At 37.6% G+C, this 72089-nt stretch overlaps 3 protein-coding genes across 11 annotated transcripts in view; all 3 read left to right on the top strand.

Moving 5' to 3' along the window:
• Vegfd (vascular endothelial growth factor D) overlaps nucleotides 1–10658 on the top strand; it is a 37775-nt gene extending 27117 nt beyond the window's left edge. For both annotated transcript variants that reach the window (XM_023719588.1, XM_004635071.2), the window contains exons 4-7: nucleotides 1827–1975; nucleotides 5281–5381; nucleotides 9278–9473; nucleotides 10024–10658. In XM_023719588.1, coding sequence (XP_023575356.1) covers nucleotides 1827–1975; nucleotides 5281–5381; nucleotides 9278–9473; nucleotides 10024–10150 — 573 coding nt within the window. In that variant the 3' untranslated portion in view covers nucleotides 10151–10658. The remainder of the gene's footprint in view (nucleotides 1–1826; nucleotides 1976–5280; nucleotides 5382–9277; nucleotides 9474–10023) is intronic.
• Nucleotides 10659–17534: 6876 nt separating this feature from the next.
• Piga (phosphatidylinositol glycan anchor biosynthesis class A) lies at nucleotides 17535–29893 on the top strand. Of its 7 annotated transcripts, none has more exons than XR_002821886.1 (7): nucleotides 17535–17593; nucleotides 20328–21104; nucleotides 25438–25570; nucleotides 26301–26433; nucleotides 26587–26793; nucleotides 27891–28067; nucleotides 29449–29490. XR_002821886.1 is itself a non-coding variant. In XM_023719582.1 (7 exons), exons 2-7 carry the CDS (start codon nucleotides 20390–20392, stop codon nucleotides 29713–29715), a joined length of 1233 nt encoding a protein of 410 aa, XP_023575350.1. In that variant the 5' UTR covers nucleotides 17538–17593; nucleotides 20328–20389; the 3' UTR covers nucleotides 29716–29893. The 7 variants fall into 7 exon arrangements, 6 of the variants coding, with proteins under 6 accessions (XP_004635126.1, XP_023575350.1, XP_023575349.1 ...); XM_023719582.1 differs by lacking the exon at nucleotides 27891–28067 and having other exon boundaries at nucleotides 17538–17593; nucleotides 20328–20730; nucleotides 20953–21104; nucleotides 29449–29893; XM_004635069.2 differs by lacking the exon at nucleotides 27891–28067 and having other exon boundaries at nucleotides 29449–29893.
• A 6971-nt stretch (nucleotides 29894–36864) lies between these two features.
• Asb11 (ankyrin repeat and SOCS box containing 11) lies at nucleotides 36865–57337 on the top strand. Of its 2 annotated transcripts, none has more exons than XM_004635066.2 (7): nucleotides 36865–37096; nucleotides 45227–45306; nucleotides 49334–49441; nucleotides 52021–52171; nucleotides 54735–54869; nucleotides 55959–56150; nucleotides 56752–57337. In XM_004635066.2, the coding sequence occupies exons 1-7, from the start codon at nucleotides 36916–36918 to the stop codon at nucleotides 56874–56876; spliced, it is 972 nt and encodes a 323-aa protein (XP_004635123.1). In that variant the 5' UTR covers nucleotides 36865–36915; the 3' UTR covers nucleotides 56877–57337. The 2 variants fall into 2 exon arrangements, with proteins under 2 accessions (XP_004635123.1, XP_004635124.1); XM_004635067.2 differs by lacking the exon at nucleotides 36865–37096 and adding an exon at nucleotides 37939–38150.
• The last annotated feature ends 14752 nt before the right edge of the window (nucleotides 57338–72089 follow it).

Raw genomic sequence — 72089 nt, 5'->3', positions numbered from 1 at the left:
TCCATGTAAAATTGGAAGAAGAAAGAAATATATAAGAAATTAAGAAGACCAGGGCTGACCAGATCGCTCAGTAGACGTTCGATTCCCCACCTGCAGTGCCAGTGGCACCCTCTGCAACGTGCTGAGGCGGGACTGAGACTGGGTGTGGGGTGCACACCTGTAATCCCAGCACTTGGGAGGCTGAAAACAGGAGGATCGCTATGAGTCTTATCTACATAGTGAGACCCTGTAGACTCTGTATTAAATACATAAATTTTTTTTAAAAAGAAATTAAGACAAAAAGGAGAAACAATTGAAAAAAGGAGGTGAAACAAATTAAAGTATTAACTGCTCTAAACTTGCGAAAAATCTGACCTCTGTTATTTTACAATTAGAAAAAGAATGACATAAGTGTGGCTAAATATCAAGTGTTAGTAAAACAAAACTTGCATAATGAAAGAATGTTTAGTTCATGATCATGTTATTCCCCAGAGAGTAGCTGAAGAGTTGTGCAAGAAGACAAAGTTTATGCAAAGTAAACACCCTAAAAGCACTGTCTTAGTCTCATGGAAGTTCCATTACATGTTGAGAGGTCAGAAGAAACACAGTCTTAATGGATTGTTTCCACTTAGTAGATAGCTGAAAACTTTGCTTTGACTGCTGTACTCAACAAATGATTAGTTTTAAAGAATGTACTTAAGTGTAAGTGTCCAGCAGTTTTTCCTTCTAAACATGCTTATGTGAACATTTTAATAGTGCTTTTAAAAATATACCTCTCACCCCAAAGTCAGCTATGTCAACTAACTCTTACAAGCAAAGTGATAGATGAATGCTCTAGTAGGGACCACATGGAATGATGAATGGGACAGTGTCTCACACTTAAGTTCATCCACATATCATCAAGCACCCACTCCAGAAAGTTACATAATCTCTGTGCATCAGTTTCTTCATCTGGATGAGCATAAAAAGAAACCCACTCCATAATGTTTTTATAAGAGGTAAATCACATACAAGTGCATACAATAGGGCCTGGCATGTAGAAACATAGCAAAAATGATGTACACGTTAGCTCTGCTTTGGAGGCATGATGATCTCATGTCAACTATTAATACACAATGTTATGCAACAAATGCCCTAAAACTCAGTGGCTTCAAACAATGAGCTATTCTACTCTTACATCTGGTGTTCAGAAGTTTAGAGTGGGCCCAGCTGAGCTTGACTTGTAAGTCCAGGTCTGCTTCTTGTGTTTCTCATCTTTTGGACCAGCAAGACTTCCAGATCATTTTCTTCCTATGACTACAGAACAGACAGGAGAAAACAAATCCCACAACGCAAGCTCAGTTCCAGTTTGTACTTGTTTCATGTCTACTAACATCCCATTGCCCAAAGCAAGTGACACTACCAAGTTCAAAGTTAACAGGCAGGAAAATATATGTATTCAATAGAGATGGCGTAAGAAAGAACTGGTAGTCTGAATAATAATTTAATTCACCAAGATCCCAAAGAGTTTTCATAGTTTTAATCCCATTTAATCACTACAATTTATACTCAAATTTAAAGTAAGAGCAGGGACCAACACTAGCATTTTACAGAAGTACCAATGACACAAAGACAGGAGTTTGAAAAAAGAAAAAAAGTAGACCTTTCATAAGCTTCTTAGGCACCTTGTCTCTTGACTGCCAGCCTAGCATTCTATGGACCCTTATCGTGAGTAGTTTCACTCTTAATGAATAAATTTTCTAATGTCACTGCAAATGACATGGGAAACGTTCAGACTATGGAAGTTAAAAAAAAAAGGTACAAAATAACCTGTGCGTTCACTATGGTTCCTTTTTTTCCTCCTATAGCTCTTTGAAATATCAGTGCCTTTGACATCAGTACCTGAATTAGTGTCTGTTAAAGTTGCCAACCATACAGGTTGTAAGTGCTTGCCCACAGCCCCCCAGCATTCATATTCAATCATTAGAAGATCCATCCAGATCCCCGAGGAAGATCCGTAAGCATTTCTTGCACTCTATTATACTTGTTCTTACCTTTTTCCCAAATGGTTTTTGAGAATACTTTCTTAATCGTAGTCACCACTTCGCTTTTAACTTTCAGAACCAGATGTACTGATAACTGTTTAGCAGTTATCAGTATTAGATGTATTAGATGTATATGATGAAAGCACTAAAAAGTTCGCTGATAATTAACTCGCCATGTCTCCTTGTAAGACACCTTTGTTCTTTCAAGTTTCTTCCTAATACAAGAAGTCCAATAGCTTCAGCTTCCAATTTAACACATATCCCTTCATTCCAGAATAAGCATTAAATAAGGCCAATTTCAGGTCATGTATGTTTGTGTCTTGAAATGAGAAGAAAGATATTTTAAAAGGATTTTTAAGAATCACTAGGAAAGGACAAAACCATCAGTATATGAGTTTTGCAACTCTAACTTTTCTCCCTAAAGTTAAACAAACAGAAAATTCCCACTTAAAATCAAAATGAATTCAAATTAGCTGGACTGTAAAATTTTACTGAGATTAATTTTGCGATTGTTTATAAGACAGAGTATGAGATAATATGTTCTGAAAGCAAAGCTAAATATCAAGGCAAGAAAGTAAGAAGGGGTCAGGGAGATGGCTCAGTGGAATAAGGGCTTGCCTGGCAAACACAAGGGCCTGAGTTTGATCCCCGGTACTGAAAAAAAGAAGAAAGAAAGAAAGAAAGAAAGAAAGAAAGAAAGAAAGAAAGAAAGAAAGAAAGAAGGAAGGAAGGAAGGAAGGAAGGAAAGAAAGAAAGAAAGAAAGAAAGAAAGAAAGAAAGAAAGAAAGAAAGAAAGAAAGAAAGAAAGATAATTGGACATAGAGGAAGGACAAGTTACAAATACTGAATAATGCAATAAAGGTAGCGTATGAGTATTGACTAGAAGAGCCAACTTGTGATCACATGTTGGTAACACTAAGCCCAGAAGATAGACACCTCCCCAACAGGAAAACAAGTTTATAGAGCAGAGAATTTGCTTTTAAGGTAGCCCTGTTGCCCAGGCTTATGCACTTATCTCTGTGTGAAAGGAAATAATCTTAGACGCTGTCTCAGAACCATAATTGATTTTGGTAACTAAACTGTTGACAGCTGTAATTTATATAATTTTATCACTCATTTTTTAAAGAGATTAATAACTTTCCTAAATTACAGTTTGGTTTCTGAATGTTTCCCAACAGAATATTTATACTTACATAATTGTGATCTAATCCGATGCAGGTCATATATGTAATTAAGTGCCCTAAAATATTAACTGTTAATGCATAATTACATTTTGTGGCGAGAACATTTGAACTGTAGTGTGAGAATTTTGAAATCTATAGTCCATTTTTATTAACCCTAATCACTATGTCATCCAACAGGGAAGATCCCATTTATTCTCCCTATCTAACTGCAATGTTATTTTTATTTTAAAGAAAAAAATAATGACAAAGACAAAAACAAGGCAACATAAAATTAAAATGGTATGATATTTAAAAATAGGAATAGAAAATTAACAGTAGTTGTTATACCACACATTTATATCATCAAATTTGATGCTCAGATTGCCAGATGTGGCATGCAAGACCAATCAAACAACTGAACAATATTATTATATTTTTTGGAGGTTTTTTTTTTTTTTTGCGGTACCAGGGATTGAACTCAGGACCTCACTCTTGCCAGGTAAGTGCTTATTCTACCGAGATATCTCCCAGGCCCAAACTACTGAACATTAACTCTTTCTTTCAATAAGACATTAGAAACAATACACATTTTTTTAAAAGAAGGGAAAAATCATGTAAGTATATACACAGGAAAGCTAAGATAATTGTACTCCTAATCTCTACCAATTTTTGAAGGTAGCAATTACTGTTTAAAATTTTTACTTTAGTGAGCCTGGGGAGAGTCACATGGAGAGAAAAAACATTTTCTCAAGCTTTCACAGAGAGTAAATTGGTCAAGCAATGGCCGTGACTCATCCTCATGTCAGACACTGACAAAAGCATCTGCAAAGTGTGGTACAGGGCTACAGGATAAATCCTGAGAGTACTTGGGTGAACTTATCAGATACAAAAGTTACATTTCTTGTTATATAGGTCTTGCTATATCTTGGTCTTAACCATCCAGCAAAAAAGTATAAAAGCGAGGTATATAAAGTAAAGCCATATTAATACAATGAGCTGTAAAAGGCTCAAGTCAATAACTTCTGAGGATAACCCACTAATATTATAGACTGCTAGACAGTGTTAGATTGTTTAGTTGAATTCAAACACCTATAGTATTTAGATGCCAATAGAATAGTCACCTCTGACAGGACAAAAATAAAAGGATACAAAGGAAAGATCATCTTGTATTTATATATACAAAATAGTTAGGATAAATTTACAGCTACTTTTGCTTAATTCAATGAGAAGAAAGAGGTGTACTAACAGTGTTTGGACAGAATATCCTGTCTGCTTCTTGTACTATGGATAAACACTAAGAAGATAACAATGTACAGTGTATTGACTATCAAAACTGTCCTATTTTTTCCATAATTTTATTGACAAACAAATAGCAATGAGAAAGTTTCAAAAAAATTAGGTAGGAAAGTTTCAATAATTAACACATTGCATACATTCTTCCTAGTGGTTAATTGCTGTACAAGATGTGGACTTGAAATCCTATTTACAAACACAATTACAACAAATCCCTCTATTCATAAAGAATGTAACTATGTATCTATCTTAACCAGTTTGAATACACAGTTACAAAAAGTAAATTCATCTGTATTACAAAAAGTAAATTCATCTGTATAAAACTGTCCTATTAATCAGCTGTGAAACTGTCTCATTCATATTTATTTCTCAATAAAAATAAATAAATAAATAAACCCAAAAAAGAATAAAAAATAAAACTATGAAGGAAAGACATAAAAAATAAAACTATTCACAAATTAAAAAAATAAAATTGGTTTCAGTATTATAAAATACCAGTTTTATTTTGAGACTTGCTGCTTTGTCTTAATAAAACTTCAGTGTATCTGGAATGCATTTTTGTAAGAAAATAATAAAATAAAATAAAATAAAAATTTTACTTTGACTAATTTTAGATGCTAATATCTATAATCTGAGCAACTACATCAAAGAAAGCAATGTACAATATAACAACCACTGTTGAATACCTTTTGTCTTATAATTGCAATTTTAAAAACAATAAAAATTTTAGAATCTTAACTATTCTTTCAGACATTTCATGTTCCAAAATTATGGTCACTCTTTAAAGCTTTGAAATTTGGTTCATTGTTTTCTTTTCCCAGCTGTCCCCATTCCAAGAAACTTTGTCCTATTGACATGCTATGGGACAACAACAAATGTCAATGCATTTTACAGGAGGAAAATCCACTGGCTGGAACGGAAGGTAATGATAGTAGCAGTGAAATAATAATAGCTATTATAAAAATAGCAAAATAGAAATGAAATTATTGAGTACTTACTGTGATCAGGGACTATATAATCCTTTATATATATTAACTTGTTTCTCTTCCCAACAACCCTACTATTAGCTCAACTTAGTAATCACAAGATTGGCACTCCAAGATGTTTAGTAATTTCCTCAAGATCACACAGCTTAGGGTGGTGGAAACAGTCAGAATCTAGAGCGGTCTGCACTGTGATCCCACAGTAAGTCCACCAAGGCACCACTGTGCCTTTTAATCTCAAAGAAAAGCCGATTGTGATCAGAGTATCCTCATGGTACTGATTTAGAACGAAGATGCTAAACAGTAATGAAAACCACTTCAGAACCAAACACTAATCACAGTTTACTAACTCATTCATATAAAAGTCTCACAGGATTATAAAACAATTTTGAAATTGGTTTCCTTCAAATACATCACATGAAAACAAACTGATAATTTGAAAAAAAAATGGTGAATACAAGAAAATTTTCTGGAGTTAGAGTAAAATAAAAGCAAAACATGGCTACCGTACTAGGAAGAGTTGGGAGGACAGTGAGATAGGTTCTCACCCTGGCTACAAAGTCATCCACAGTGGCACAGTGTGTGGTGCTGAACATGAATGCCTTTAGAATTAATTTCCTAGGGAATTTTAGAGAACCTCACAGAGAAAAACATGATAAGGAGCAATATTATGTGAATTTTGTTTATAAACTGATATTCAAGCAAGAATAGTAAGAATAAGACACTAGGAAATCCATCTTAGAAATTGTAAAGTGCAACCTACTTCCTATAATTCTCTCTCAGCTCCCTTTTAAATATTTTCAGGAAATTTCAACACAGGGTGGGAAGTAAACTGTAAAGTTGTTGTAGTTCAGATGATCACACAGATATGGAATGTCCTTTATACCCTTCCCCACCCTCTTCTGGAATATACATCAGTTATGTGGAAATTCTTCACCCACCAACGCAGCACCATTCTTTAGGGCACCAATTGTTGTCGCTACATTGAATTTAAATCTTTCTTGCTCCAGAACAGACTATCCAATGGAATATAGTGAGAGTCACACGTGTTATTTATGCTTTACATCGCTCACATTTAAAAGTTAGAAATATGTGAAATTAATTCTACCAGGCTTTTATTTAATACAATAGGTCAAGATAGTATCATTTTAACTTGGAACCAATATAAAACTTATTAATGAGATAACCTATATTTCTTGTGCTCCACATTTGAATTGAACTTGTGCTCACTCTTCCAGCACATCATAACTCCTCCATTTCATGTTTAGTAGCCACATGTGGCCCAGCGCTTCCTCAATCGACAGCCCAGAGCATCACTGTATTTGTTCATTTGTAGAAATGATGGAAGTGGGAGGCATGGACAGACTAAATCACAATCATTTGTAATTTTCATCTCCCATAACTCCCTGATGTGACCAAATTCACATTCATTTCTCCAAAGGCCCCACCAAACTCATAATGATATATATCAATCTTAGTGCTCACTACACATCTATGCAACTGTTAAGCCAACTACCGTTTCTACAATGGCTTCTCTTAACCAGATGAGTGCATGTTGGGTTAATGAATCCAAGTTCAATTAAATTACATATTATCAAATTCAGGTCTTTGTTCTAAATTGTTAAAACAAACAAAAAGCAAGAGAAAAACTAAGGGGATTCCTCAATTCTGTAAAGTATTTGATATGTCTCTTCCATTCTCAAGATCCAAATTTCAACAATTCATTTTTTAAAATTCCTTCAGTTCATTGTTAAGATTGATACATGGAACAAGGGTGGAAAACCTTGGTAACCCAACATTAACTTCAATATTCAGTGAATCACTTGCAATAAGTTGTTACTCTACCCAGTTCACCTGCCTCTGGGCTCTACTCCTTTCAACTTGCCCAGAAGGATGTAAGGACTGCCTCTGTCACATAATTTGTTGAAGATCAACCAATGCTTTGGTGACTATTTCCCTAAGACAGGGATGGCGACCCCTTTCAAGCTTTCAATGATAACTAGCAGCCTTCTTATGTCCACATGCTAGAGGTTCATCATGTCTACTCAGCCATGCCGTCCAAGAATAAAGTTATTCCTGCATGAAGTATTCTGGGTGGATTTCTGCTGCCATCTAGTGATCAATGCAAATCTGCTAAGAGTTTTTGTTTTTAACTACCAATTTAGTCTCTTACCTCAAGGTGACATTTGCCTCACTGGTGTATGGCTTACAATGCTCACCCTTATCCTCTTGACAAAACTCAGAATGATGTCTTCCCAGATATCCATTCCACATAATTTCTAAAACATCACCAGTTACACAGCAATCAAAAACATGAGATTGAATGATAATGAGATTGCTTTTTCTTTTTTTTTTTTTTTTTCGGTACCAGGGATTGAACTCAGGACCCTTGTGCTTGCCAGGCAAGTGATTATTCTACTGAGCTATCTTCCCAGCCCCGAGATTGCTATTTTGGTACATTATTGGTGGTTAGAATTGGCAAGAATGTGGTGTGGTTTAACCTAATATCTTAAAAAAATACTGACTAGGATTCTTCAGAGTCTACACACATCAGCCTGTTTCAGTAGCCTTCTTATTGCACCAAATAAATCCAACAGATGTTTATTGAGTGCCTATTTTATGCCAGAAGAAAAAGACCTGGCTCCTAGCCTTCAGGGTGTTTTACGTAAGAGGAAAAACAGGAGTAAACAGACTAATGTAATCAGTGCAAGAAACAACACGAGACAAAATGGAAATATGCACAGGGATTGAGCTCAGGACCCTTGTGCTTGCCAGGCAAGTGATTATTCTACTGAGCTATCTTCCCAGCCCCGAGATTGCTATTTTGGTACATTAAAAAAAATATGGATGAGGTACTCAGCCAAGCTTGAAGACACTGGGGAAGATATCAGAGGGAAAAGATGACTAGCAGAGTATAGAATGACATGTCATTTCCTAAATGAGGTAAACTGGGAAAGAAGCAGATTTGGAGAAGAAGCATGCCTTTTCCTCCAAGGCCTTTGTGAGTGACCAAATGACAGGTCAAGTTTTCGCAAAGTTTCTGTCTCATTATTTTTACAATGAATTCCAATTTATTGGTTAGCATTAGACATGAAGTAGGAGCTATCCAACTGCCTTGTTCACCTTCTTAAAGTATCTGTCAGCTGAGAGTGTCAAAGACTTCTCAGAACCCTCTTTGGCTGAGTGTATGTTCAGCTAATATCTTTGGAACCCAAGTTCATCAATGTGGCTGGATTTCTTATAGCAGTGTAATGATCTACCTTAAGGAACTATATCACTCTTGTCACCCTTTTGAAGTTTGAGGTATATTCTTGCAATTTCAACACTTCTGGGTGTCTCTGCTTTTAATCTTTTTTTTTTTTTTTCCCGGAACCGGGGATTGAACTCAGGCTCTTGCACTTGTCAGGCAAGTGCTTAATCTACTGAGCCATCTCCCCGGCCCCTCTGCTTTTAATCTTAAAAAATAGAAAAATCCTGCAGGATGACTAGGCTTATAATGCTGGACATCCTATATTTTAGTGTCAATGCTTGGTTGTAAAAGTGCATTTTCAGCAATTGTCAGTGTAAAAAAATCTCTAAAAATATCTTAGAAATATTCAGATGATGATTCTTTGGTAATCACAATCCTAAGGAAACACAAGAATTCTGTGTTTGTCTTGCAAAATCAAAGATGAATTTCCTTCATTCCTGTGTAAACATTAAGGGTGCAAGTCTATAGGAAAGGAGACCTGATGAGTTCAGGATATATTAGGATGGTACATAATCTTCACTCAACGTTGGTGATCACATTATCCAGGATAAGCTATTCGGCCAACACTTCTGTGTTTCTGTTTAGACCTGTCTCATCTCCAGGAACCGGCTCTCTGTGGGCCACACATGAAGTTTGATGAAGATCGCTGTGAGTGTGTCTGTAAAACCCCATGTCCCAGAGATCTAATCCAGCACCCAGAAAACTGCAGTTGCTTCGAATGCAAAGAAAGTTTGGAGAGTTGTTGCCAGAAGCACAAAATATTCCACCCAGACACCTGCAGGTCAAAGACTCTTCCACTTTCACCTTAACTTTGCTCATTGATAGTTAGTGGAAATGCCATTTTGATTTCATGGGACTCCTTATTAAGCTATTTTTCTGCGTGCCCTAGTCCCTTATTAACAAAAAATAGAAGTTTGGCAACTGAGAAATAAGTAAAAGTATATAGAGGGAAGATAAATCATGAAATTAAGAAAATCCAGTCTGTTACCATGAATTAATTATTCTTAAGCAAAAACTAAATTGATGAGATTTAAAGCATTTGGCTGGGTGGAGATTCAGATCAGCATACTCTGATTCACTCTCTCACTGTACATATCCATATGTGTTTGCTTTTTCTTTGATGAAGACATCACATAATTAATATAAGTGAGAAATTTATTGATGAATAGAACACTTTGAGATTATTGATTGAGCTTTAATAGATTTTGAATCTCTACTCAGGGTTTTATATTGACATTTTAAATATATATCTTGAAAATTTCCTTTAAAGACTTAATCAACAGCTATTCCTTTGAATTCTAAAGTCTCATTTTCACTTTCTTTTGTGACAGCTGTGAAGACAGATGCCCTTTTCATACCAGAACATGTGCAAGTGGAAAAGCAGCATGTGCAAAGCACTGCTGCTTTCCAAAGGAGAAAAAGGCCACACAGGGGCTCCACAGTCAAGAGAATCCTTGATTCACCTTTGTTTCAAGCTCCTCATTCCTATCATTTTAAGCAGCATATTGCTTTTTCAGGTTGCTGTCACTGTTTCTTTCTCTTTAGGTAACAGAAAAAAATCATTTCTCATAGTGCCACAATGACTACAGACCAACCTTCAGTCCAACACCAGCTGATATTTCCTGATTCGTTGACAGATGTAGCTTCAAATGCCTCTTTGCACAACACACAGTGGAGAGGAATGAATCTGTGGAACCCATATTTTGGTGGATGAGAAGGATCTTCTCTGGAATGAAATGGGTCATGTGATTGATTACTCAGAGCAAATGAGGAAAACTGTAGTCTCTGAGTCCTTTGCTAAGAGGGACTCTCATGATTTATTCTGATTCTTTCTTATGAAGAATTTCATTTGTATGGTCAGTACTGACTTTCTAATTTCTGTCCAGCTTGTAGTGTTCAAATTTAGTGAACTACTGTCTAACATATCATATTTAAGTGTATTTAAAGGAAATAAACATCATTCATTATGCAAGTCATCAAATTTTGTGTTATTTAGTAGGTTTCTATTCTACATATTATACTAAAGAAAAAAATGAGTGCAATAGGAAAAGGCATTTAGAAGTGGGAGGTACCAGGGGAGACACGAGCCCAGCAAAGCTGGGTTTCAGTTTTGGGAAATCAAGATAACACTTCTTAGAAAGTTTGTGATTCTAAACAAAGTTAAGTAAATGTGACCGAAACAGCATGAGAATTACACTGTGCTTTTGACCTCCATCCCAACACAAAGGAGAGCCTACTGGTATCCTTGAGATCTTTAAGGGTTTACATTCCTTCTGGTGCCTCTGGCTGTAAGCTTCTACACTTGCTCAATTCTCAATCTCATTTATATGTCAGCTCTTGTGGAAAGATGATTCTTCTGTGTTTCATAGCTACCCAGGAAGGAAACATATATCTTTTTCTTTGTTTCCTTCTTCTGAAGAAACCCTACATACAATTTGTTGGTGGCATGGCCTTTGCTGAAATTTTGATATATCAGATTTAGTAGTATTAACAGCATTATTTATCAAATATCTTAAAAATCAATCTCTCTGTAGTATCTTGCATAGACATACACACAATTTATTACAGCACTCAGCACACAGTTTTGCAAATAGCAATGTTTATATTTATCTCCTCACTATACCACCACTCTCTTATGGATAGAGATAGCATTTATCAACTTTTTGTAACCCAAATTTCTCAGACCAGACAACCCTGGAGCAAGGCAATCTCAAGGAAAAAAGACAATGATAAAGACAAATGTAACGCTGTTGGATGTTTACCTAAGTTTTTGTGCTTCCTTGCGTAGGTCTCCTGAGCAGCTCCTGGATTTCCCCTTTCTAAGTTCTCTGATGGCTGTATCTTCAGGCCCTCTGACCCTTTGTTTGTCTCTACCCTAGTGGGATAGACTGCTTACACCTGCTCACTGGCATCTTACTGAACCAGGCTTGTTTTGCCTGCCACAAAATACACCAATCATTTAAACAATGAATTTTATAAAAGAAAAGTTTGTTCAAAAGGTGGCCAAGTGTGGAAGTGGGAGGGCTAAGTCTCCAATTCACCTCCCTAGAGGTAGATTTTAGACATATTTATGTGATAAAGGAGCAAGGTGAAATGTGATTGTAGGTGATGTAGTCAGTGGTCTTCATCAGACACATGTCCAGAAAATGGTGGTGTTAGTGTAATCCAAGGAAGGAGTTTTAGGCTTCCTGACTGTATAAAGTCACATATCCAGGTGCCACCTCTTCAAGCCCAAGTAAAGAGATGGTGGTTTCAACAAATGCAGCTCTCGAATCTCTGAAAAGTAATCCAGGCAACTGTTACCACTATAATCCACACATCAACAGGAGACTAAGAATATATTACCCAGTCACTCCTCTCCTGCTGCTGTTCTCTCCCTTCACTTCATTGCTTTGATGTCAATAGCTTTGGTTTCTTTGTTTTATTATTTTTAATCACGTTTCTGAAATGGCCCCCAACTTTTTTTTTTTTTTTTTTGGTGGAACCGGGGATTGAACTCAGGCCCTTGCGCTTGCCAAGGAAGCGCTTATTCCACTGAGCCATCTCCCTGGCCCCCCAACTTATTTTTAATTGAAGTTATACAACATACTTAGCATTCAATGCTTTGCCATTTCAATAGGTTTCTACCACACCCCCTCCTCCCATGACATTTCATTAAGTTCTCTGAGATCTTGGGCAAAACACAACACAACGAGCACCATACAGTAGTGCTTAGCTGGTAAAACAGGATGAATCCCTAATAAAGAGAAGAAATTTAAGTTTAAGGACAGGCTCTTGTGATCAACCTCACTGAGCCTTATTTCCCACTTGTCAAATATAGATGATAATATCATTCCTTTACATCTCAGAGTTGACCATTTCACTTGAGTTACTAGGAGTGAAATCAAAACTGGAGCACTAAAATATACTCAATAAGTCAAAGGCAGGCCAGCCAAATAGCTCAGTGGATTAAAGAGCCTGCAAGCAGGTGCAGGGGCTGGGTGTTCAATCCCTGCGCTTGTGGTGCTCGCCCCACCCCGGGGGCACGCTGAGACCACAAGTGAGATTGGGCGTGGTGGTGCACACCTATAATCCCAGCTCTTGGGAGGCTGTAAACAGACGGATCACTATGAGTCCGATCTAGTGGTGAGACCCTGAACATCTTGTAGACCCTTCTCTAAAAAAAGAAAAAAAAAGTCAAAGGCATTATTTCAAAGAAAAGAAGCAGGATAGCTGACAAACCCCAGGAATGTGGAACCTCTGACAAGTTCTTGACATGTTAAATCCTTGTATCAGTGCTAAAACCATGTTTTGCCTTGAAATGGTTCTGGCTTCCTGATTGTCATTTAGACAAAAATAGCATGGGAAGTCCTGGGATGACCGAATTTGCTCACTGTCTGGTTCCATTTTTCTAACTCCCTCCCTCTACTACTTCAAGTACCAATAATCACCAGGACATCTGTATTTGCATCCTTAGGGATGGGTCACAATGGAATTCATCACTGAATGTAAAGGTGGAGTAACTGGCTATTGCTTTACTAGAATTCCCTAGTCATTGCTCAAGAATATTTTTCTAGGCCAGCCAGATAGCTCAGCAGATTAAAATGCCTGCTTAGACAGATGCGAGGACCAGGATTCGATCTCAGGCATGTTGTGCTGGTCCTGCCTCTGGGGCTCAATGAGACTGCAATTGAGACTGGGCCTGGTGGCATGCACCTATAATCCCAGGGCTTGGGAGACTGAAAACAGGAGAATGACTATGAATCCAATCTGTGTAGTGAGATCCTGTAGACCCTATAATAAACACATTAAAAAACCCCAATATTTTTCATGCTCTTATCCCTGGGAAGTAAGCTGTAAACTGTTGAAAAGCATTGAAAAGCAAAAATATATGCATAGCCCTACGAGCTTAAAGCAAACAGTAAATTCCATCAATGTCCGATGTCTTGATTATTTAAGCCACAAAGCAGAGAATGTATTGATATGATAGGATGGATAATAAATCTAGAACCAGAACAGTGTGATGGGAAATGGATAAGGCATCATAATTTTCATCAGAGTTGGATGAAAATTAAACTATTGTCTGAGACACTTCACAAAGGGAGTGACATAGGCAATATGCTTTAAGGCCTTTGAGGAACATCACTAAGATACAACTATACTTCTAAAATATTAATGTGCATTTTAATCACTCAGTAACTTGTTAAAGTGTAGATTCTTCTTCAGTAGATCTGGAGTAGGGCCTGTGAATCTGTGCATTTAAGTTCCCACATGCTGCCCCTGCTACTGCTGATCTGCAGACTAGGCTTTGAATTTCAAAGGGCCTTAGAACTACGGAGATGGCCCAGTTGGTCTCTTCTCCAGCTGTGCCACTCTTTCATGTTCTTTTCCTCCAGAGATTAGAGTAATTTCCCATAGAAAAGACTTCTACTGTGGTTTGACATTTCATCTTTATGTCTTGCACTGAAGAAAAGTAATTTCCTCAATATTATTTTACATTCTACTAATTTTTGTTTTAACTGACCTAAACTTCTTTGCACTGCAACGAGTTTCTAAAATATTGCTAACCTTATGTTCAAGATTTTTAATTGAAATCTGGGTGTGCTGGTACATACCTGGAATCCCAGCATTCGGGAGGCTGAGTCAGGAGGACTGTTAGGATTCTGAGGCCTTCCTGGTCTATAAAGTGAGCTCAAGGCCAGCCTGAACTGTATAGTGATTCTCTGTCTCAAAAAGACAAAAATTAGATTTCTAATTAATTCTATATAATGATGTTTGTTTCATTTTTGCATGCTTTTGCTTCAATTTTCCATTTAAATTTTTTCATATTATTGCCATTATTATTATTATTATTATTATTATTTTCATTTTATGTATTTGGCACAGCATCTCACTATGCACCTTGGACTCACAGTGACCTTCCTGTTTTCAGCCTCTCCAGTGCTGGGATTACAGATGTGCACCACCACGCCCAGATTTGATCCTGGCCGGCACGGCATGTGGGACCAAGGATCGAACCCTGGTCCCTGCGCTTGCCTAAGCAGGCGCTTTGTCTGCTGAGCTATCTTGCTGGCCCTCTTTCATATTATTTTTATTGCTTCAAGAGTGAATTCAACTTTCATTATTAGATTTGTATGTTGTCTTAGTATATCTCTTCCAGTGTTTTTGAATTTTGGTTTACAAGCTAATCTTGAATTAGATCTCTCTCTCTCTCTCTCTCTCTCTCTCTCTCTCTCTCTCTCTCTCTCTCTCTCTCTCTCTCTCTCTCTCCCCCAGTAGTGATAGTGGCATATCACATTGTGTGGCTTTGGTTAGTCACAAAGTTACAGCTCCAGAAAGCAGAAAGGCAGTGATTGCTGCCACAAACTTTCATTCTTCATTCGCAAGTGGGGGAAATGGTTAGGCAATGAGGCCTAGTTACCTGCTGCTGTGTAACAAACCACCATATGACTTAGTGCCTTGAGATGACTCGTGACCTGTTAGGATCAGTTAAAGGGTTCTTATGCTTCACATAGTATAGGCTAAAGTCATTTTAGTGGTCAAATTAAGCTGGGAACTCACCTGCCACTTGAACACACAAGAAGACCTGTCATTCTTTTGCCTCTCTCCTTGTGACTTTTCGTCATTCAGCATCTTGCCTGAGACTTATAGCATGATTACGGGCTTTCAGTGGTAATGAGCCAGCAGGATATGACTCAGTCCATAAACACACTAAATCTCTGTGGCATGTCCTTGCAGATGTCCCATTGGACATGCAAGTCACATGGCCAAAACCTAGAGTCAGTGTAACAGGGATTTAGACAAGGGTGTGAATATTGGCAAGTGCTTTATTGAAGGTCACCAGTGTAACATTTTCTCATGAGATTGGCTCCTGTCTTTTGCCACACATGGAGTCCTGATGATTTCTATTACTGAACCCTAGTTCAGGTTTTCCTGTTGCCACACACTGTGTCCAGGCCTATATGGCTTTCATCATGATCATCATTTCACATTATGGTTCTGTTTGGGATACATAGACATACTTGTCTTTTCTAAATTCCAAATAAAACATATGCTTTTCTCATTTATATTCATTTTATTCTCATTTTTCTACTTGAAGCAGAAGGAGAAATGAAGAGTTCTGAAATATTAACTGAGAATATCATACTGGCTGGATGTCTGGCTCAAGATCAAGTTTGCCTTCAGTGGGATCCTCTACTATTTCTCTCTAACCTTCACTAAAAATGCCACCCTTTTCTTGTGTGTACATTTTCCCCATTTCTTCCCATGTGTATCTACACAGTAATGTTCATAGGACAGCCAGGGCCTGTCTCTGTACCTTGTTCACGTCGTTAATGAAATGATCTTGCTCTAAAGAGTTGCACAGACACTCTCTGCTTATTTCTCTAGCTAAATGCTCCAGATAGAAAGACTCTTTGCCTCTGTACCCCATTGTTTTTCTGGTATTTCTCTTATACTTCCTACCTTTGATTCTGGATAATTTACATGTGCCTTGATTCCATCTTGGTTCCACTGGGGAAATGCTCATGCCACATTTTCTCTGCATTGTGTCTTCTGTATTGGTGGGAGGCTGTCAGTACATATTTTTTGCCTTTCCAATCCAAAATTATTTGCATATGCATTTTTATTTGCATATATAAATGAAAAGGGAGATAAAAATTGACATTTATTATGTGTAATCAGAATACCATGTGTTAAGTATTTTCATCTAATTTTAGTGGATTCTAAGAAAATTCCCTAAAGGCATATTGCCAGGTCATACCTTGAGGTAGAGTTACTAGACTTGTCTCAGTTCTGCTACTAAAACTTTCTTTTGACTTTCAAAAAGTAACTTTAAGTGGATATTGTTACTTAAGATTTAACTGACCATGGCCATGTATAAATACAGTGGTGTGCCATATGAGACTGCGAGTCTTAGGCAGAATCATGATTTATTTACTTTTTAATGCTCAGTGCCCAGGACAGAAGCGGAAACGTAAATTTTGTTCATTGACAAAATATTATAAAGATACAAAAGTGGAAGCATTTCATTATCTCTGGAGGTTTGGAGAGAACATCAGGAAAATAAAACTTAAATTCTCAGGATGTAATAGTTTTATTCAAGGTGCTAAATGCGTGCTAGTCACAGTGGTGGTGGTTCTCAGGAACGAATTGGCTCTCAAAAGTGCGGGTTGGGTAACTGCAAGTGCCAGCTGTAAAGGTGACGGATCATCAACCTACTTCTGATTCTTCAGCCTTCTAGCCAACCATCCATCACCGCAGCTAGTCCAACCAGTTTGAGAGGGACTAGATATTTCAGATCCCCGCCCCGGAGTGCAGGGCTGTCAGATAAAATACAGATGTGCCATTGAATTTAATTTCAAATAAACTCCTAATAATTTTTTAGTGACATCTCCAATATTTAGGATATACTTATATGAAATTCAAAGATCATATTTTTACATTTTGCATTGCTTTGATTTCTAAAATTTGTGTATTTCTATATGCTGCATTAGCAACCCTAGCAGGGTGACAAGAACTAGCACAGTTCTGCTGTGGCAGATAATTCTAAATAGAATGCCACCATGACCCTGGATTTTAGTAGTCTTCTCACCCAAGTCTCACCAATCAGAAGCAAGCATGGTGATAACCGGCTTCCTGAAAAGCGACGCTGTAACTAGGCAACCAGAGGGCAACTGCGCCCAATCTTCCGCAGCACCCATTAGGCATGCGCAAATGCACGCTGACGCTGCAACCCACGCTAAGGGGTTGGGACGGTTGAGCGTCGCTCTTGCACGTGATCTAAGCGCCACTTTTTGATTGTCTGCCTCGGGGGCGCGGCGCTCGGGCGCGGACGCCCCGGATTGGTGATTCAGGGTAGCGAGGCGGGACTCTGGTTATAGCCGCGGGAGGTCCGGACACGGGCGGCCATGGGACTCGCCGGTAAGTGCGCGTCCGGCCTCTCCTCTCTAGCAGTCTTGCCCGCCTCCGGACGGGGCTGCGCTGCTGGCTTGGGACCCTGGCAGGCTGTAGCAGGGTTGAAGCCTACTGCGCTTCAGGCCCGGAAGCCGGGTCGGACGGTCTGCAGAGTGGAGTGGGGCCGAGGGCACTGGAGATCTGGAGCGGGTTCCTTGGCCGAGATTGGTGGGCTACCTTCTGGCATCTCAGGAACTTCCAGTCTCAGACCCTTGCCCACTTTCCTGTTGTTTTCCTCCTTCCTTTGGGCGTGGTCAGACCCTGCCCGATTCTGTCGGGTCGCTCACTGAGTGGGACATCTTGGCTCTGCTGCTCCTTGGCTACCTCTAAAGGAGTGCAACCCAAGGAGTGACCAAGGTTTCTCTAGAAGTGCGGTCCTCCTCATCTGCAGCCTCCGCCTGCTCTGCCGAGGGCTCCGTAGGAGCCTTTGCTGCTATTGGCTTGCTGTGGTTCCTTGGCTACATGCGAAAATGTTAAAATCTTCACCAGTTTGCCACTGAAGTGGCTGGGTGATGAGCTTTGGATGAATCGTTCAAAGTTGCCTGGCTTCTCATTTTTAAAGAGAGATTTGGTTAAAATCCGAGATTCTATGAGTATGCTGTGTAAGCTTTTGAATGACACAGATGTTGAAAGTGATAACCAGAGGGTGGGCAGACTCCTCAGTGTTGCAGGTTAGTGACACAAAATTAAGTAATTTCATTTGACTCATTGCTCACTTTTTGTTATCATTCATCTTTTGAAACTGAATAGAACTGGAACTTCAGGTTTAAGTGACAAAACATAGACGCTTGTTAGTTAAACCACTTGAAAAGTGCAAGCTTGAGGAATCTCAGTATTTGGAATATTGAACGTTAATTATTGAATTAAGTTCCACAAACATTTATGAAGTATTTCTGGGAATATACTTAAGATATGGATGAGTTTGTTGGAGAGAATTGGTAGTTAAGGCTGCCCATGTTAATTTGTATTTTATGATTTTGCAGTTGAAATTCAAACCTTGGAGCTTTAGCATGACTTCTGCTTGTATAGTTGGTTCTGGAGCTCTGGAAATCTTGTAAAGCTAAGAAGATTTTTACCCTTATCTCCAAGACTCTGTAGCTTTGAAAGTTTTAAGAATCTATAGCAGTAGTGTATCCTGTATGAATGTTTCACATTGATATGACTTTGGAGGACCCCGGGGATAAATATTACCCACTTTAGGATGTAAGAAGTGGTCCTAGATTTAACCCATCTCTAGTTAAGTCTTTATTTTCAGATTGCACACTGAAAGGCAGGACATTCATAGAGAAAACAATATGGAATAGAATGTTTAAAAAAAACAAGTGGTGGCAGCAGCTTGATTATTATCGTATTTGAATAAGAGGAGCAAAATATCTGCATTGCCTATTGCATGAGCTCCAGTTGTCCTTAGCAAAAGATGACCTCAAAAAAGGCGATTCTAGCTCTAGGTATATTGTAGTGTAAACACAAAGCTAATACCAGACGAACTATGAGATTAATTGCATCAGTGGCTAAGCTGCAGAGCAGAGATCAGCAAACTTTCAATGAAGGACCAGATGGTAAATATTTTAGGCTCTGTTGGTCATATGGTCCCTGTTGCAGCCACTGTCACAGTCACTCTGCCGTTACAGCCCAAAAGTAGCCATGAGCATAAATGAATGGACAGGCCCGTGTTGCTGTAAAACTTTATTTACAGACTTAAGGAGTAGACCAGTGTAATTAGATTCAAATCCTGGTCTGCTTTACTTTATACTTTCCTGTAAAACTTTCCCAAGACTTAGTAGTGTGAAACAGCAATCATTTTACTATTTTTCACAATGTTGCAATCTCCTGGGATTAGCTAGTGGTGCTCCTGCTGTTCTTGCCAGCGGTCACCAGGGAGGATGTTTTTAGGGAGCAGCAATTTGACAAGAAACTAGACCCTGAAAACAGGGCACTGGCTGGAGCTCTGGCTTTCCCCATGGAGTCTGTGCTTTTCCCTTTTCACATTGTCTCCCTGACATCTTTCCAGCACAGTACATATAGTAGCTGGACTTAAGTGATTACTTTGAGTAGCCAAGAGTACTTAAGTGGGAGCCACAGGCCCTTGTGAGGCGTAGGACAAACATTTGCACATCACTTTTCACTGCATCCTATGTGTGAAACCAGGTCCAAGAGGAGTCATGATCAACAGTGAAACAGTTGTGCTGCCTATGAAAAGTTGAGTGGTGAAGGACAAATTTCTTAACCTCCTTAAGCTTTACTTTCCATTTATCACATACACGTAATACTTAGTAGGGTTTTGGTGAGGTTACAGTAGAATGTAGAGAATTTAGCATATAGTGCCTGATGTGTCATAGCCATTTAGTAAGTAGAAGCTGGTAAAGTGATACCAATAGAGGGGAAATAAGCATATGTGTGTCTGTGTACTTAACATTTGATAACAAACTCTTTAGCATGGCACACTATTATACAGTATGCTATAACAGACAAAATTATGCATAGCAATGTTTTGCAGCAAAATTAAGACACGAAAGAGTCTAGTTTAGTTGCATGTACAGTAAATGCTAAGTAAGTAAGTGCAAATGAGTATTTTCATTATGTACTTTTTTATTTCTAGGAGAAAAGCTCATAAATGTACATTAACATTAAAAGTGATGCTAATGGGGCTTGGAATATCTTGTGTCTCTGAGCTGAGATCCCGTTTTTCTCTCTTTTTCAGGTAACAGAGGACATATATCTTAGCTGGGTTGCTCTGAGAACTGATGTCTGAACCATCTCAGCATGGCCTATAGAGGAGGAGGGGGGCATGCGAAGCCTCCCTCAACTCCACTCTCCTCGGTTAACCCTGGAAGCTTTTCTACCTGTACAACCCATTCTCATAATATATGCATGGTATCTGACTTTTTCTACCCAAATATGGGAGGAGTGGAAAGCCACATATACCAGCTCTCTCAGTGCCTGATTCAAAGAGGGCACAAGGTCATAATTGTCACCCATGCTTACGGAGATCGAAAAGGCATCCGTTACCTCACTAATGGCCTCAAAGTCTATTACTTGCCTCTGAAAGTCATGTACAACCAATCTACAGCCACGACCCTCTTTCACAGTCTGCCATTGCTCAGGTACATATTTGTTCGGGAGAGAGTCACAATAGTCCATTCCCATAGTTCTTTTTCTTCCATGGCCCATGATGCTCTCTTCCACGCCAAGACAATGGGGCTCCATACAGTCTTCACGGACCATTCCCTCTTTGGATTTGCTGATGTCAGCTCGGTGCTCACAAACAAGCTTCTAACTGTGTCGCTTTGTGACACAAACCACATCATTTGTGTCTCTTATACTAGTAAGGAAAATACTGTACTAAGAGCAGCACTGAATCCTGAAATAGTGTCCGTCATTCCTAATGCGGTAGATCCTACTGACTTCACTCCAGATCCATTTAGGAGGCATGATAGTATAACTATTGTTGTTATCAGCAGACTTGTTTACAGAAAAGGTAATGAAACGATAGCTGTATTTACATTGCAGACTTTTATCCTTATAGAAAGCTGTTGAATATTTGTATCTAATGATTGTTGGGCTTTTCATTTTGTTTTATGTTTTTATAATGACTTCTTCATTAACTATAGCAAAGGAAGATCTGATATTGACTTGTACATCCAAGAAGAGAAATTTTTAGAATAGCAGTGAATGCTACCTCCAGTTTTAATAGTTACTGAAAATAAAAATAAACTGGTGCTGTTTAATTGACAGGATCTATTTAAAAATTAAATCACCCCTCCACATGTGGTAAGAAATAAAGGACCAGAGCTTATCACATGGCTTTTTCTTTCAATTATAAAAGTAATGCCTTTTCATTGCAGATGTTGTAAAAGCCAGGAGAAGCACAAAGATGAAAACTAAAATTAGCTGTAACTACACTATTCAGAGATGACCCTAAAGAAGACTTTGATTTATAACTTCCTGTATTTTATGCCTATTTACATATGCAAATCAGTGGGCTAATTCTGCATACTACTGTTTTGCAGTTGCTTGTCTCATTTAATCATATATATGATATTAATGACATATTGGCAGGTAAGTGATGAAGAGAGGATGATTAGATGGGCCATAGCTAGAGGATGGCTGTATCCCACTGTGTGACTGAGGACAAGTTACTTAACATCTCTATTTCAGTTTTGTTTGTTTTATTCAGGTGACAATGGGAACTATGTGAAGGTTCAGTGGTGTATGGGGCCTAGGTTGTACTTGATGAGGACCCACTGTTAGCAAGAAGGGTTGTTCATAGTACCTTTGCAACAGCAATGGATACTGCTGGAGAATTTGTGGAGGCTTATTTATCAGAACTCTGAACAGTGGCTATTAGAAGTATATTAAATTACTCTTGGAAAATTTGTCTAGTAATCAGGTGTCACTTAAAATTGGACCTGATAAAAAAGTAATATGTAGTCTTAAATACTTGAACTTGACTCAAAACATTAATACACTGACTTCCCAGTGTCCAAGTGTCCAGTTAGTCCCAGAGCTGCAGGCTTTGAGTACTGGTTAACTAATTTCACCTGTGTCTTGTGCAGTCACCTTCACAAAGTATAATGTACTGTTGCCACCTGGTTTTTCTTTTATTTTTGAAGTGGGGTGGAACTGTTAAATGCACATCAAGCAATATGCTTCTAAAGTTTTAATTTGCTTTCAGTTTTACACAGTGGTTTGGTCACCACTCATTGATAGGGAATGCTTTTCTGTGGCTGTGCTTTATTAGATTTTTCAAACTACTCAGCTTGGTTTTCATAGAAACTTAGTGTTGTGAGTTTATATGGTATTTAATTACCCTGTTCAGTGACAAGTACAACTGGAATCATATTTCTGAAGAAATGCCATAGATTCTTGATAACTGTGCAGTGGCCTGAAATCTTAGATGTAGGCCTCGGGCAACATAGCCCACATGTGGAATAGAAAGTCCACGTAAGTGGAGGTGGTAAGAAAACCTGCACTGAACTGCATTTTCTGGGTGAGGTTAGTGATGTGTGTCTACTTGTTTACCAAGAAGATATGAATTGGCTGGCATTCTTTTGTGTCCTACTTGGGGTATTGGTGATGTGTTTATTATAAAAAGTTACCTGATTTATTTTTAATCAAATAGCATACCTTTGTGAGATAGCCAAGAAAGAACATGGGGTGTGTGTGTGTGTGTGTGTGTGTGTGTGTGTGTGCAATAGACCAGTAAAACTTACTACTCATACCTGTTACTTCTACTTCATTAATGTGGTGTTTTAATCAGTGAGCTAGTCACCAGTGGAGTGAAGGTTACATTCTTTGCTGTTCTCAGTTCAGTCCTCAGATATTTATCAAACCCTCTCCATATGTAAGGCCTCCTGCAACAGTAATATTCTGCTAAGGAATGACCACATCCACAGCCCAAAACTAAGTAGTTATCTTAATGGGCCATTCGTTATTATCAAGTCAATTTCATCTGGAGGTATTCATTAGACCAGATATGAGAAGCTCATTGGGGTGGATTAATTAAGAAGATAAATGCAAATATTCCTTGCCAGGGTTTCCAGGCTGGCTGCAATGAGCCCTCTTCGTTCCACCCTATTTTGCTCTCAGTTGAGGTCTCGCAGTGCTCAGTGAGTGTACTGACGCATCTCACTTCTTATTGTGGCGGTGATGATAATCTAGCAAGGGGTTCTGTAGTGGTGAAACCCTGTGTGTGCAATGTCGTACCCCACTTGATCCCTCCCAGCAACTGTAGGTACGTGTTATCTGCTTGTAACACACCAAGAAACAGTCTGAGGGACGATAAGTAACTCGCCCAGGTTATACAGTGAATAACATGAGAAATATGAGGCCAGCTCTTGCGTTCAGGTTGCCTGTTTCCTAGCTGGGTCATTAGGTCTTAGGATAGGACAGAAGGCTCAACTCCTGTTAGACTGAGCATTAAAAGCAATCCAAGTTGGGAATTTTCCTTGTCTATTTTATATGATGGCAATTAAAAGTCTTTGAATGTTCCATTGTGTTAAAGTCTTGCAGGCACCAGAGTAATTTTTTATATTGAGAGAAAAAACCCTTTATTCCTGGAATACTATTATAGCGCATTAATAGTATTAATCAGTTTCATTTCTTTTATGGTGATTGTCAGTACTAAAAGATATAACGCATTTCAAGTACTAGCATAGTAGCCATTCAGTAGATGTTCGCTGTTATCAGCAATTATGATTATTGTTCCACTTTTGTTTAAAAAATGAACTCTTAACCCTGTATTTCAAAGGAATGAAAGAGGAAGAAGGGTAAGAGACAAAAATGAAAGTAAAAGGAAGAAAGTGTAGGAGGCTAAATGTTAATGGTCATTAATTCACTTTCTGGTTTTATGTAAAAACCCAATGAATGGATTTGGTAACAGGCTTGAGACAAAGATAGCTAAGATTTTAATGAGAAGCCTTCATAATTAAAAAAAACTACATGGGTATTTTTGTACATATAATATGTTGAAGGTACCAACAGAGTTTATTTAATCCTATGTTGCACTATTTAATAAAAATGACCATATACGTATAATGTCAGCCACTATTTTATAATTCTGCCTATTTTGAGGAAGATCAGTATAAGAAATTCTGTGTATGGATATTTTTTATTAATAAACAGGTCTAATTGAAATTATTTTAATTTATTACATGGGGAGAGATGTGACAGGAGAATTACTTATTAATATTTAAATGAATATATTTTTATTTTTCAGGAATTGCTTCTCTTTTAAAATACATAACAGCTATCGAAGTTTGTACATATTCACTTAATACAAATTTCTACATATAAATATAATTTCACCATGTATATTTTACAGCTTAGTGTCATCTTTTTTATGTTTCTTTTTACTTATAAATGTGTATGATTTATAGTTGTTAATGAACTATTTCCAGGTAGTGTCAACATTGCTCTGTGCTTAGCCTTTAACTTGCAGACTAGTAGAGCATGATTTATTTGATTGCATTGTATTATCTGAGGTGGTCTTTATATAATGTAAGAAAAATAAATTTCTGAAGAAAGGAATAAAGATGAATCCTTTTTGCTGTGTATAATGGAACGATCTCACAGCTGTAGTTCTACCCCCTTTGCCTATTTATTCTCAAGAACTAGGGTATAGCTGGTTTGAGTGGACTCTTTTTTGAAGTCATGGCAGAACTATAGTGTTTGTTGAAAAATTCTCCTTGCAAACTGAGTTTTGAACAAAGTAGAGGAAGCACTTAGACTTTGTTGCTTAACTCTTATGGCAGGAAGTAAGAGTCATGCTGATAGAATTTTATAGCTGAAAGAGACCTTGAGATTGTAGGTACATAGGTCTCTGCATTTTTTTTCAATACTGGGAGGTCTCTGCATTTAGTAGATCAGGGTACTTAGCTGTGATCAAGGGCTTGCTTGTTATAAAAGAAAAGGAAGAAAGAAAGAAACTGGGACAAGACCCAGATCGCTAGCTCTAGCAGGCTGCGTGCTATGAAGAATAATTGAAACATTAGTTAGCTAACTTAAATACCTTTTGGTAGTAGGAGGCAGTGTGTCCAAGTGAATCTCTGAAGGATACTGAAAAAGAATTGTCCATATTTTGGTTGTATAAAAGGTAACAAAGCATGTCAGGGTCTGTATCACCAAGAATTATAACCCTTGGGAACTGTTGGCAGTTTATGAATGATTCCACCCCCAGGAAACATGTGAGAGAGTTAATTTCTGTATTTCTAAATGCTGTATCTTATATCTTAATAAATGAGTAAATTCTCATTTCTGATGAATTTTGAAGTTCAAACATTAATATCTCTAACATTCAACTTTGTTTTCAGGGACTGATTTGCTTTGTGGCATAATACCTGAACTCTGCCAGAAATATCAAAATCTAAATTTCATAATTGGAGGAGAGGGACCAAAGAGAATCATTTTGGAAGAAGTACGGGAAAGATACCAGCTACATGACAGGTATCAGTGGCTGTCATATTGTGGGTAAGAAAGTACCAGCAGTGGCTGTTTGGTTTTAGCTACATGCCCGCTTAAATGTGCTGCTTCTTTGCCATGTAATTGATGTACAATAATTCAAGGCCTGTTTTTAAAGAATTTATATAAAATGAGAACCACAATTAAAAATTCACAATTTTATTTTTCTATTAGCCTGATATTATGTGACATTGGGGAATAGTAGTTGGAAATATCATGGAAGGCCCAATAGGCAACCACTGTGATTGGGAATATTTGCAGATTTTTAAGTCATACCAATATTTCCATTTAATGCAAATTAGCTTTAGAGAAGGTGAAATTTGTACATGTTAAAAAGTTAGAGGCCAGGTGTGGTGGCACACTCCTGTAATCTCAGCACTTGGGAGGCTGAGGCATGAGGATCATTACAACTTTCAGATCAGTCTGCTCTACAAGGTGAGCTCAACGCCAGCCTGAACTGCAGAGTGAGACCCTGTCTCAAAAAGACAAAAAATAAGTAAATAAATAAAAGTTAGCAATATGTTAATTTTATGAGGTATATCACAGCTTTATAGGGCTTTTTTAAAAACGTAGGTATTTAGTTATGTTAATGTTTTGAGGTAGAAAACATTAGCACTTGTAGGACTCTACATAAAAGCTGACGGCTTAGAAATTAAATTTTTTGTAGCGTGATTTTTCATTCCCTTTTCTTTCCCCCTCTCATTTAAAAAATCAGGGTGCGTCTTTTGGGAGCTTTAGAACACAAGGACGTTAGAGATGTCTTAGTTCAAGGGCATATTTTTCTTAACACCTCCCTCACCGAAGCATTCTGCATGGCGATTGTGGAAGCAGCCAGTTGTGGTTTACAGGTAAAAAGCTTGAAGGGCTTACATTGTGGGGATATCTTTATCTATATTTTGAAAAAATAGTAGGACATATGTTATAACAATGTTTTAACTTCATTTTGATGATTGACCTGAGGTCATTATAGGTGGATCATGTATTCCTTTTTTCTTTTGAAGGTTGTAAGTACCAAGGTGGGTGGAATTCCTGAGGTGCTTCCAGAAAGTCTCATTGTTCTGTGTGAGCCTTCAGTAAAATCTTTGTGTGAAGGGTTGGAAAAAGCTATTTTCCAACTGAAGTCGGGGACACTTCCAACCCCAGAAAATATCCATAGTGTAGTAAAGACTTTCTACACGTGGAGGAATGTTGCGCAGAGAACTGAAAAGGTATGTCACATGCTGAGCAAAGATCTTGTCTGAGCTCTTCCTCGAAATTTCACGTAGCCTTCGGTTTCTCTTATGTACAAGTTGGCCATTAATGTTTTTGGTTAAATTTATGGACTGTCTTCCATATGAAAAGAAATGAACTAAGGATAATTTTTGGGTATGTGCTGGGCTAAGTTTCTATTCAAATCATTGCATTGACATCTGAAAGAATCATTAACAGTTGACTAAACTGGGTATGGGGAAACCACAAAATTTTGTAAAAGTCTTAGCAGTTAAAGGCAAAACTAGTATTGAAATCTATCCTTAGATGTTTTCTTAAGGTTGTTTATCATTCAAAATTATCTAGGTCTATTAGCAAATATATGGTTTTGGTGTTTACAGTAGCTTTATAACTGTTAATATTTGATTCTGACTACTTCTTGAGCCTTCTGTCATGCTTTTGCTAACCACTATACTTTTCTGCAGGAAAATTATTTTGGCAACTGTGGGTTAATAGAAAATATAGTAAGTTAGAGTTCAAGTTGGAAATATGATGACAGATGAAAAGCAGCAATAGAACATTCAAGAAAGGACAGGTACAGAAAATGGATTGCCACCTTAGGTAGGAGAGTACATGCTGAGAGGTGGTTCCCAAATGGACTGCATTTCTTTTCAGCTTCATCCTTTAGATCTTTCTCATGACTACTCTGCCTTTTGCCTCTTGTCATGTACCACACTAAATGGAAACTGCTAGGTGTCTCCCACTGATACTAGCCCTTTACTATAAGGCATTCTTACTTGATTTGAATTACAAATTTCAGTATCCAAAATGAACCCATATTGGAATGTGAATTCAAAAACCTCTTTCTCTGTAAACGTGGTCATCCATAATAACATTTTCCATTGAACTAGGAGACTTCTGAAATGGTTTGAACTCAAGGGCCTCAGGCAGTCTGACTTTCTAGAAAAGTCTTGGAGTATCTCTACCTTATCAGATAGCTAACCGAAATTTTTCTTTGGAAGTTGGAGTGTGGCACCTGTGGGAGTGTATGTTGCAATCAGCATAGTAGCCACTTCAGGCTCTGTATCCTCCATCTTTTTGTTTCCTTATCTCCCAGGCACTCCCTAGAGTCTAATGTGACCTTTGGGGAGCTGAGATGGAATTTGTGGTATGGCTGGCAGGAATATATGGCTAGACAGGTTTTTTGGAGACACGCCCTGATCGCCCTACACAACTACAGCTCTGTAAATTGTGTATAGACTTGATACAACTTGAGAGCTCTGAGCTATGATAGGTAAGAAATTAAGCGGGAAAAGGACTATGGTGACAATTTGTTAAGGAGCTAATTAGCATTGTTTTTATAATTATACTTCATGTAGTTATATTTCAAATAGTAAAGCACTTATATTTTTTCTCTTTTATGGTCTGGTAATTTATAGCATACAGTCAAAACAAAGCAAATTCTCATCTGTAACAGATTGTCACATTCTCTTTATAGAAGTAACTTATCTTGTCACTTAAGATGATAAATAATTGACTTGAAATAGAGCTGTATAAACAAATCAGTTTATATTTGGTCTTTTAACTGTAGGACATTTTAATCCTTTTCAGCTCTTTTTAGTTCAACTGTACTATGTAGAAAACCGATCTCAAAATTAAATTGGACTTAATGCTGTGAGCACACTATTTGATTACAGTCCACCAGCCACAACATAATCCTCAACATCATTCTGATTAAAATGCTTGTATTTAAAATGTCCTCAGGGTAGAAGAGCTAGATGAAAACATGCCTTACCTTTGAAAGGCCACTGACCTGTAGAAATTGCACTTGTTGTAACTTCTTGAACTCAAAAGAAGACAATTTACAGGTACATTATTTGAGACCAAGCACAAGTAATTCCCAAGTGCAATTGCAAAACAGGAATGCTGGCTCATTTGATGTGTTCTGCACAGGTATATTTAAAGATCTTTGTTACTTAATATTTTAGAGTTTAGTGCTCAGCAGTTTTAAACAGCACGTCATGCTCTACCAGTTTTCACCAGTAGACTTTATTTGCCAGTATTTGACCTATGCTGCTTATTAAAGTTTACTCAGTCTTCCCCCCTTCTGCTTGCAATCTCTGAAGCGTTTCTCCATATCCTCACCTACGATGGACAGCAGCATGGATAGCCTTGCACAGTTGTTGAAGGAAGAGCCTGTGTGTCCCTAGAGGCCCACTTACTGTACTGCTATAATGATGCTTTTTCTCTGGTAGAGACCAGTGAGAGTTTTCTCCCCCCAAAGCATCTGAAAAGGCCAGTCCTGTTTGAATACCTTCGAGTCATTGCTTAATTAAATATTACCCCTGTAGTTGTGACCTGAAAAGCTATTTGGACTTTGCAGGACTTTGGTATTCTGGTACTCAGTTGAAATCGATGTTGGTCTCCTAAGAGAAAGCAACTGTAGCTTATTCTTTATATCATGGTGTTTTGTCCAGATTATGTGCCCAACAAGCACTCAACCCGATTGCAGAAATTATTGTAAGTTCATTAAGGACATCGTTATTGTAACAACATCAAACACAAGTGACTTCTGTTTGCATGTGTTTCGGAAACATTCTTGGTTAGGGTGGGTCGTTGTCTGTTGTGGGAGTCTTCTGGCTCCCAGCATTCATTCTTTGCCTTCTCTCCTCCAGGTGTATGAGCTGGTCTTGAAGGAAGACGTGTTGCCCATGGACAAGCGACTGAATAGGCTCATCTCTCACTGTGGCTCAGTCACAGGCCACATTTTTGCTCTGTTGGCTGTGCTCAACTATATGTTCCTTATCTTCCTGAGATGGATCACTCCAGATTCTATCATTGATGTTGCAATAGACGCCACTGGGCCAAGAGGTGCCTGGACTCATCACTGTCCTCCCAGTGAAAAAAGGGATGAGAACAAGAAGGTGTCTAAAACCAGGTAGAAGAAAGCCTGCCTTGTAATGTTTTAAACATTTGTAACACTTCTATTAAGATGGTTGAAAATAACCTTGCTTTTTGGGTTTTGTTTCTTAAATTTAATTCAGTAAGTTATGCTACCTCTATATCATATGATGTTTTAGTTTAAGGAAAGATTAAAAACTTATGCAATTCCTGAGTGTAGAAACTTCTTGCACTTCTTTACAATTTAGGAGAGAATGGTTAAGCCACTCAGGTATGACATTTTTCAGATAACTGAAATCCTTCTAGCAGAGATGTTTTAACATTATATTTTGAGAGCTTTGGGTGCTGAAGGGCCAAATGTTTCTGGGTACTTTTTGGCCAGTTTTTAATGTTAAAGCATTACTTAAACATTCACCAAATGTTTACAGGTTTTCTTTAGGGAAGTATACCAATTATGGGAACTCCTTTAAGTCATGTTCATAGATATCTATTAGGCATTTAAGTGATGCTCTTAAATGTTTATTGGGTCCTCTCAGTAAGTGTTACATACTAGCAGCAGGTATCTTTAGTAAGACGGTCTGTTAGTTAACCAGCATGTTTTGATCACCTGCTGTGTGTAAACTGCTATTAAGGACCAGGGATGCATTCAGCTTACTGTAGTCATGGTTGACATGAAATGGTAAAATGTCTATCATGCCAAAAATGCTTACACTAGTTAATGCCAGGAAGAAGTCTCTGGCATATTCCAAGTCCTTTGAGCCCGTTGTATGCATTCTCCATCCTCAGTTCTGTTTATGAAGAGCCCTTTTGCTTTTTAAATTCTAGGGACCGATATCACTGTTGATGATCATGCAGAGAAAGCCTCCAATTTTTCAGTGCATAATTTAGTCCTTTGTAAATGCCTTCTTGTTATCTGAGCAGAATGTATGTGGTGTGCCATCTCAAAACCAGCTGCTACTCTGTCCTTTTGATATAAGTCACTATCCTCCACTGTGGCCTAGCTGATGTCTGATAAGTATTGTCAGTGTGCAAAAGGCTTTACTCCAGAATGTTTTATTTATAGCCAACCAAGTCTGAAAATTTTAGGAACACAAGTCTCTTGTGGGTAGATGTTAACTGTAATCATTGTTGCCCAGAGCCATGGGTTTTTAACCCCCAATTATCCACATGGTGTGTATTATCCTTTGAACTCTTCAGAATAAAGTTTTGTGCAAAAGGACTGTGAAATCATAACAATGAGGCACTTGTGTGTGCACTAGACAGATTCTGTCAGTATTGTGATTCTGTACAGGATATTTTTAATGACAACATTCACAAAACGTCTTACCTTTTAAAAAGTATCTTCTGCCTATTACCCAATTGCCACTGATATAAAAGCTGTATATTAGTGTTTTATTTATACTAAAACACAAATGCAAGTGTGCAATTTTTAAAATGTAGAAGTTAGAAATTCTTTTGTTGGAGAAAAATGGACATAACCATTCAGTCTTATTAAGATTTTTATGCATTGAAACTGACATAGATATGAAATAAACAGTGCCAATGTTCATGATAAAGTGATAAATGGTTAATACTTGGTTTTGTTTGTTCTAATCTGCAGTTTTTAATGGTACACTACTGTTTTTCCTTTTGCTTCTTGTTTTTTTTCAAATTATTTAATTCTTGAATTGTCATTTATTTAAAATCAAAATAGAATTTTAAAGTGATTAGTTTTGCATATAAAATGTGTAATTTACAAGTCAAAATTATTTTACTTTTTTAAAAGATGGAAGTAAATTTATTTGTCTTAATCTTCACTTTTAGGCTTTCTGGTTGTACTGGTCAGTATATGGAAACACATTGTTCTGTCCTGTTCCTCACATTTATTTGTAAGTGAACTTACAATGATGAGGAACTTCTTAAAATGTTTTTTGTTATGCAGTTGCACATGTACCTGGTTTGTTAAAACATGCTACATGTCCAAAAATAAAGAATGACATTTTGACAATTTTCTTAACTTGTCTCGTTTTATGGATGGAATACTCTTTACTAGTGGAACAAGGTCCCATTCATCCCCTCCCCACTTGCTTTTTTAGCATAGTACATGTGTTGCTTGGTCTGCCCCTCCTAGGGCTTGTGTACTATATGTCTATCTAGGTTCATGTTTTCCTCGCTGGGTTTTCAGTTCAGCGCAGCAGTGTCCAGAGGTGGGGCCTTTGGAAGATGAGTGGATCATGAGACCTATTAAGTCTCCATAGATTAATCCATTGTTGAACTCATAATTTGATGGTTATTGAGAGGTTGTCGAAATGAGAGGTGGGCCCTAGGTGAAGGGAGCGGATCATAGAGGTGGGACCTATTTTATCTCTAGACCTCTGTCTTCTGGCTCTGCCTATTCAGTTTCTTGGTTGCCACAAGGTAAGTAGCTTTCCTCTATCCCTCCTTTCCACCATGATCTTTCTGCCTCCTCATAGGCCCTGAAACAGTGGAGCCAGCTTAACAAGGACTGAAACCTTTGAGCCCGTGTCAAAGTACATCTTTCCTTCTGATTTTTTTCAGATACATTGATACAGTAACAAAATGCTGACTAACAGTCAATAAAAAAGGAAATTTCTAGAAGATGAGTCACTGTCTTATTTCTAGAATGTATGATCTGTATTACTCTATAGAATTATAAATACAGTTGTGACTTTGTTTCTTGATCCAAAAAGCCTTATTACATTAGAAAAATGAATACATCTCTACATTACAGTGCGTGGCCTATGTAATATATTGTATCTTGCTAGCTATTTTAAGAGAAGCTTCAATTTTTATAGGAGCCCAACTTTTCCCATGTTTTGTGTTAGAAGCAGCAGAAAGCAGTCTCCTGTATGTATGTATTCTGATTTATCTTACCAGAACTTACTCTTGACATCAGGCTATCATGGATATATGTTTACTTTTGTGAAATATTTTAAAGGCCACTGTCAATTTCTTTGTTTTTTTTATTTTGTATTTTGGGGAAGGGTCTACAGGGTGTTCAGGGTCTCATTACTAGATCGGACTCGTAGTGATTCTCCTGTTTACAGCCTCCCATGTGTTGGGATTACAGGTGTGTACCACCATGCCCAGTCTCAATTGCTATCTCAGCACGCCCTGCGCGTAGGGCCGGCACAGTAGGCCCAGGGATTGAACCCCTGGCTTCTGCGCCTGCTTGCAGGTGCTTTAATCCTCTGAGCTATTTGGCTGGCCCTACCTCTGTCAATTTGTATTCCCAAAAAGATGTGGCTAAATGTAAAATTGTATCATTCTATAGTTGGATTTTTAATATGAAATGAAAATTAAAGTTCTACATAGAATTTGAGTTGTATAGTAATTTGGAGAGTTGATTTTATCATTTCTGTGTGGCTCTCTTAGTCACTTTACTCATAACTAGGACAAAATACCCGACACAGCCAACTTAAAAAAGGAGAGGTTTATTTTGATTCATGTTTCTGTCCAACATCTGTGAACTCCAAGAAAGAAAGAGGTTGGCAGAAAAAAGCTGCACATCTCATGGCAGCCAGGAAGCAGAACAGGAAGGATGTGGGGAGGGAGGTAAAACCTTCCAGGTCACATTCCCAGTGACCCAACGCTGCTGACCAGACACTACTTTTTGACAAGTCAGCTGTAAGGGCCTCATAATGTAGTGACCTCCTAAAATCCCCACTTCTGATTGAGCACACGAGCCTTTGAGGGACATCTGTATATAGTGTAACATTACTCCTGTCCCCAAAAGATTCATGAGCATTTCTTTGTGTGAAGTACATTTGCTTCAGTTGCCCAAGTCTTAACAGTTTCAGCATTACTGAAGTCGAAGTCCAAAGTCTGCCCTGAGACGTAATATAAACTTAGTTATGAGCCTCTGTAAAAATCCAGAAATTAAACACCACAAAGTAGCATGGGATAAACATTCCCATTCCAAGAAAGGAAAATGGGATAGAAACCAGTGGACCAAAGCAAGACAGAAACCTAGTTCTGTTTCTAGCACTTGGAGGAAGTTGTATGACATGTAAGCCCCAAAATGCCCGGGTGGCCTGGCCACTATGGCATTGCCTATGGTTGTAGCTCTCATGGTTTCTCACTTGGGCTGGCTTTGCTTACACCTTGTAGCTTTCTTCAGACCTTCCACATTCTTGGCTTCAACTTCCAGGGGTCTCTACTGCATTTCAGCTTTAGTCTCACAACTTCATGCACTGCTCTCTGAAAAGTACAATGCCTGGTTTTCTAGCCCTAGAATGTAGGTGGAAGCATCCCTGATCTCTTAACTCTTGGGTTTTGCATGATTTTAAAACTAGCACCAAATGGGTGATACAAGGTCTGCAGCCAGGTCAAGTAGTAGCCAGCCCTCTTGAATCTTGGCCACAGCACCCTCTGAGTGCCTGAATGGCTGAGCACTGAACTAAATCCCAAGGAGTCAGTTTCTTATGTTACTATTTTCCAGCATGGCATCCTGGGGCTCTCTAATGAAAACACCACACCTTTGTACTCTTGATCCCATGCAGGCAGAGGATCTCACTGATTCTTGCCTTCCCCTCAAGCCATTTTTTCTGTTGTCCTGTTGTGAACTACTTGGCTCCTTTTTAATGCTAATCTTTCAGCAATTAAGCTCTCCTTTGGTCTAGCTTTATGGGCCCCAACTGTATAGGAACTTCATTTCTGAAGATCTAAGAAACTTTAAAAATCAGCTATGTGTTTTGCTCATTAGCCTTCATAGAGAGCTGCCTAGAACCCTTAGTAGTACTCGGGCCACATCCTCAGTATTGGACTGCCAAAATATCCACTTCTGGATTAATTAGTCCACCACCCTTAATGTCAGTCTCCTGCAAAATCTCAACATGAGTAAAATGTAGATTTTTTTCCTGCCAGAGCATAAAACATACAGCCTGGAGACCATATACCAATGGAATCTGGGAGCCTCATCTTTACCATCCACCTGTCCATCAGCATTTTGGTCCTTTGCACTTTGACCAGGATCTCCCATCAAGTTCATTTGACTGCATTGTAGCGCTTCTTTTCCACCTAACATCTTCAAATCTTTCTAAATTCCCTCACAAACTAGTTCTGAAGGCTTCTGAATCACATAGTCAGCTAAGAGTCACAGCAATGACTTCAACTTCTGGTAGCAAAACCTGTCATACTGACGCTGTCCTCATCACTGGGTCAAGATAACACTCACAACACCCAGGAGGAGAGGTTTATTTGGGCTCATGTTTCAGTCCACAGTGGGATGGCTCCAAAGAAGCAGCAGCGTGGCAGAAGGTCACGGCAGTGGAAAGCTGCTCACATGATGGTGTCCAGGACACAGAGAGAGGAGGGAGCAGTCAATGAGTGCGAGATATCCTTCCAAATAACACTCCAAGTGGCCTGAGTCTTCTAACCAGGCCCTACCTCTAAACACCAAACCAGGGGTAGTGCCCCCATAATTCATTCACCCTTTTAATGCTCCACCTGTGAGTACATGAAGTTTTCAGGGGACATCCAGATAGAAGCCATCGCATAGGTCATTGCTCAGTGTATTTTGACTGAAAAGTGTTGTGTTGGGGGGGAACAAATTTTCTTCCCCAGGGGACACTTGACAAAGCCTGGAGACATTTCTGGTTGTTACAGCTGGATGTGCAAGGCATTCGCATCAAGTAGAAATCAGAGTCACTGCTTATTATCCTACAGTGCTCCGGCAGGTCCCCGTAACAGAATTGTCTGGTCAAGATATCCATAATGCTGTACTTGAGAAACTGGTACAGTGCTAATTATTTCATCTCTCAGAGATACATGACTCAGTTATTATATATCAGTAAATTTTATGCCCATCTCAAATAATAAATGTAGTTATTATGGTCACTCAGAAATAATGCAGGCAGCTGTTTTAGCCAACTTTTGGCACGTAAAAAATGCAAAGGAAAACCATGTTTCATGTGAAAATTAAGACCCAAACAAGATTGAATTAAGTATGCAATATAAATTACTGGTCTGACGTGAGTGAACAGTAGCTTGCTTAGAGTAGCAAAACTGAAAACGAATTAATGAGAAGAGTTAAGGTACTTTTATTCACATATTTTCCTACATTGGTATTCTAGCAGATAATCTAAGTTTGATAAGGGAGATTTATACATTAATATTTGTGCTTTGAAAGTGGAAACAACTAAAACTTTATAGTACAGTAACAGTGAAATGGATAAGCTATGGCCTATGGCTCAAGATTGTGTCAACCTCAATAAGGGTTTAGTGAAACAGTTCTTGCAGAAGTAGTCGTTCTAAATTGCCTGAATGCTATGAGAAGCTCCCATATTTTTGCATAAAGCATTTATGAAATAAGATTTATTTAGTGTCATCTTAGAATTTTGTTTTGACTTGCCTTTTCAGTAAGTTTTGAGATTAAGAATGAAAGAAGAGACGATGATGCAGAAAATTAAATATAAATCAATTTCACTTGTGTTGGACAGCTGCTGAGGAAACATTGTCCAACTAGAGAAGGTCTTGATTCACGGAATCTTTGGTTAGTTCCCTTAGATCCCAGGGTATCTCTTTCATCCATTTCCTCTTGACGCTTCCCTGATCAAGACAACTTTCCTGATGTTTGAAATGGAAGTGAATAACTGGGAAGGAACCTTGCTGTGGGAGCTTTTCATGGATCAAAATACCACAACAATGAGTCTAACACTTGCAGTCACTGTCTCCCTTTCACTCAGGCACCCAAGATGGACATTTTATTAAATACTGTTTTAGAGTAAGTAGTCTTTTCTAGCTTGTCATATTTTAGATTTGGGATTAATCATCCACAGACCTCAGAATGAAAAGAAAATGAAGTGCTGCCAGGAGGAGAATTTTCTACTAAGAACATAGCATATATTTATCCTTTTTTGTATCAACATCAAATAACTTGCTTTGTCCCATGAGATCTTAAAAGTAACTTTTCTCTTTCCAATCCTGCTTTCCAACATAATATAGTAGAAATAGGAATTTAGGAGTAAAAGTCTTTCAGACCTGAATCCTCTGTTAGATAGCATTGAGTAGTGCAGTTCTAGAACTCCTGGGTATTTCTGGTAGAAGAGAATTTCTTTATTTAACATTGCCATGGGTGTCTGCATAAGCAGTCACCAAATGAGAGATAGATTAGAACCTACAAACTAAGTCCTCAGTAATAGGAGCACCGAGTGCTAGGTTTTAAATAGATGTCATATGATACCACTTATAACTCTGTGAAAATTTGCAGTCATAGGAACCTATACAGAGCATAAGCCAAAATGGAAGATGGTGCTGTTTTCTATGGCTTTAAAAACATTTTTATTACAATGTTTGCTACTTTTTTTTTCTTCAAGCTTTTAATTAAAGTGTTTTTGGCTCTCCTAACCCATTTCTATATCGTCAAAGGAAATAGAAAAGAAGCTGCTAGGATAGCAGAAGAGATCTATGGTGGAATTTCAGGTAAAATACATGAATTTCTTCCCAATGCTTAAAAAATACCCTCCTAGATAATTCATCTGAGCAGTTTTTCAAGACGGCGGATTTTCTGTATACTTTGGTTTTGAGTGGGTAGTTTTAGAAAATTACCTAACAATTTAAATTAGAAGGTGGTGTTGGGAGCACCAATTTGTGACGGATTTTCAGCTTCATTTTTGCAAGTCAGTAAATCTATTAATATTCTAAGAAGTAAATAGGGTGATGGCTTTCTAAGAGTATTTTGAAAAATTTCATTTCTACTGGCCAAAATAATTACTTACATAACATTATTTTCTTTAATATTTTTAATCAGATTTTAAAATAGTATTTGAACAAGACTACATTTTCTTAGGCAATAGAACAACCAATAAATTCGATTTAAAGCATCAAATGTGGCATGCTATACGTATTTCTGTACTCTTGTTTGCAAATGGAATTGATTAACCAGTTGTCCCCCTCAGAAAAATTCTTCACTAAATCAATTTGTAAGTAGGTCTATGCAAAGCACCACAAACAGAGCTTCTTATACTATAAAATACCATGTTTTGGATAAAATATCTTAAAGCTTTAGGCTTTGTACAGATTAGTCTACATTTCTTTTAAGAAAAAAAAATCACCTTAATTGTAGTGAAGTGCCACAAAACTAAATGAATCAGATATCCTTGTCCCTGCTGGGATTGTCACTTAATAGGAGACTATTTATTCATAAACAGTGTTCAGAATTTCCCTATGTATTTTTAGTGTTTGCCGGGGTTCCAGGGTTACATCATTCTTTATCCAGTATCCATTTCAATTTGCATCCAAGACTCTTTCAAAATAGTCTTATGCTATGTGATTCTGATACACTAGGCAACTGGGAAAACACTAGACGTCAGCAGTGTTATCCAAAAGAAATAAGACCTCCAAAGACGAAGCATCGGAATGCTTCAGTTAACTGGGGAAAATGAGAAGAATTTTGAAGTTTCAGAAAGTTTCAGAAGGCCTGGACTGTGGAAAGAGATTTCTTTTGGGGATTACATTTGTCACACATTTCAGGGAGGTATGTTACTTTGGCTGGTGAAAAACGTTTCTCCATAGTTTCAAGTTAAGCATGATATGGAAAGCTATTTTTTAATTCCATTTGTAAATTTGGACAGGAGCATTTTAGAATTTCTAGTAATAATTTTGATGTTCTCATAATGTCCTCATGGTTTACATTAGGTAAAGTTCAACAAAATAGTAGCAGAGTTGTGTACAAATGTTTTCTCTCACTGCTCTTGTGTGTTGTTCCTGTTTTGTTGTCCTTTCTTCAGTACATTCTTGAAAAGATTTTATAGTAGTGAAAATCCATGTAAGCGTGGTTGAAATTTAGTTCTGTAGCTATAACTTATATTTTTAAAGTTCATTCACTCTCTAGCTCAAACAGATTTCCTTGTTCAAGTTCCTACAATCATATTTATTTAATTTTCAAACAACATAATCAGCATTATAAGGTCAAAAACATATTTTCAGTTATTGTTAAAAAGAGTAAGAGGTGAGAATAGTGCACACTAATTTCTGAATTTAATTTCCTTCCTATATATGTATGTGTTCGTGTATATCTATGCCCCTACACTCCCCTCCCACACAATATAGATATATGTCAGGCACACAGTAGATCCAGATTTGGTAAATAAGTCTTTCTATAAATAATGTGTTGGTTACATGCAAGAACCAATAGTTTTTTACTTGATTCTAATAGTGTTTTTTCTTTTGACACTACAAGTAGTCAGATCCTGTATATTCAAATCTAGATGTATTAAAAGCAACACAATTTGTGAATGTGTGAAACCAGAAATTATCTTTGCTGTTCATCAGTCAAGGATATGTTGCTTGGGAAAATATATGACATTCAATCAGTAGGTTAACTAACTGACTTACAATGGCCTGCTCAAGGTTACATTTCTTGATTGTGCTGGTATGTTCCATTCTTGTTAACTATTGCTGGTAATGTCAAAACCAAAGAGAAATCAGAAAAATTAACCAGGGCAGAATTCACACTTTCTTAGTTCCTGGGCACTCTTTCTTTTGGAAGTTGCACCTAATGTCACATTCCACATAAAGTATCACTTTTGGGGGCCATAAATCTCTTAGAATTCCTTCCTTTGAATTTCATATTTTGGAATGATTAGTTGAGATGTCATTGCAGTTTAAACTAATACATTTGTATATAACTCATTTGAGTTCAGTGCAGCTGTGGCTGGTTGTTTAGGTTGTGTATTAGTTTTGTTTGTTCAAGCTTCTTTATGTATTTTGTCAGTAAATATAGTTTGAAACATTATTCCTGCCCCTTGGCATTATGCCTACAGCACCAGATGGGTTACTGGAATCTCCCCTTAAAATGACAGATATTTCTGCAAGCACACTTTCTCCAGGGAGACATGCTGTATGAATTTTCAACCTTTATGATTTGTACTGTGCTTTATTTAGTACTGTGACCTGGTCATCAAAGATGATGAAAGTAAGATGTAGATATAGGCCAACATAATCTGTTATCCACAAGTTCTGGTTCAAGCATGTTTCTGAATTCAGGACCTTTTAAATGTTAGAAAGACTGCACTGTGTGCAAATAAATATTCATACTATGTGAAAACACAAATAAAAATAATAAACTGCTTAACCTGAGTTCCAGCTTTGTTTTACTACCAAAAAAGTTTGCATCACATTTAGAGGACAGCTTAGTTTTCAGAATTTGGAGGATTTTACAATTGTAGATAGGAGGTTGTAGAACTATAGTACTCCCTTTAAAATAAGCTTTTTAAAGCTAAGTCTAGGAAACTGTTCTAAGTATTACACTCAAAATCACTTGTCCTCATTCTAAATTCTTTTTTTTTTTTTACATTTCCCCTATAGCTAGGGGGCAATTACATTTATAGAAAAAAATCTTTTTTTTGGCGGAACCGGGGACTAAACTCAGATCCTTAAGTTTGCCAGTCAAGCGGTTATCCTACTGAGCCATCTTCCCGGCCCCTGTTCATTCTAAATTCTAAGAGTTGGCTCTACTTACCAGCCATGCCTCTGCCTGACTTCTCATCCTGTCTCCTTTTTCCTGCCCTTTCCATTCCAATAGGATTTTCTTTGTTCATTTTGCACCCAAGTCTCTACTTAGCACTCTGTTATTTATTTAGTTCTGCTCATTGTTTTCTCATCTCTAATCCTTACCATCCTCTGAGGGAGTATATATCTTAAATGCCTGCTGGCCTTTATTAAGTTGCAAAAATGAGCTCCTACCAGGGTCTTTGATCCCTCATTTCTCATCTGTAGTTCAACTCTTTTGTCCTTAATGGATTCAAAGAAGCCTTCTTTCTAACCTGCTCATTATGTCTAACATGGGTCACTGACTTGTATCTTTTCCAGAACTGGATATTCTACAGAATATTAATTTTAATATCATTTTATTATAATATTTTAGATATCTCAGGAAATTTATTACACTACTTTCTTGACTGTTGTCTTTTTTATGTATTTAGTACAGGGTCTACAGGGTCTCACTGCACAGATCAGACTCATAGTGATCCTCCTGTTTTCAGCCTCCCAAGAGCTGGGATTACAGGTGTGCACCACCACGCCTAGTCTCAGTTGCTCTCAGCAAGCCCTGGGGTGGTGCCGGCATGGCATGCATGGGATCGAACCCTAATCCCTCCATCTGCCTAAGCTGGTGCTTTAGTTTGCTGAGCTATCTGGCCAGCCCAACCTTTGTTGTTGTTGATTTTTTTTTAGTCTTTATTCTGCTATGTTCTTGCCTTTATTTTGGTTCAAAATTAACATCGTTTATGAATTTTCCCCTTTATTTATTTATTATTCTCAAAATCTATTTATTTATTTATTTGGTACAGGGTCTTGTTACACAGCTCGGACTCATAGTAATTCTCCTGTCTCAGCCTCCCCAGCACTGGCATTACAGACACGTGCCAACACACCCAGTCTCAGTGGCTGGCACAGTGCACTTGGGGTTCAGGGGCCAACATGGCATGCGGTACAAGGGATTGAACCTGGGTTCTTGCACTTGAAAGGCAGGTGCTTAGACCACCAAGCTATCTCCCTGGCCTTTCTTCCCTTTAAAATCTACCATGTGAGCTGTTTCTTTCATATAACTTCAGAACTTGAATAAAGCAAATAAAGATTGCTATGGGGTTTATAACCAATTAAGTTCTCTTTTAGAATAATAAACTACTAAACTGAAATACTTATTGAATTACATAGGGTGAAAATTGTAATAAAATGTAAAATAGAATGATTAATTTTGTCATGAATACTTGGAACTTAATATATTCCATCTGAAGTATTATTATTGTTTATCATGAAATTATATGGTTTCAGAAGTCATCATGAAATTGTTATCCAAAGAATTTGAGAGCTAGAGATCACATTTTGAGAGACTATCAAAAGAAGAAATGAAAAAATACTCGAACGTTTTCTGAACACCTCATCAGGAACAAGCAAATATATTCGTAAACTATCTTCATAATGTGTTTGCAGCCCTGTGACCCAGGCAGTCTGCCAAATTACTAAAAATAGATTGCCTCAGAGGAGAACGATTGAGTCCTACTTAAGTATTCATTTACTTGGAGAGCTTAGCTGCATATTTTTTGAAAGAAATGGAAAAATTTTCAACCTGCCAAAAACTTTTTATCCTTAATTTCTCACAGTTAGCTCCGATTTGCAAAATGCGAATGATAAGTGTGAGTGGCTGCTGGGAACAAGCATAGTGAAGCACAAGACCCTCACCTTGGCAGTTACAAGGAAATGATTCTGTGAAAAAACCTTCAAGGTCCTTTGAATCGAGTGGTGGAAAACAGTGGAACTGGAAAGGTTACTTCCTTGAGAATGCTCCTATTTCCACTTGGGAAACAAAAAGGATTTCTACTTTTAGGTGATACAATTGATTAATTTCATGCCCTTTATCAAGAGAAGATAGATGTCAGAGCATTCAAAGACCAGTGACCAGGGCTGGCCTGATAGCTCAGTGGACTAAAGTGCCTGCTTAGGCAGAGTGCAGGGACAAAGGTTCAATCACCAGCACTACATACCATGTCAGCCCTGCCCCCGGAGCGCTCTGAGACAGCGATTGAGACTGGGCATGGTGGTGTGTGCCTATAATCCCAGCACTTGGGAGGCTGAAAACAGCAGGATCATTATGAGTCTGATCTGTGTAGTGAGACCCTGTACTAAATACATTTAAAAAACCCAAAAAATAAAAAACAAAAAACAAAGACAAGTGACTTACCATGAGGATAGGTGGAACTTAAGAGACCACAATAAGTTTTTTTTTCTGAAATCTTAAACCTTGGTTTTCGGTCCTATTTCTAACACAAGCCATGAGACTTCTTAATGTGGAGCAACATGGTGGTCATTCATTTGAGGTTATTCTCATTCATGAAACAATGAGAATTGTTTCCCTTCCCTCTTGAAAGCCTTGGGGTCCTCAAAAAATACAAGTGTATGGGGCTGGAGAGATGGCTCAGTGGTCTAAAGCACCTACTTGGAACAAGCTTAGCAAAAGCATCAGGGACCGCGGTTCAATCCCCCAGCACCACATGCCAGCCAGCCCGCCCCCTGGTGGGCTGAGCTGGCCTCTCTCTCTCTCTCTCTCTCTCTCTCTCTCTCTCTCTCTCTCAAATAAATAAATAAATAAAATTAAAAAAAATACAAGTGTAGATAAGGGGCACCTAAGAGGAGGGAGGTTTGGCATTCTATATCAGGTGTGTGCAATCAGAAATGCTATTGTCTATCTCCTATCTTTCTCTTTCACATTTTTATTTTTTATTTTGGAACTAATTGCAACTAACAGAAAAGTTATAAGAGCCTTTCAAAGAATTTCTGCTTCTCTTTGCATAGATATCCCATTTCTGTTGCAATAATGTCCTTAGTAACAAAACGACCCCAATCCAAGGTTGAATGTGGCCTGTAGATGTTGTTTTTCATCAGCCTCCTTCAACCTGGAACAGTCCTCAGTTCCTCCTTGGACTGGCTCCAGGATAGCTATTCTGTTTGTGTTGGTGCACAGTGTCCTCATGATCACAGTCAGGTTATGCAATTTGGGGACATGAATGTCATAGAAGCAATGGCCTGGTTTTCTCATTGTGTTCCCTTTGATGGTACACGATGCAGCTCATTGCATTTTGTCAGATGGCACACAGTGCCCATTGGTTCCACCTCTGCTTCTGTTAATGTTGACCACCTGAATAAGCTGGTTTCTTTGAAGTTTTGTTCCTCTGTATAATTGATTACTTTTGTGCCTTTTGTTGATGAATTTTTGGTGGAGAAAGAAAAAGGGGCTAATTCTGTCTTTACATCTACATTTCTAAGTTGGCCTTCTATTATGAGGAACCACTTTCTTTTCCCATATCTGCGTAATATTTATGAGTGAGGACTCACAAATATTCTATTGTCTTTATCAGTGAGGATTTATAGGCTCCTATTTTATTTGATAGCCTGTAATCTCCTGTTCTCATTTATTTTGGTGTTCCAGTTATCCCACATCTGGAATGGAAGCCTCATTACATCAGGCGCTGTCTCTTTGATATTTCCTATTTTCTGAGCACTTTCTGACAAGATGGTCGAAACTACCTTATTTTTTTTTCTGGGAAGGACCTGGGATATGTTTTTTCTCCAGGGAGCATTGGTTTGCTTTTCTCAGAACACCATGTTTAAAAAACATATGACTATGTACACATCTACACTTTACAACTAAATTTATATGGATCTTGCTATGTTAAAAATCAAAATTTTCTACTGATGCTTTCAGTATCAATCCAAAGTTCATTCTACTTTTTCTCCATTTTTAACCCAAAGCATTAGAGAGGATACACTGGGTTTCCACGTAGGCAGAAGGCTAATTGGAATGCAAATAGCTCTGATCTCATCCACTGGGAAAGCTTATTTTTTTCCTGAGTCTTTATGTCATTTCAAATTCACACATTTCCATTTTTGGAGGAATTTAATTTTTGTAAGTGTGCTGATATGAAAATATGAAATCTTATTACCACTAGGATCACCTAGAAAAGGTTAAGAAGGGTCTTTTGTGCTACATCCAAAGTGTGTTACATTCTTTCTAGTGAAGAGTATAGTAATAATTTGAAAAATGCCTGAATTTTGGAAATTGGAGTAGGTGTTCTTCTAGTAAAAAAAAAAAAAAAAAAAGATTGCCCTTTGGCATTTTTAACAGAGTGTTATTTCTCCAATGTCTATTTAGCTGGTTAATCTTGATTCCAGAGAAGCAATTACAAGAAAAATACATTGACATAAACAGTTCTAAAGCTGTTCCTTACAATAGTGGCCCACCATATTGGTTTATTAATCATATATTTTCAGTCTTGCTTGCCTAGCATCATGGACCAATTTTCTTGGCCCTCTTACAGGGCACAACACTTACCAAATACTAGGTGACTATGTCTCCTTTCTGTAGATCAGGAAATTGAGTTTCAATTTCGGTAATGTGCTAATTTTGGCAGAGTAGTCACGGTGGGATTGAAGTCAGGTGATTCTGATAAAAACCTATCCTAGGCCATCACAACAAACTACCCACTGTAAAGCTATTGAAGGAAAAATAAACGTTTTGAGGATTATATTATCAGAAACCTAAAACTGACATTGTGCACTACAATAAGTGAACTTCCTTATCAAGTGAAGCAGAGGCATTTACCTAGGGAATTTAGAAAAAGACATTTTCTCTGAACTCTTGAAGCCTCTTCTTTAGTCCACAGCCTGTTGAATCCTTTGGGTACAAATGGGTAGAGAGAGAAGAATGGAAATCTTGGAAGCTCATTGACCTGTTTCGTCCTTCATTTTGCCTTCTTTAGAGCTGTTGGAGTCAAGTGCTGGGTACTATTCATTTGAACTCAATTTATTGCTTTGTTCAAGCTGCCCCCTTCTTCCAGAGCACAGAGATTGACTGTGCCCCTGTGCACAGGTCCCCAAACTAATAGAATTTACATACAGTAACCTGTCACTCTGACAGCAGCTGGCAAGAATGCTTGATGCACGGTACCTACTTCCCTCCTCTCCCCCAGATCCTCCTTCACAGCGAGTGGGCAGCATGAGCCTGCTGCGGGAAAAGCCTTCAGCCCTTGACTCTGAGCTTGATTTGTGTTTCAGATTGCTGGGCTGATCGATCCCCACTTCATGAAGCTGCGGCCCAGGGGCGCTTACTGGCCCTTAAAACTTTAATTTCACAAGTAAGTAAACAAAAGACTTGCTCCTGTGAGCTTATGCTAAAACTAAGCATCATTCTTCTTCAGCTTTGGCTGTAGCAGAGATCTTGCTTACCATATCTGGGTCCCAGCACTGCCCTTCCAGGCATATATATCTTCATACACCTTACTGTTTGCTTGTCTCGTATATTATTTCCTAAAGAACTGCCTCATATTCTGCCCAGTTCCCTCTTTTCTCTTCTGGGCTTCCTTTACTTTATGTATTATCTGCCCCTTCTCCTCATACACTGAGGCTCGTCTGTGCAGCTGCTGACCATATCAAATGAGGGCATATATTTGGATAAAAAAGAAAAAGGATTTATTCAAAGCTACTGCCTAGGAGATGGAGGGGCACATTTGCTACAAATTACCATTTCGCTGCTACTATAAAGGGTCTTTTATAGTAGAGTACAGAGAGACAATGCAGATCGCCACAATGGCTTTGTCACTTCCAGCCATCTGCAGCTCATCCTCCTCTTTCTGGCCTCTGGGGGCTGACCATCTGGATACTCTGTCACTTCTTTTGGGCTAAAGAGGGAGTGCTGCTATGTGCTCAGCAGGAAAAAAAAACTTGGGAAGTTGTCAATCTCAAAGGAAAATAGCTCACTAACTTAGAAGTTTAATTTTACAATGCTGGTTACAATTGGTCAATTGCTTGTGAGGGGCCAGAAAAGATACCTGCAAATGTATGTTGTACTAATTCACCTTAGTTCTCTCCATGTACGTTAGTGGCAACAATCCTGAAGTTGCATCTGTCCACTGTTGCTGTGCAACAAAGTATAGCGGCTCAAAGCAAGAAACACATAGATTCTTGAGGTTTCTGTAGGTCAGGGAGCTCCCAGTATGCAAAGTATTAACCAGCCATGTAGCTATTTCATGGCTTAGCTGGGGGAGGATCTGCTTTCATACTTACCTGTGTGCTTGTTAGCAAGTCTTAATTGTTTGTCACATAGGATTCTCTACATGTTATGTGATGGCAGCTGGTTTTCTCTAGAGAAAGTGTTAAGAAGGAAGCCACAGGTTTTTTCTTTTAATAACCTAATTTCTGAAGTATCATCCTGTTTCATCTGTCATATTCCACTCATTACATGTGAGTCAGTACGTCCAACCCACACTCAAGGGGAAGATACGGCACACATGGGACACTGTTAGGAATTGGGGAAGAGTGGGCATTGTGTGTGAAGCTGCCTACTCCAAATGGTACACTATTTGAAGAGCAAGCTTCAAAAGAATTTGACAAAATGGATCAATCTCACTCCTTTAGGAAGATTCACTAACCTCTTAGTTATTAGCAACTACATTTGGAATCTCCTTGAATAATGAGTAATAGCCTTGAAAAAATTGTGAAAGGAAGAAAGTACTTCACTTGCTTCGTTTGTTTTGAAGTCTACATGTATACAGAAGAGGTCAGTCATTATATCCCTTTTCCACATATCATCTTTCAACATGTTTCATTTAAACAGCTGCATTTTTTTTTGGAGTACCAGGAGTTGTACCCAGGACCTTCACGCCGAGCTACATCAATCACCAGGACATTTTTATTTTGAGACAAGGTCACACTAAGTCAGTATTTTCCCAGGCTGGGTTTGAACTTGTGACACTCTTGCCTCCATCTCCCAGAGTGCTGTAATTACAGGCATGCTCCATCATGCCCAGATTGCATTGCTCTTTTTGTGCAGGCACTTATTCTACTGAGCTATCCCCCCGGCCCTCTTTCTCCTTTCTGAATTGTGTTATTTCTTAGGAAAGTAAGTAGAGGCAAAATGAAAACAAAACTGTCAGCAATAATAGGCTTGGCGCCTGATTTTATCACTTGTTTATGCATTTTTAAGGATTTTAATTAAGATTTTGTTATTTTTAGCATATAATATTCACATAATTCAATAAATTAAAATGAAGAGGTACACTGAAAAATCTTGCATCAAACATTTCCCTCTCAGCCTTCTATTTCAATGCTTTTATTATTATTATTATTATTGCAGAACCGGGGATTGAACTCAGGCCCTTGCACTTGCCAGGGAAGCGGTTATAACACTGAGCCATCTCCTGGCCCTTTTTATTAGTATTTTAAATAAACTTTTTCTCACAATATTTTTCAAGAAGAAATACAAAACTAGGAGGGAGTACCTTATACCTACTTCCTCTAATGGCATCTTACCTATGGCCATAGTACATTAGTGAAAAATAAAAGTCAAGACTGGTATGATATAATTCACTAACCTGGCATCTCACCAGTCATCACACTCCTGTCCTTTTCCTGTCACAGGATCTCATCCAGGATCTCACACTGTATGTAGGACTTTGACATATTTAGTTCCATTTGTAAGCATGCTAACTTCAATAGTATGATTGATTGGATGTATAGGGATATTTCATAGAAAAGTCTACGTTTTTCTTGCTACATTCCCACTTCTGTACTTTTCATGCTAGTCAAAAACTACTACTTCTTAAAACTTGAGTTCTCCTTTAGGTAATGTGGTAAACGCGAGTACAATATGAAACCACTGTGAGAAAAGATTAAACCAAGATTCAGGTTCTCCTTGGTTACACTGGCTGTCACCAATAGCTGGAGGGCCTCAAACTTTACATATAATTTGAACTTTCGGGTTCTCCATCTTCACGTGTACAATAAGCACGATTCACTCTGGATGTTTTTTCAGCCTATCCAGCAGCAATTCCTACAATTTCTGGGATTCTGCAATTTTTAAAATTTTATTTATTTATTTATTTTTGTAGCACAATGCTGCCACCTTGTGGGTTAGCCAGTTTCAAAATCTTAGTTTCTTGAAAGGAAATTGTATTTGGGTAAAGGAAAAGGAAAAGATTTCTTTAACTGTATTAGATGTCCAATTTGAAAAATGTAACACAGCTCTAGAATAACAACATCATATTTAGGATGTGAAAGTGAGTAGGATCCTGAAGGCGCAGAGAGGGCCTATGACAAGGGGACAGACAACAGAGGGAAATCCCAGCTGCTGGCCATGCAGGGATGCAGCTGGCATTATGGAGCTCTTGCAGGCGTGGTAGGTACTAGATTGGAGTCTGAGGTTCAGGGTTTTGGAAGACACAAGGCACTAGGTTTTTGAAGCTTCTGTAGGTCAGTTACAAGGCAGGGAATCAAAAGCAGGGCTTAGCACAGCAGACAGATCAGGAACCCAATTCTTTTTGCAGATGGAAAGTGGCGATCATAGGGAAAGTTGTAAGAGCCAAGTTGTTGGAATCAATACATGAAGTCAGAGTTTCCCAGCCACTAGGCCGGCATTGTCACGTGCCATATGGACTCCAGGATGAGGAAGGTGTAGCATGGGAGTATGTGAAGGGGGAATGGTAGATATGGTGGTAACACACCTGGGTAAGGAGATGAGGGTTGGGAGAATCTCTCTGGCCCCAGGCGTGGAGAACTTAGACCCCTCTTTACACAGTAGAGTTGTGAGCGAAGCAGTGCTGCTTTCACCCAGCTTGTCATCTTTGCACACCTTCCATTTCCTTCCAGCTTCTCTGTTCTGTAGGTTATTTCTAATCCGGAAATAGCCAACTATCTGCATGGCCCTGCCACACATCCCGCCTTTGTTTGTTCTGTTCCCTCGCAATGGATTACTTTTTGTCTCGGGGCTTGAAAGTTTATTCCTTCAAGTCTTAGCTAAATACTATCCCATTTAGGAAGCGTTTTCTTACTCCTCAAGCCAGCTCACAGAAATCCATGCTACCCATGAAAATTAGAGCTTGCTTCCAATATAACATTATTCTTGCTCTCTTTCCAGTAGGTTCTTAGGGAAGAGAGACTCGTCATAAATTTCAAAGACTCAGGTCCTGCATTATCTTATCCAGATTGCTGAATAAATGTTGGCTGACTGAATGCATTTAAGGTTTGTGTGCTTTGTTTAGATTTTCCAGGTCATGGCCTCTACTCTTCAGACCCATAGGCAGTGAAAACTCTGGAAACCTATTGGACAATTTTGCTTTGGTTGCTGTGGTCATGGCAGCATTTAACTATCTTTTCTCCCAATTATAGGGTGTCAATGTGAACCTTGTCACAATTAACCGAGTCTCTTCTCTTCATGAAGCATGCCTTGGAGGTCATGTGGCCTGCGCTAAAGTCTTACTAGAAAACGGTGCACATGTGAGTACCAACCCTGCCACTTGGGTCTGTTTACCCAGGAGCACCTGCTAATGGGACCATACCTGGTCCCAACCATGTCCATATTTCATATTCCATTGTTCAAGTTACTCCTGTCTCTTCATCTTAGACTCCTATGTGTGAGCATTCAGATGTCATAATTCATAATTCTTTTTCAAAATTGTGATGCTGACTTGAAAAACATATTTGTTGCAAAACATTGTAAGAATAATTTTAGGCTGGGGAGATGGCTCAGTAGAATGAGCGTTTCCCTGGCAAGCACAAGGGTCTGAGTTCAATCTCTGGTTCTACAAAAAAAAAAAAAGAACAATTTTAACACAATTGGAAAACTCTTAATTTAATTGTGAGCCAACCATTATTTTTAGTGAACGAAATTGCCAAATTAGTGGATTTTTGAAAATAACACATTGAAAAGCAACACATTGCATTGAGCTTCATCTTATTTTTAGCTTATATCCTAACTTTTGCAAAGAATGATGGACCAGTCACGTACAACACACATATTGGAATAGGCCTACAAAAATAAAAGCTTGTAAAAGCTTCAGTGACATCCATACTTTGTTGCCAGATGATGGATTATTGTTAATGCCGGTGTTTGATCTAGTCCTTGCGTGTTTTGTTTTACAAGCTGCAAGTTCTTTGGGTGGGTAATGATGATGTTTTTTACATTATACGTGGAAGTTGGGTTTGTACGTGGAGAACTGAATATAAAAGTCTTCCTGTCACAAACTGGTTTTTCCAATGCCATTGTGGCTGTGCATTTCCTCTAGGTGGAACTGCTTTAAGTTGCCACTTAGCTCCTGGGTAACAATGAGGGTGAGGCTGTGTGAGGGCCATTTCCTCACAAGCTGGATGATTGGAATCACGAGCAGATTGCTGGTGGGAAATGGTAAGCATTTCTCTCACGTCACAGAGGAGTTTTAGTGGAGGACAAAAAAGAATAAGACAATAGTCTCTTGTGTTTGGAAGTTTTATAAGGGAAGAGCCAGTAAATTCCATACAGTGTTAGACCACTTAACATGTAACTCAAAATGAGAAAAAACAAGATAAAGTGGGTCAGCCCATAGAAAATTCACCGTACTCGTCAGTTCCATGGAAAATTTAAATTGCGTGCATCTCAAACTGGGACTTGCTTCTTATCTTGGACTGCTAGTTTTAGAGACTGGGAAAAATATTCTTCTCTCCCAAGGGAGGGAGAAATGCTGTACTTATCATTTTTTATATAATTGATCACAAAATCCTATTGACTTTATTTCCTATTTCTCAAGTCTATGCTATCCTTTGTCTTGTACCCCTAGTGAATTAAAGCACTTATTATTGTATCAAAATTATCATTTTCGTGTTGTCCTGCCAAATAAAATTCAGACTACTTAAGAAGAGGCAATTGTCTTATTCATCTTTGTTTCCAAAACATTAGCATCTAGTAGTGCTCAATAAATACTTGGTAGCAAAAGCTAAGATAGAAAATTATAGGAAATCAAATAATAAGACTTCCCAGTGTAACGATGAAAATGGTACTTGGAAAAAAAATCAAACCAGGGCAGGGAAGATGGCTCAGTGGAGTAAGCGCTTCCCTGGCAAGCGCAAGGGCCTGAGTTCAATCGCCGGTTCCGAAAAAAAAAAAAAATCAAACCAGTTCCACCGAATGTTTTTTAGTAAACACATAAAGCTGGACATCCCTAGCAAATAAATTTCTGCATGTTTCTACCTATCCTTTTCTATGTCAGCCAACTTAGCAGTTCATCTTTAACTTTCCATTTTCATGTGTGTTTCACTGGAAATATGGAGACAAATAATGTTTGACTCTAAAGCAAAATAATTTCGAGTCCTGATTTTCACAAACATCTGTTGTTAGTCGCTGAGGTAAAATGGTCTGATATCACACCATCATTGTGATATGACATTTGCCTCACATGACAGTCTTCCCACCAGAGTGCTGGGATCTCCTGATGTCCTTCCCTTTAGATTGTTGATATTCAATGATGTTTCTCAGCCTTTCTCAGCTAGCTTATTGCTCTAGTGATGGTTGGTTTTGGACATGTTTGGTCACTATGTGCCTCCCACATCCCTAGAAGGTCCTGAAGATGGTTGGAAGTACCATGTTGATGCTAATATATTCAATTTATATCAGTTATATAAATCAAAGAGAAAATTTGTGGCAAGAAAGACAGTAGAAATGTGGGGGTTTTCCAAGGATATTTTTGAGAATATAACACTTGGAACCTTAAGCTAGTTTATTGCTCTAGTGATGGTTGGTTTTGGACATGTTTGGTCACTACTACAAAAAGAATGAGCTCGTTATTAATGGAAATAATTGTTGGTGCAAATGTTAATTCAGTGCTTAATGTACACCAGGCAATGTTCTAAATGTTTAACACATAGTAACTTGGTTGGCTAGTACAAAAAACTTCATGAGCTTTCATAATACTGTAAAGATGTGGAGTTCCCTCACTTATTTATCTTCATGGGGAATTTCCCCAGACATATACATAGGAGTGGACAGTTGAAGAGGGTGCAGAAGAAATAGCAAATCCTCTGGATCTTTCTTTGCTCATTGGCAGGTCAATGGAGTGACAGTTCATGGAGCCACACCCCTCTTCAATGCTTGCTGTAGTGGCAGTGCTGCCTGTGTCAATGTGCTGCTGGAATTTGGAGCCAAGGCCCAGCTTGAGGTACACCTGGCTTCACCTATCCACGAGGCAGTGAAAAGAGGTAAATAAGCCACCACAATGCACACAAAGTAGCGATAGGCTCAATTCAATGTGCATAAATCAATGGTCCAGTGCTGGCCACCCTTGATCGTTTCATCATGAGGCTATGTGTAGTTTAGAAGTCTCATGGTAATAACTTTAATTTTCTGAAATCTTCCCAAAACATCACTTTGACATGAAACAGCTCTTTTAATTTCCCAGGAATGTTTTCATATCTCAGAAGTCTCATTTTTTGAGGACAATCTCTCAGCAGACCTTTTTTCCTTCAGCCTCTTTGCTAGTATTTTGGTAGCAGCTGATGCAGCCAAGACAGTAGCTGTGACCTCGTGAATTGTACTGAGCTTATGACTCTGTTCTTAGTAGAAAAGAACACTACATCCTTTAAAGTCCATAAAACACAACCACAACCATAAAATAAATTATGAAATTGCCTTGAAAGCCAAGGATGATACTATCTCTAATGGACTAGTTCATGTAACTGTCCATAAATAATGCAATCTAGAGACTTAGAGGTCACAGTTATGAAAAAAGTCCCAACTTTAAAAGGCATTCCAAGTCTTGATGCTGACTTTATACTCTCATGAGTTACCTTTGATATGAAGAAAAAGTAATTTTAAAGAATTTTAAAACTATATGCATAGACTAGACATGAAACAGTAGATGCCATTGAAACCATAAGGCCTTTTATCGAAGTCACTTCCAGAGAGCAACATTTCATTGACACCCACTAGTGAAGTTATTATCTTATATCAAAGTCAGGAATATGCTAGAGAAATTAGAATATTCTGGAATAGTGACCTTTCTTGTTGTAACTAGGAATAAAAGTATTTCAAAAGGCAGTAGTGAAAGATATATCTTAGATTATTATTATTATTTTTTTTTTGGTGGAACCGGGGATTGAACTCAGGTCCTTGCGCTTGCCAGGGAAGCACTTATTCCACTGAGCCATCTCCCCGGCTCTATGTCTTAGATTATTATTCATGTCAACTGCTAAGTCTTCTCCCTGGTGTGTTATTTTAAATGATGCAAATTACCCAAATCTCAATATATTTAATAAATATTTATTGAGTAGTAATAAATATAAGCCATTCCCCAAACATCAAGCAAACCCTTTAAGTAGAGTAAAGGAGTACTTCGGAACTATTAAGTCTCTTTAAAATTTTAATGCTGATTTGAAGAAAATTATTGTTTGCATTTCCGTCTCATTTCAAGATGGATATATATTGGGATTGGATTCAATTTCTTAAGTAATTCCTCCTTTGCTTGACTGATTATATATTGAATGTTTGTTATCTGTGTGCCTATGAAACATTTACACATCTCATAAGCACAGTTTATACAGCTCTACGCCATTTTTCTGTTATAAAATCTTGTGAAAGATTAATATTCATAGATGGAAGAATAATGCATAAATTCATTATTTTAGATACTGTTATATTAGCTTTAGTCATTTCAGTTTTATGTATTCATTTTAAAACTTCATAAGACTACATTTCTCTCAAACTAAGCTTAGTTTCTGATTTTATTAAAAGAGAGACAAGGATTATTCACAAATGTTTACTAGATAACTTTTAAGTAGTAATTAGATATTATTTCTGGCTTATTATATAGATTTATACCTATATTATCAAGCAAGCTTTGTCTGCATCAGTATTTTGACATACTGACACGATGGTCTTGGTATATTTATGTATTTGGACATACAACTACATATTGTTCTGGTTCTTACACTATAATGCACATTCATGCTTAACTCAGAATTTGTGATGAATCCCATAGGTATAGGATGAATCTTTCCTGTAAGTCACTTATAAAGAAAAAGTTGCTTAGTTTAATTATCAATGATAAGACTTTTCAAAAGGAAACACTGAAATTTTCAAAGAGAACCAATTCTTTATATGCTTCCGTCAATGCCTCAGGAGCATTCTTTCCTGAACAAATCATTCATATGATACAAAGCATTCATGTCTGTCATTCACTGGGCAAACTCCAAGGAGAATGCTTGTTTATATAGTTCTTGTTAGTCACTTAATTTGCAAGTGTATTTAAGTATATTCTATATTTGATAACTTTTTAGTTCCTTCTCACAAGTGTCTTCTTGGCTAAAGACAATAAGGGTCCAAGTCCTCCAGCCAATGTAACCTACATAGGTGAAGAACAGAATGAGCACTTGTAACAGAGAGAGAATAGGGCTGAGCCTTGGGTTTGAGCACAGGCTTTTCAGAGCAATAATAGGAAGAGTCCTTTATGCCTCTGGACCTTGCAGCTCCTTTTGTGAAACAGTGGCTTCATTCTAAGGAATGATTTCAGCTGTGCTCCTTGGAGCTTTTGTTCAGTTGGAGTCACCTCAGGGATTGAACAGAGAGATTTGGATGAAGAAAGCATGAGCATACTTTTATTTTTAGTGTTCTATTTAAGGAATTTCTATCATTTCAAAAATATTTTTTTCCTATTGCAGAGAGATCTAGAATATTTGTAAAGCCCATTCCAAATAAACAGTCATATAATACTATGAGTATTCAATGTGTCTCTTACTTGAATGAGGTTATCTTATGTCCCACCAGGTCACAGAGAGTGCATGGAGATTCTGCTAGCAAACAATGTTAACATTGACCACGAGGTGCCTCAGCTTGGAACTCCCCTGTATGTGGCCTGCACATACCAGAGGTTAGATTGTGTGAAGAAACTTCTGGAACTAGGTAATTATCAGAAATCTTATGAGAAGACTCTGTTAAACTTTTTTTAATGTCTTCCAAGTTGAAGTTCTTAGACTAGAAAAAATTCTGATGGCATTTGATGTTTAAATGCTGAAAACAGAATTTCTCTAGAGAAGTGAGTGTCTATATTTCTCAGTTCTGCTTTCCTTGATGTTGGCTCCTTTTACCTGATATGGTTCTCCCTGGTGGTCCCAAGATGGCTTCCAGAAACACCTGGGCCCATTATCTTCTTCATTGGCACACATCAAGGAGTATTGACTCTTTGGATCACAAACCCATCTCATAACCAATTCTGTCTGCCAAAGAATGGATTACACTCATTGGCTTAGGCCTACATTACAGTTTATTCTGAGATCATTTGGTTTCCTTAGAAACACATGAACTGGGAATCGCAAGAAGGTATGGTATCTCCCTAGAGGGAAATCTACTTGTGGTTTCCAGGAAGATGTTGGACAGGAAAAAAGAAAAAAGAAAAAGCAATAGACATTTGCCAAGACTATTTTATGTCAACCCTACTATATTACTTAGTTATTTTTTAATCCCAAAAGATTGAGCTTTCAGAGAGAAGTAAAATATTTTGGAGTCATCAATTGGTTAAAGATTTAATATACTTAGCCATTGTCATGAAGGTGGAGGTTGTATTAAGAACATTTAACTGAGAATTTTTATTTCTAAGAAGTTTTTATTGTTTCTTATTTCCATCATTTATTATTCCCTTCAGTGAATTAAAAGATAATTTCAAGCCTAAAATTATATATATATATATATATGCTTTGTCTTTGCCACAAAACAGAATAACTCTCTGTAACAAGAGCCGTGAATAGTTTACTGTGTATGTCACACATTTTGTATGGGAAAGCAAGGCAACTATTTAAAATGACTATAAACATCTCTATCAGTTTTCCCACCAAAATGTTTTGAAATGATCTTAACAGACATTTCTGAGGTTGTAGACTTAAGTCACGTATTTTCAGAGCTTTGTCAAACATGTCATGTCACTTGAGATGTCTTTGTATACAAGAACTCTATTTTCGGCTCATTGTGCTTTACACTCACATCTGCTCTGTTAAGGAGCCAGTGTTGACAATGGACAATGGATGGACACCCCCCTCCATGCTGCAGCAAGACAGGCCAGTGCAGAAATCATCCACCTGCTGACCGACTATGGGGCTAATCTGAAACTCAGAAATGCGCAGGGCAAAAGTGCACTTGACTTGGCAGCTCCCAAAAGTAGTGTGGAGCAGGCCCTCCTGCTCCGGGAAGGTAAGGAGGGGATGCACATGTTTATTGAGCTGAAATCCTTGCAAGAATGGAAGGCCCCTCGGGATGTCAGGTGGGACCCCACCAGCAGCCCCTCATGTTCAGCTAGTGCTAGGAGTGCTAGGGAGACATTGAGGGCTCATCTTCTCACACTGCCTCTGTGACAGCACAAGTCAAACCTCCTGTGGACTACCTCTCTGCAATTGTGCTTTTGTTTGTAGCTCTGTGTGTGTGTGTTGGGGGGGGGAGGTCCTGCATGGTCAGTACAGTACTTTCCTTTGCATTTTCTCCTTAGGCCAGCATACCACTTTCATGAGGAGGGCAGTAAATAAATGAGTTGCCTTACTTGCCTCTAGGTATCTTCAGCTTTCGATGTCAGTAATGCAAACCCCATTAAAGTAGTAACTTAAAGAAAAATGTCCCCTCCAGAAGGACAAATCAGGATTTTCCTGTCTGTTTTTAGTGTTTGCTAGCTCATTCTATAATTCCCATCAGATACAGTTTTTCTTCTGCTCTTAGAAAGTTTTAGCCTCCTCCAGTTTCGCGTTCTGTCCTTGCCACTCACCTACCATAAGATTCTCATCAATTTTATTCTGCCCCTCAGGCCCACCTGCTCTTTCCCAGCTCTGCCGCCTGTGTGTCCGGAAGTGCTTGGGTCGAGCATGTCATCAAGATGTCCACAAACTCTGTCTGCCAGAGCCCCTGGAAAGATTCCTCCTGTACCGGTAGTCCCAGTGGTCCATGAAAAGATACTTGGAAATAAGTAGATTATTATCCCTTGTACCCAGGGTTCTTAGTATAGACACCTAACAACCGGACTCTTGGTATTGTCAAAAGAATTCAGCAATTCAAGCAAAGTGCTGATAAGCCAGAACATTTGGGGAATGCAAACTGGTAGTTTCATGTTCTCATTCCTCAAGAGGCAACAGAAACCTTTTATTTTTTAGCTTTTTTTGTTAGTAAAGTTAGAAAAACTGTGAAGTAGAGTGAAAATGGTAGGCTATTTTCTGATCCTCTAATACCTATCGGTCAATATTCTGAATACTGTATAGGCATATGTAATTTCATGTAGGTAAGATTATAAGGCATGTTAAGTATTCCAAGATGTGTTCTTAATTTAGTTCCTCTATTTTACCCTATTTCTTCTTTCTTTTGTTTCTTCCTTGAATAAATCTCTGCTGCAATTTTGATTTCTTTGTCATTTGTTAATACTTAAAAAGCTTAAATACTTTTAAAACATCACAGTTAATTGGGACTTCCAATTACTGGAGTCTTTGTTAGGATAAAAACAAAAAGAAGCAGGAGCATGAACTACCTCAACAGAACAGGTTGATGTCAGAACAAACCCAAGAGGAACCACTGGCATTAGAGACCAGACCAGAAACTTGCACAGGCTACAAGATATTTAGAGGGCCATGAGCACAAAAAGGGGGCACTGTGGAAGGGAAAAGTCACAAAGGGATTTTTGGTTGGGAGAGTTCAGTACAAAGAAATCGTGGTTATTTACCTGAAACCAGGCTTAAGGATGTACACAGAGTTGACTGTTGTTTGTCAAGAGCAGGGTTAGACAATGATTGGGAATTATGAGGTGTAGCTGTGCCTACTGAGCCTTGTGGATGCATGATGATACATCTGCAGGAGGTGTAAAACCAGAGCAGGGAAAAGGATTAAAGTGGTGTCTGCTTAGATCAGGATGACAGTGGTTGGATTCCTTCAGTCTTGGTAGACAAAGATTGTAGAAGAGACCAGCTCACCAAGTGGTTGGGTTCTATGACTTCTGACTTCTGATGCCAGATGCTGTTCTCCAAAGTGAAATAGTTCTGAGGTGGGTAGACATTTGCTGCCCCCAACTCCCAGGACTTACAGGTACTTCTTGATGCATGTTGCAACCCAAGTACTGGCTTTTTTTCAAAGTCAAAGCACTCAGGGATTTTGAAACAATGACATGTTGATGCCATCATGGTGGGTTCAATTCTGGGTCAGTATTTTTTTTTTCATGTAGATAGAGACCCAAAGCAAGCACAAAGATGCATAAACCATTTTCTTCTTTCTCTTCTTCTTCCTATCTCCTTCCCTTTTTGCCCTTCTGTCACCTTCTTCCTCTCTTTTTTTTTTTCCGATTTCAGAATATAGGCATTCAACAGACTTTTCATTGTTGGTAAGTACTACTGTCCTGAGTCAGTGACTATCTCAATACCTATTAGCTTCTAAAATGGAAATTTTCTCTCAGATAATCATAAGATTCACACTAAACATGTTATTTAAAAAAATTATCTAGGTGTTTGGTTTTCAACTGTGGCCCAGGTTACCCTCCACCCCCAATATCTAGCAGTGTCTGGAGATGCTTTTGCTTATAACAACCAAAAAGTGCTACTGATATGTAGTGGGTAGAGCCCAGGATTGTAGTTAATCATGCTATGATGCTTGGGCAGTCCATGATAAAGAATTGTCAGCTCCAAAATGTCAGCATTGCTAAGGTTGAGAAACACTGCTCCAAGCCTATGCTGACATGGGGCCACTGAGCACCGCAGTTGTAGATAGGCTGAATTAAGATGTGCTACATGCATAAAATACACACAATATTCTTCAAAGATTCAATACAAAAGAATGTGAAGTATTTTATTAATAACTTTTGATGTCGGTATGTTGGGTTAAGTAGCATACATTATTCAAATTAACTTTAAGTGTTTGTATCTTTTTAGTGTGAACCCTATGCAATTTTAAATTACATATTTGGCTCACATTATATTCTCTTACCATTCTATTATGTTCTACACTGTTATCTTATTTTTACAACTTTGTATATAACTAATGATCTTAATTAGTTAACTACATGGGGAAAAAGTTAAATTCAACCAGGCATAGTGGCACATACCTATAATCTCTACTACTTTGGAGGCTGAGACAGCAGGATGGAAGTTCAAGGCCAGACCGGGCAATTTCATGGGACCCTGTGTGAAAATAAAAAATAAGAAGGGCTAGGAATGTAGTGGTAGAGGACTCCTGAATTTGACTCCCAGAGGCAGAAAGAGAAAATTTAAATTGTCATCTTTCTTTATACTCCAAAAACAAATCTTGATCTTTTGGGGGAAATGTTTAACAATTTAAATAAAAATATTAGAAGAAGATGTACATGAATATACATGGATGAGGAGGCATTTCTAAACACAATATGAGAAGCAGAAACTTGAAAGGGAAATATTGATAAATTAGAATATATTAAAATATGCTACAAAATATCCTATATAAAAGAAAGAAAAAAAACCAATTGTTGGAAAACTGTATGTGAGATTTCTGGCAGGTGAAAAGGAAAAGTAATCCGACTAGGTAACTATAACAAAGTAGACTCTTCCTCCCTATCTTTGGCTTTTTTCTCACTCCCAGTGGAGACTGAGAAGCTATTGCTTGAATAAGAATGTGGACATTCAAGTTTTATTTATTAGAGCTATTGCTAAGAAAATACAAAAATTATCCAGACCTTCACTAAGCCTGAAACATACACGATGTTGTGTGTATTTTTGGGGTTTGGGAAATATTAAGGGAAAAGTCTAGCTTATTTATATGGCTTTTCATGCTATAGTGTATTATTGTATTACATGGTATAGTATGTACATATGCAACCTTACACTGCTTCCAGTGGGATGATACCACTTCTTCTATAATAGGTGGGTTTAACAAAAAAAAACTTCTGCAGAATTTTCACTACTCATTTTTTTTTTGAACCAGGGATTGAACTCAGGCTGTTGTGTTTGCCAAGGAAACACTTATTCCCCTGAGCCATCTCCTGGGCCCCTTCACTACTCTTGAGAAAGGTGATTTTCACAAATTCTGGGGAAGTTACAGGATATTCCAAAATCCAAGAAATGAAATAAAATTCAATGTGACCCAAATATTAAGTGGCAGAGTTGTCTTACTGATACCTACATTTCAACATATAAAAAGTTTGCTTACAAATAAATAAGAACAATACAGTTCCATAAATAAAAATATTATCAAAGGTACAAACAGGAAAGCTGTTGAAGATGACACCCATACAAAAGCAAAAAAGGTGGGGAAATGGCAATGAGAAACTATGACTTTGAAACAGAATGCGGAGGCATTTGAGTCATTGTTGGCCCCAAAACAGCTGGAAGAATGAGTCTCTTCCTATGATAAAAATTTAAGGACTCCATAGCTTCTCTATTCAAAGTGTTTCCATAAGTACATGTTTTGTGTCAAATAGAATCTTGCTCAGTGTCTGAGTTCTGTATTAAGCTCTGGGAATGCTCAAAGATATTGAAATTGCCTGTGACTCCAAGATACAGAAGGTCCTGCTGTTCTAGTGCTATCTGAACCTGCAGACCATGGGTACTGAACTGACACTGAGTTCATTTGAATGGACCCCTCAACACTAGGAGATGTCCATGTTCAGTGTGTGTGTGTATGTGCATGTGTGTGTATCTGGGTGATGGACTGGATCCTGAGAGAACAGAAACCAGGTTCCTGAATCTTGAGTGATGTTGATATATTGTGATTTTTCAATGAAGAACACAAAGTTATCTTTAAATTTCCTTCAAATCCTACATTCTACTAAACTATATTTAGATCTTAAGTTTTTAATGAGACTATTTTCCCTACAGTTTCTTCTTTTTAAATCATTTTATTTATTTATTTATTTGGTACAGGGTCCCACTATGCAGCTCAGACTAGTTGTGTTTCTTCTGTTTTCAGCCTCTCCAGTGCTAGGATTACAAGGGTGCACCACTACGCCTGGTTTTGTGGTCAGCACTGCATACACGGGGTTCAGAGGCCTGCACCGCACACACTGCCAGGAATCAAACCCAGGTCTCTACGCTTGCCAGGCAGATGCTCAGACCACTGAGCTATCTCCCCAGCTCTGTCTACAATTTCTTAACCACTAATATAGATTATTTACCTTTTCACACGGTGTCATATGTTTTACTTATAAAGTAATTTAATTTTTAAGAATTTTACATAATTTGAAATGTTCTAGAATTCATAATTGAAGTGCACGTAGGATTCATACTTGAATTTGTCAATTCATTCAACACATTTTACCTACCATCTAGTACATGTTGGATGATGCATAATAGCGTGGAAGACACACGAGGTGCTTGCCCTTGAACCCATTCATGTTAGTGGGGCAATAGGGAATAAGTGACATGTAAATGTCAGCTGAGCAACTGATAGGAACAAATCTCATTCCAATGTTTTTTAGATTTCAGTCTTTTGATGCTATCCTTTTAAAAGGTCATATTTTATTCCTTAAGTATTTCCATATTTTTGGATATTTATTTTTAATTTCTTCCTATTATAAATAACACTGACAGAAACTTTTTTCTAAATCTTTAAATTGCTTAAAGGATTTCTTAGAAAATTTACAGAAGTGAGATGAGCATACTTAAAAATCATTTAGAGATGCATTTTAAAATTTAAAATTTAAAACTTGTGCACCATAAGGAATTTTCATGAAAAAAATTATTACAGATCAAATAAATGCCCAGTATTACCTATGCATATACTGTATGACTCTGTCTGTCTCTTACTTATCTCCCTATAAAAAGATAGATGTGATCAAAATAAAGAGCAAACATTTGAATTTAAAATTTTTATTGAAGTAAAATACACATAGCTATTAATCCCCCTCAACATACCTCCCCTGGTTTCAAACACACATATCCATCTTTCTGAAGCAGTTCTGAAAGTCTTCTTTTGTGTTTTTATGAAGTGTGATAAAAATACAGTAAATTCTGCTCCCCACTGCTATCCAGTGGAAAGAAAGGCTCACAATAACATCGCAGTGGGTTCTCATTCACTTTATTCAAAGAATCTGGAACTGTGAAACTTGTAGATCTTCTCCAAAATCAAAATGGCTATGAAAGATAAATCGTTTGAATTAGTTTAAGATACTGAGGGAACCACACCAGTGCAACTAACGACATTTACCAAAGACCTCTAGAGTTGCTTCAGCAAGTGGCAAGAATGATGTGTGTGCTAGCCAGAAAGGGGACATGTTGAAGGTATTTAATTACAATGTATTTTTACTGTAATAAAATTTTTAAAAATGTATTTTAGTATAGCATCTACAGGGTCTCACTACATAGATCAGACTCCAACTGAAACATTAAATACATTTTCAACCACAAGTGATATAATCAGTAAATCATTAAATGCTCGTAGTGATCCTCCTGTTTTCAGCCTCCCAAGCACTGGGATTCCAGGTGTGCGCCACCACATCCAGTCTCAATCACCTTCTCAATGCATTTTGGGGGCAGGGCCAGCACGGCACGTGGTGCTGAGGATCAAACCCCTGTCCCTGCGCTTTGCCTAAGCCGGTGCTTTAGTCCACTGAGCTATCTGGCCTGTCCTGTAATAAAAATTTTTATTTATTTATTTATTTATGGCGGAACTAGGGATTTGAACTCAGGCCCTTGCTCTTGCCAGGGAAGCACTTATTCTACTGAGCCATCTCCCCAGCCCCAATAAAGATTTTTAAACTTCACATTAAATACATTTTCAACCACACCTTGTACATCTAATCTGTCCATCTATGCTGTCTGTGTGTATTTATTTATCCCACTGTATCAATTCATTATGCGCCATGACCCATTCTTTAAAAAATGAGCTTTCCTAGATCACTTGGAGATATTATGCCCCAATGCTTTTTGCAAAATTCATTAAATCATTAAATGCTCAGGTATGTTATTCAACGTCTCTAATTTTCTTTTCTCATTTCATTAAATAATTGTTTCTCTTAAAGTAATTCCCCTTCCTAATATTTCTAATATTGATATGCCAAATAAACATGAGCTTTGTGGATAATTCTTTCTTCTTTCTTTCTTTCTTTCTTTCTTTCTTTCTTTCTTTCTTTCTTTTTTTTTTAGTAACAGTGCTGCTTGCTGAGGAGATTTATGTGCTGAATACAAAGAGAATAGCTGACAATTCGGAGCCATCACCTGAAGCTGCAGTGGGAGGCATGAGTTGTTGAATAACTGCAGCCTGTCAGGGGAGGATGATCTCCCCACTGGAGGACCTCCCATTTTCTCTCATCCCCACAAGTCACTGCTGGGTCTGCCCTTGCATAGATGTATCTCATTTGCATATATATCTGCTCATTCCCTTAGCAGAGTCTACCAGCATGAATACATGCATCACACTCAGAGCTGCAGTCTTCTATTGTAATGAATTTAACCTGTAAAAAATGTATACTAGGTTTTAATTTTCTTTAGCAATTGTGTTGCTCTCCCATTGTTATATCTTAGAAGGCTTCCAGCTAATAGAAAATTTTGCAATCATTAGTATAAACAATCCTTGTGTCCACTACCTCAATTCAGCAATTATTAGCATCTTGCTACATTTGCATCTTTTTCTATGTATTTATGTATAAATAGGTGTATAATACATATATGCATTCACACATATATGTATAGCCATACACACATATATATGTGCGTCTGTATAATGTATATTTACATGCATAAATCCATATATAATTAATATATTATGTTTAAAATGACCTATTTATAGGCCATCACGATCTTCCATGAGAGCAAGAATTAGGACGAATTGAATAAGGAAAAATTTAAGTAGTTACTGAAAAATTCAATCATGAAGGCGAATATTTTAGTGTAGTGTTCTATAAAATCAAGGTATAAATTCAGTGATATCAAAATATCAGTATTATAAAAATAACTAACTGATAAAATATAGCAAATTTTTACTAAAATAGACTGCTATTTATTTCATGACCATCCGTCCTTGTGTGATGAGAGTAGTGTTTCCTATCAGCCCAGGGTTCTAAGACAGATGGTTGTTGGATTTATGAGGAGTGATGATGGTTTGAGAGCAGATGAGGCAACCCAACCTTTTCATACATTTTTATATGTGTTTTTTTATTTTACTATAGAACTTGCATTAACCCTTTTGGTCTGGTGCAGGCTTTACACACAGGCAAAAGTTTCTTGGCCTTACGAGCCATATATTTGGCATGAATTACTTTTTTGTGTATATTCTAAGAACACAAAGAGTCTCCAAAAGAACCACAGTGCTGGGGAAGTGTGAAACTGATACATTATACACACATAGTACACAACCAGACTTCCATTTATTTTATTTTACTTTGTTTTGTTTCATTTTATTTTATTTTATTTTATTTTATGCAGGGACTCACTATACAGCTTGGACTCATAGTGATCCTCCTGATTTCTGTCTTCCTAGTGCTGGGATTACAGGTGTGTGTCACCATGTCTGGATTCAGTTGCCAACTCAGCAGGCCTGGGGGCGAGGCTGGTGTGGCACGCAGTGCCAGGGATGAAAACCCTGGGCCCTGCGCTTACCTAAGCAGGCGCTGAGTCCACTGAGCTATATCACTATCCCTTCCATTAACTTTAGTTATAAAATTTCTTAATTCTCCTTTTATGTATAAAGCTTTCCCTCCCCACTTTTGCTTTCACATCATTGGATATTTTTGAGTCTGTGGTACTTGGGGATGAACCAAGTGCTTTTTCACTGAGATGTATTACCAGCCCTTTATTTTATTATTATTATTATTATTATTTTTTTTTTTAACTTTAAACACAGTTCTCACTAAGTTGTTAAATTGCTCAGGCTGAGATACTCTGCTTGGTCTTCCTCAGTGCTGAGACTTGGAGGTCTAATGCCACACCCCATTAGAATTTTGGAAAATTCCATTCCCATTATTATGTAGATTAGTTTATCACCTTGACTCCTGACCTCTCAGGAATACTTCAGGGAGATCCATCATGACTACCTAGGTGGTGGCAGCAACAGAGGGGAGCTCTGCTATGTACATCAGAGAAAAAGCAGGTACTGAGGTGGGGGCAGTAAAGAAAGTCAGAAATAGAAAGGCAAACAGAAGGAGGAACTTACTGGATCAAAATTCAGTATCAGAAGGGTTTAGAAAGGGAAGTCAGACTGCTTCTACTCCACAGCACCCCTTACACCCCAGATCAATCCTACGCACCAGCTTGGGAGAGGACTGGGCATCCTGAAGAAGGACATAGGGACTTTAGTGGCATCCAGGCCACTGGAATAGTCTCCCAACCCTTTTAAGTCCTCACTGGGAAGAGGCAATGCTACATGTAAGGTGTTTACAAGTTACTAAAGGCTAGTGAATGGTACATGAGGGAACCCGAGTGGGCCCTTGGGGAAGTTGAAATCAAGTAGACTATCCTTATTAGGGATCTGGATCCAAGCTTAGCTTGGTTTAACCCCATTCGGTGATTCTTGACATCAAGGTAACTCAAGTTCTGTTTAGAAAGTACTTCCCTCCAGTTATGTCTTAAAGTGTTTTACCTGTTTGATCTTCCAGTAAGTTTAATGTTTCTGTTTTAATGTTTAGATATTTGATCCATTTTGGTCTTAGTTTATGAGGAGAGACAAGTGTCCAGTTTCAGTCTTCTGCACACAGATAGCCAGTTTTCCAAAAACTTTTTGTTGAATTGACCACCTTTCCTCTAGCATATGCTTGTAGTCCCTTTGTTGAAGCTCAAATAGCTGAATACACTTGGGGAAGTTTCTGTATTAGTTCTATTCCATTGATCCGTACTAAGCTGTTTTTATCACTATGGCTTTACAATATGAAGCCAGGTATTGTTATGCTTCCTTCTTTGTTGTTATTGCCCAAAATTGCTTTTGCTATTTTGCATTTCTTCTGGCTCCATGTGAATATTAGGATTGTTTTTTTCTAGGTCTATAAAGTATGCTCTTGGGTAGTTTGATTGAGACTATGGAATCTGCAAAACAGTTTTGAGATTATGACCATTTTGACAAGGTTGATTCTGCCTATCTAAGAGCAGGGGATGTCTTTTCAATTTTTGATGTCCTCTTCCATCTCCTTTTCAGTATAGTTCTCTTTGTTGAGGTCTTTCACTTCCTTGGTTAGGTTAATTCCTAGGAATTTCATTTTTTCTTGAAGCTACTGTGAATGGTATTACTTTCATAATTTCCTTTTCATCCTGTTCAATATTAGTAAACACAAATGCTAATGATTTTTGTGTGTTGATATTGTATCCTGCTACATTGCTAAAGTTTGTTACTAATTTTATGTATTTTTTTTGTAGAATTGTTTGGGTCTTCTATGTAAAGTATCAGGTCATCTGCAAATAATGATAACTTGAGTTTTTCCTATACTGTATGTAACACTTTTCTTCTTTCTATTCATAACTGCTCTTGCTAATGTTTCAAATACTATGTTGAGTAGAAGAGATAACAGTGGACATCCTTGTCCTGTTCCTAATTTTGCAGGAAATGCTTTATTTTTTCCCCATTTAGTATAATTTTGGCTATTTGTTTATTATGCATGTCTACTTAATCATATTGAGGTATGTTTCTTCTACACGTTTTCTTCAGTGTTTTTATCAAGAAAGGGTGTGGTATTTTGTGGAAAGATTTTTGTGTATCTATCAATATGATCATGTAGTTTTAGAATTTGCTACTGTTTATATAATGTATTACATGTACTGTGTGTGTATGCTGGACCATCTTTGCATTTCCAGGATGAAATCTACTTGATCGTGATGTGCCATTTTTTGATAATGTACTGAATACTATTTGATAAATTTTTCTTGAAGATTTTTGCATCCATATTCATTAAAGAGAGTGTCCTATATTATAATTTTCTTTTTCCATTTGGTCTTCATCTGGTTTGGGAATCATGATGATAATGGCTTACGTAAATGAGTTTGGGAGCTCGCTATCTCTTTAAATATCTTTGATGAGCTTGAACAGTATTAGTGGTATAACAATCCTTAAATAATTTATGGAATTGAGCAATGAATCTCTCAGGTCCTGGATTTCTTTTATGGACAGAATATATTTATTGGGGGAAAGAAAACTTCTGTTCAAGAGAGGAATAGAAGTGGATCCTAGCAGCTTGTCTCTGAGGTCTTGGATTTTTTTCAGTTGTTAGATTTTTTTTATTACTGTGTCAGTTTCATTGTGATAGAGTTGTTAAGCACATTTATATTTTGGGGGGTTAGTTTTGGAAGTTTGTGCGTAGAAATCAGTCCATTTCTTCAAAATGTGCTTTTTTTTTTTTGAGGTACAGGGGATTGTACTAAGGACCTTGTTCTTGCCAGGCAAGCGCTTATTCTGCTTAACTTTCAGAAATTTTTAAGTTACTTTGATTTCTCCGTGGCCATTGGTTGTTTAGGAGCATAGTATTAATTTTCCAGGATCTTTTGTCTTTTCTGAAATTTCCTGTCATTGATTTGCTTTCATTGCATAGTGGTCTGATAGCATTCGTGGTGTAATTGCTATTCTTTTATATATAGATAAGCAGCTCTTGTGGATCACTATGTGATCTGCTTTGGAAAATGTACCATGTGGCACTAAAAAGAAAGTATCTTCTATTGTAGAGGGGTGGAATCCTCTGTTTAGATTCACTAAGTTCATATATTCAAAGGTGTGGTATAGCCCTGATATTTCTTTATTGGTTTTGTTGTTTAATTGGTGTATTTGTTTCCAAAAGTGTGGTTATTAAAATTTGCAACTATAATTGTGTTAGTGTTTATTTGACCTTTTAATTTTAGCAGTTTTTTGTTTTAATGAAGTTAGGGGTTCCATTATTTGGTGTATAGGCATTTATCAATATTATATTTTCTTTTTTTATTTTTTTAATATTAGATTTTCTTGTTGGACTCTTCCCTTATCTAATAGCGACCTTCTTTTTCTGTTCTAACTATTTTTAACTCAAAGTTTACCATGTCTAGTATTAAAGTTGCTACCCCTGCTTGTTTTCAGGTGCCTGATGCATGAAATGATGTTTTTCATCCTTTAATTTTTTTAGTCCAGGAATATTTTTTTTGCATTAGATGGGTTTCTTGAATGCAACAGGTTTTTGGATTCAGTTTTTTAGTCCAGTCTGCCAATCTTTGTCTTTTAATTGGAGAGTTGAGCTGTTAACATTGAGAGATATTGCTACAATGAGTTAGTTATTCACTGTAATTTCTTAATTATCTGTTGGCATATCCTTTGTTTTTCTTTTCCTGATTTTCTGTTGCTGTTTATCCAGTGGCCTCACTAGTTTCCTCTGTGTTTTAGCATTGTCCAAATCACTGTTTCTATCAAGAATGTTCTTTTTTTTTGTGGAACCAGGGATTGAACTCAGGCCCTTGTGCTTGCCAGGGAAGTGCTTATTCCGCTGAGTCATCTCCCTGGCCCACTATCAAGAATATTCATAAGTATTTGCCCTACAGTTTATTTAGCACTCATTTACCTTCTGATATGCGCTTTTTCATGATAATACTTTGTCTATTTTGAAGGATAGCTTTATTGTGTAAGTTAATCTGGGTTGTAAGTTATTTGCTTTTAGCTCTTAAAGTACTTCATTCAAACTCTCTTTAAGGTTTTCTTGTCTTTAGGGTTTGTGTTGAGAGATCATCTGTCATTCTATTTGGTTTATCATTAGATGTGATTTTCTGTTTTTCTCTGGTTTCTTTTAAAATTCTGGTTTTGTTGGCTAGGTACCTGCTAGTTGAATAAAAGTATGCTGAGGTGAGCTTCTTTTTGTTTCATTATAACTGTTTAGTGTTCCGTGGGCATTATTGATTTGTATTTTAAACTCTTTTCTTACATCTGCAAATTTTTCCTCCATGATTTCTCTGTGTTAGTGAGTCCATTTGTGCTATCTTCTAGTTTTCTCTAACTCTGAATAGAGTTAGATTAGTCTTCCTATGGTCATCTAGTAGCTGCTAGATAGTCTTATTTTCTTTTTGGCTACTTTGAGTTCTGTATTATAGTTCACCATTTTATCATTACTATGAAGCATTCTGTCTTCACAATGGCCATTTCTTCAATGTATAAATTCTGTATAGATATTTATTTCAAATATTTCTGTCTGACACCTTTTTGAGGATTCCATATCTTTGTGGAATCTATCATTCAAATTTTGAACTGTCTTAGCTAGCACATTTAACTTTCTACCTATTTCCTCAAAATTCACTATGGATATACTGAGTGAAATTGTTGTAAAGTTTCAGTTCATTTTCTCTTTGATCTCATCTATTTTCTTTTTTTTTTCATTGGTTGCCTATTTTTTCATAATTTCATTGAGAAACAAATAGCAATGAGACAGTTTCAAACCAAATTGGTAGGATAGTTTCAATAATTAACACATTTCATACATTCTTCCTAGTGGTTAATTGCTGTACAAGATGCGGACATGATATCCTATTTACAAACACCATTAGAACAAATCCCTCTATTCATTAAGAGAATGTAACTATATATCTATCCTAACCACTTCGAATACACAGATACAAAATGGACATTCATCTGTATCCCCTTTTTTGTTAAGTTCCGTTATTTGAATATTATAGGTGTGTTAACTCAGTGGAATATTCTAAAAGAGTTCAGTAGCCCATAATAGTATTGGGTCTTCCACTTCACTGACAATGTCAGAAATTGTTGACCTGAGTCCCCTACAGCTCAACATAACAGCATGGCTTTACTTCTTATATTTTGTTTTTATACTTTTCTGTTGGATGGTTCAGACCAAGGTAAAGCAGGACCTATGCAACAAGAGTTGTAGCTTTTGTATCTGATAAGGTCAGTGAAATCCCCTCAGGATTTATCCTGAGATCCTGTACCTCAGATTGTAGAACCTTTGTCAGTGTCAGCCATGTGGATGAGTCATGGCCATTGCTTGGCCAATGTGCTCTCTGTGAAAGCCTGAGAGAATGTTTTCTCTCCATGTGACTCTCCCTAGGCACACTCTACATTATCAATCACTTTCATCTATTTTCTTTATTCCAGCTATGAACTGTTTAATAGCTTTCTGCTACCTAGTATTTTCTCTCCATTTTGTGACCCTCTCTGTGCCTTGGGAGAGTTAGGAGGGCATTCAGAGATCTTCTATTTCCTTGTTTACCCATTCGCATATGTGTATCTGTGTTTCTCTGTATATATAATACATATATATAATGTATAATATATAGAATAATGTATAATATACAATATACTAATGTATAATTTATAGATAACTATATAATTATATAAATATGGACATTTGTACATTTATTATTGCATATATTTTTATCATTTAATTATTTAATTGTGGTCCCCTCTTGTTTCCCCTTCTTTTTTTAGTGGGAGGTAGCTGTAGGTTGGGGACTGGAGAAGTGAGGAGAGCTTGTGGGTTATATATAGATTTTTAATACGATGTTGTTTCCTGTAAATAATTTTTAGTTTTTTACATTCAGTGCCAGAATTTACTCCTGTTATTTACTATTATTATTGTACTCTGTCCCAGTGTTTCTCCAAAAGAATTACTTCTGCTTATGACAGCACCCACAGATTCAATCTTATATAACTTCTGTATGATAGTCTTTGTAGTAACATTTCTCCCATTTGTCTGTTCTCTATGTGCACTGTGATAGTTTATTATTTGGGGTTGTTCTGCAGTCAGATAGTTGAGGTTCAGTTAGCAGAATAGGTGATTGAATGAGGAGTTTCAGATTCTAAAGATGAGGTTTGAAGAAGGAAATGGTGGCAGGTAAGAAGAAAAGGTTGTTATGGGGTCTGATTTTTTTTTGCAGTACTTTTAGTTGAATTGAAGTGTTCTGGTTACAAAAGTAGCTACAGATTCAATCTTATAATATCTCTATATTATAGTCTTTGCAGTTACACTTTAGCCTTCTAGTATTCTCTTTGTATACTGGAAGATCTGATGGCAATATTCCTCAAACTATTTAATGAAATGGAAAATGAAAGAGTACTTCCAAACCAATTCCTGGAAGCTAGTGTTATTGTGTTTCCAAAACCAGACAAAAATTCAACTAAAAAAGAAAATCACAGACCACTCTCTTTAATGAACTTATTTGCAAAAATTGCCAGCAAGATACTAGCAAACACAATACAGCAAATCATTAAAAAGATTATACATCAAATAATGGAACTTAACAAAAAAAGGGCATACAGATGAATGTCCATTTGGTATCTGTGTATTCAAAGTGGTTAGGATAGATATATAGTTACATTCTCTTAATGAATAGAGGGATTTGTTCTAATGGTGTCTGTAAATAGGACATCAAGTCCGCATCTTGTACAGCAATTAACCACTAGGAAGAATGTATGCAATGTGTTAATTATTGAAACTGTCCTACCAATTTGGTTTGAAACTGTCTCATTGCTATTTGTTTCTCAATAAAATTATGGAAAAAAGAACTTTCCTCCTAGGGATGTAACTGTGGTTCAATATACATAAACAAATATATTCCATAAATAAAATTAAGGGCAAACATCATATGATCATCTCAATAGAGGCAAAAAATGTCCAACAAAATCCGATACCCATTCATGATAAAACCCTATAGAAAATAAGCATAGGAAGATTATATCTCAATATGATAAAAGACATTTAAGACAAACCTACTACCAACATCATATTAAATGGGGAAAAAATTGAAGGCTTTTCCTCTCAAGTCAGGAATAAGACAATACTATGCACTATTGCCAGTATTGTTCAACATAGCACTCAGGCATGTTTAGTTATCTGATCTTTGGTAAAGGAGATGGAGCATATGCTGAAGGAAAGATAGCCTCGTTAATCAATGGTGCTGGGGAAACTGATTATAGATACCCAGATTAAATCTGGAGCCATATTTCTGAAATGCACTAAAATGAAATTAAAATGGATCAAAGACCTAAATGTAAAAACACACACAAAGGTAAGGACTTTCTGAGCACAACTCTGAATCAACAGATAGGATTATATTAAATTAAAATGTTTCTGCATAGCAAAAAAGACAACCAATATATTGCTGAGAGAGCCTACAAAGTGGATAAAATTTGATCAGCTACTCTTCTAAGGACTAATATTCAGAATACATGAAATAATTAAAAAATCAGACCCCTGAAAATAAAAGACTCAATTAAAAACAAGCAGCTGAAATGAATAGACACTTGAGAAGTACAAATGAC

This window comes from Octodon degus, unplaced genomic scaffold (genome assembly GCF_000260255.1).
Source record: "Octodon degus isolate 3935 unplaced genomic scaffold, OctDeg1.0 scaffold00069, whole genome shotgun sequence".
Classification (NCBI taxonomy): Eukaryota; Metazoa; Chordata; class Mammalia; order Rodentia; family Octodontidae; genus Octodon; species Octodon degus.
The sequence above is the reverse complement of the archived record's forward strand: the minus strand, read 5'-3'. Positions and strand labels throughout refer to the sequence as shown.

Excerpts from the sequence above, each read along its gene's own strand:
- Piga (XM_004635069.2), top strand. The coding sequence starts at position 20,390 with ATGGCCTATAGAGGAGGAGGGGGGCATGCGAAGCCTCCCTCAACTCCA. Across the intron at positions 21,105-25,437 it reads CAGACTTGTTTACAGAAAAG|GGACTGATTTGCTTTGTGGC; the intron begins GTAATGAAACGA and ends CTTTGTTTTCAG. Across the intron at positions 26,794-29,448 it reads TTGCGCAGAGAACTGAAAAG|GTGTATGAGCTGGTCTTGAA; the intron begins GTATGTCACATG and ends TCTCTCCTCCAG.
- Asb11 (XM_004635066.2), top strand. The coding sequence starts at position 36,916 with ATGGAAGATGGTGCTGTTTTCTATGGCTTTAAAAACATTTTTATTACA. Across the intron at positions 54,870-55,958 it reads GAAGAAACTTCTGGAACTAG|GAGCCAGTGTTGACAATGGA; the intron begins GTAATTATCAGA and ends TGCTCTGTTAAG. Across the intron at positions 56,151-56,751 it reads GGCCCTCCTGCTCCGGGAAG|GCCCACCTGCTCTTTCCCAG; the intron begins GTAAGGAGGGGA and ends TCTGCCCCTCAG.